Here is a 68,264-nt window from a genome sequence, read left to right on the forward strand (position 1 = left end):
GAATGGATAAATGATTTAAATATAAAGAAGGAAATTATAAGTAAATTAGGTGAACATAGAATAGTGTACCTATCAGATCTATGGGAAAGGAAAGGATTTAAGACCAAGCACAGATAGAAATATTACAAAATATAAAATGAATAATTTTGATTACATTAAATTTAGAAGGTTTTATACAAACAAAACCAATGCAACCAAAACTAGAAGAGAAGCAACAAATTGGGGAAAAATCTTTATAACAAAAACCTCTGACAAAAGTCTAATTTCTCAAATTTACAAGGTGCTAAATCAATTGTACACATTGGTTTTCCTCTCTCTCTTTCTCTCTCTCTCTCTCTCCTATTTCCCCCTTATCTCTAACTATTGTAATTTCATAGCTGGTATGTTTACAAGACTCATCAGAGAGACTAGTCTTCCTGGGCTTGGGGGGGGGGGGGGATCGTGAATTTTAAAACTATTCCACCCTAATCAGACCATTCTTTAGATCTGATTTAGCTATTTCCTGATCAATAACATTGGAGATACTTTGAATAACAGAATAAGGTCATGGAAACTCTACAGCCATTCCCCAATTGATAAATGGGCAAGGGACATGTATAGGCAGTTTTCAGATAAAGAAATCAAAACTATCAACAGGCATATAAAAAAGTGTTCTAAATCTCCCATAATTAGAGAAATGCAAATCAAAACAACTCTGAGGTACCACCTAACACCTATTATATTGGTCAATATGACAGCAAAGGAAAGTAATAAATGTTGGAGGGGATGTGGCAAAATTGCATTGCTGGTGGATTAGTTGTAAATTGATCCAACCATTCTGGAAGGCAATTTGGAGCTATGCCCAAAGGGCTTTAAAAGACTACCTGTGGGGGACAGCTGGATGGCTCAATGGATTGAGAGCCAGCCCTAGAGATGGGATGTACTAGGTTCAAATCTGGCCTCAGATACTTCCTAGCTGTGTGGCCCTGGGCAAGTCACTTGACCCCATTGCCTAGCCCTTACCACTCTTCTGTTTTGGAACCAATACACAGTATTGATTCTGAGATGGAAAGTAAGAGTTTAAAAAAAAAAGACCCTTTGATCCAGCCATACCACTGCTGGGTTTGTACCCCAAAGAGATAATAAGGAAAAACATATGAACAAAAATATTCATAGCTGAGCTCTTTGTAGTGACAAAAAACTGGAAAATAAGGGGGTGTCCATCGATTGGAGAATGAACAAAATGTAGTATTTGTTGGTGATACCATTGTGCTGAAAGGAATAATGGACTGGAGGAATTCCATGTGAACTGGAAAGACCTCCAGGAAGTGATGCAGAGCGAAAGGAGCAGAACCAAGAGAACAATGTACACAGAGACTGATACATTATGGCATAATTGAATGTAATAGACTTTTCTACTAGCAGCACTGCAATGACCCAGGACAATTCTGAGGGACTTATGAGAAAGAACACTATCCACATTCAGAGGAAAAACTGTTGGAGCAGAAACACAGAAGAAAAACAACTACTTGATCACATGGTTCGATGGGGATATGATTGGGGATATAGACTCTAAATTAACATCCTAGTGCAAATATCAATAATATGGAAGTGGGTTTTGAGCAATAATACATTTAAAACCCAGTGGCATTGCTTGTCAGCTCCAGGAGCGGGGAGGGAGGGGAGGAGGGGAAAAACATGAATCATGTAACCATGGAAAAAATATTTTTAATTAATTCATAAAATAAATAAAAAATTTTAAAATAAATAAAAAATTAAAAGATGATCCCAAAGAATGTGAACAAGCCGTATCTCTCTAGAAGGCTCTAGAAACAGGATAAAAAGATCTAGTCTAGGATTTCTCACTATTTGCAGGTGTGGTTCCCTTCTATGGGATCTACATGCTAGAAACAAATGCAGCTGTTGCATGCATCCTCTACACTCTCAAGGTCTTGGTTCAGATACTCACAGAAGTCTCAATAAACCACCATTACTACATCACCTCAACTGTTGCCATTACTAAGGCCTATGGAAAGATAATTGGTTATTGCCTTGCTAGGCTATGTTAGTGTTCAGCTGCCACCTCAGGAACCAAAATCTCCTCTCAGGTTTTAAGCAGAGACTTGAAGGAAGCTTATAGGAAAATGAAGAGGTAGAGAAAAGAAGAGAGAGAATTACAGATATGGGAGACAAGCAATAAAAATGTCTGGACTGGGGGATGGAATGCCCTTTTGTAAAAAGTCTTCTGTAATTTTTTTCTCAATTAAATTTAAAAAGAATTTTTGGCATTTGTTTTCTAACATTTTGAATTGCAAATGTTCTTTTCTTCCCTCTCCTCTTACCCTGCCGCAGGACAGTAAGCAATTTGATATTGGTTATATATGTGCAGTCATATAAAACATATTTCTATATTCATCATGTTGCAGAATATTCATAAAAAAACAAAGAAAATAAAGTGAGAAATCACCTGATTCAATATGCATTTGAGCTATATTAGTTCTTTCTCTGGAGGTAGATAGTATTTTTCATCATGAGTCCTTTGGGATTGTCTGAAATCATTGTCTTGCTGAGAATAGCTAAGTCGTTTACAGATGTTCATCACACAGTAATGTTCTTACTGTGGACAATATTCTCCTGATTCTACTAACTTCTGAAGTGTCCTTTTCAAAGAAGATCAAGGAGATCAGTGTAACTGGCTCACAGATTATAAAACAAGGGCATAAAGTATAAAAAGACTAGAAACGTAGTTAGTTTATGAAGGATTTTAAAAGGATATTGGTGGGGGCAGAAAGGTGGCTCAGGGGATTGAAAGCCAGACCTAGAAATGGGAGGTCCTGGGTCCAAATCTGGTCTCAGACACTTCCTAGCTGTGTGACCCTGGGCAAGTCACTTAACCCCCATTGCCTAGCTTTTACTGCTCTTCTGCCTTGGAACCAATATACAATATTGATTCTAAGATGGAAGGTAAAGGTTGTTGTTGTTTTTTTAAGAATATTGGCTCCTTTTAACACTTGTAATTTTCTTTTTTTGTCGCCAGTTTTTCCATCTGCTGGGTGAGGTGGAATTGCAGAGCTGCCTTAATTTTTACCTCTATTATTATTAGAGATTTAGAGTATTTTTTAATATTATTCCCAATAGTTTGCTTTTCTCTTTGGAGATTTTTGTAGCCAAAGGATATAGTAGATCTTTTAAGTTTTCCTGGTTAGAATTAATATTTTCCATGGCATCATCAAGAAACTTCTTAGAAATTTTGTGTTTACTTCCAGTTTTAATCCAATATTTACTTCATTGACATAATGTGATTAAGTGTATAGTGAGACTCTTTACCCACGGATCTCACCACTGGCTTGAAGATTATAGATTATAAAGAACTATGAGGACTTTTAGTACTTATCTCTATTCTGCACCATCCTGTCTGGTTGGTCATTTCTGGTTCTCCAAGATGCCTTGTGGCTCTGTCATAGTTCTTAACTTTTCACTGATGAGAGCTGTTGGTTTGATAACATCCAAAGTGTAACACAGAGTCATGACTACGAGATAGATTTACAAAATAGGGCTCACAATTATAATAATCCAGCACTTAAAAGGATAATTATGAAATGGCTCAGAATTAGGTCCCCAGTAAGAAGGAGCAATAATCTAATGGGATAGGGGTTGAGCTCCCACTTCTATTTAGAAAAGTCCCTTTCTCTCATGTGATTCCCATTGTAACCTCATTCTGCAAAATAAAGAGAAGCCTGACATAAGAACAGGTTCAGCCAAAAGTGTTGTGATCCAGAGAAAGAACTGTGGAAGTAGAAACACAGAAGAAAAACAACTGCCTGATCACATGGGTTGATGAGGATATGACTGAGGATGTAGACTCTAAGGATCATCCTAGTACAAATATCAATAATATGGAAATAGGTCTTGATCAACGACACAAGTAAAACCCAGTGGAATTGCTCATTGGCTACTGGAGGAGGGTGGGAGAAGGGGAGGGAAAGAACATGAATCATTTAACCATGGAAAAATATTTTTAATTAAGTAAGTAAAATTTTTCAATAAAAACAAACAAACAAACAAAAAACCAAAAGTGTTTGTGAAAAATGATAGTATATCAGGCAAATTAATTCTTTAGCAGAATAAAAATTTTAAATTATTTTAGGGTATGATGATTCAGTAGGTTTGTTTCTCTCAGCTTCCCTGATACTAGGATCACCTGTGATAAAAAAAAAAAAACAGTCATACACCTCCCAAGCTTATCCATTTGGAAGTCATTGCTCACGATTAAAAAAAAAAAAGAATTATAGATGTGATGGACACCACCTGCCACAGTCACATTGCTGCCATGAGACAATTTCTACCTCTTTCTTCTCTCCTCATTCTCCATGAGTCTCCTCCTCTAAGATTACTGCAGTAATGTGTCCCAAAACTTCCACCCTCTTGTCCAAGGAGTGATCTACGGTTAGCTTTCTCTCATCCCAAACTGGGAAGAATTACAAATCTCTGGAGTTTTTGTGACCAGCCAATCCCTTACCAGATGTTGTTTCATAAGGCTATGTGACAGCCCCTTACCAAAGATTATTGTATGATGTTAACAAAGTACCATTTATATATAGGACCTCCATTGAGAGCATTACTATAGAGAAAAGTCACTCAAGCTTATCCTAACTCAGAGTTTACCAGTTGTTGACATGTTTGGAACTTGGATTTCTGGATTCTGGGAATTCTGGGAGAAAAGAGCTAAAAGAGGAAAGTTCATTTTTCAGCTTGTAGCCATTCAGGAAGGCAGAGTCTAGTCTGGCCGGTGGTCTTCTGCTCCCCTATTCTTTTCTCCTGAGATTGGTGGGCTGTTGCTACTCCGGCTGCTGGACAGAGTTGATGAAAAGCCAGAGACTGCCAAGGACAAAGAATGACAGTGGATGAGAAAATGCAAGAACCTCCAAGAGCAGCTCTTCCAGGTTTTTGTTACTTCTTCCTTCCCATAAGGGGAAGGAGTTAAAGGGTGGGAAAACTAATCTTCCTCAACAGCCAGCTATATGAGTCACTAGCTGCTTATTATCCAAACAAACTGACCCCCTTTCATTGCTATTGTTTTACTCCCCTCTCCCTTTAGAGTAAAACAACAACAACAACAAATCTGGCGGTAGTTAATACTTCTTTGGGAAGAAGAAGGGAATGATTTGGGGAAAGATTTGGATTTCTGCAAAAACATCCCTGGTCTATAGGGAGGACAATCAGACAGTGACTCCATTCAGAAGTCACACATGTGAAGGAGGCACATTGAAATAGTACTCCTAGGCAAACTCAAGTTTCTGTAAACAGGGCAATCTTTGAACCAGGGATTCTTAACCCTTTTTTGGATCCTGGGCTCCTTTCAGAGTCCAGCAAAGCCTCTGGGCCCTTTCTATTTTGAAAATTTTGAAGAGTGAAGGTTAACATTGCAGTAGGGTTGGGGAACTTGATGGAGGAAATTGCACCTGAGTTTAGCCCTTAAGGACCAGAAAGATTTCAACTGATGAAAATGATGGAGTAGGAACTGGAGATGCTGTAAGTAAAGAAGAGATGCGAAGGGGAGGAGGAAGAATTGGAGGTGTAGAATACTCCATTTTGTATAAAATCTGTTCATGAAGGAGATGAGTATGGTTCAAAATGACAGGAAATATATCAGGCCCAGATTATAGAGGTCCCTGATACTTTATTAGATAAACAATGAAAAACCATGAAAAGGGGGATAGCTAGGTGACTCAGTGGATGGATATAGGAAGTTCTGACTTCAAAACTGGTCTCAAAAATCATCTAACTAAATAAATAAAAAAAAAACATTCATAACATAACATTAAAAAAAAACTGGTCTCAGATGCTTCCTTAGCTACATCACCCTGGACAGGTCATTTAATCCCCATTGGTTAGCCCTGACTACTCTTCTGCCTTAGGATCAGTACATGGCATTGACTCTAATATGGAGGGTAAGTATATTTTTAAAAAATGGAAAGCCAGTGAGTAGAGTAATGCTGAGGGGCAGCTAAGTGGTCCAGAAGATGATGTGAGAGGCATGAAGTCAGATACTTCAATATCTTTGTCAAGAAACACCCAAATAGGGTTACAAAGAGTCAGACACCACTGAAATGACTGAACAATGAGAGTAATGATGTGATCAGAGTACTGTATTTAAATGATTTCTCAAGTAAAGGATAGGTCAGAGAATATTGAACTGTCCTAATTGGTGAGTGCTAAAGTGAGAATTCACTTAAACCATTTTATTTAGCCAGCTCCAGTCCTCATTTCATATCCCATTTACCCATCCAACCTCAACATCTGACTGCCTTTCTTGCTGTAGTGTTCACATTCCCTCCTCCTTCCTTTCAACCTATTATTCTGGGAACAGTAATCAAATCAGTGCCACCATTGATTCTGGAAATGGCATGTCAGTTGACTTTCCTATGGCTTCTCTCATTATTCCAATGATTCTCCAGACCCAAACTCTCTTCCCTGGCCACCATTTCCCTCTATGGACTCTATATCCCTATAGAATGTATGCTCCTTCAGGAGTTGGAAGCACTCACTGTTTTAACTACAGCCCCTTTCACAGTGCTTGGTATATAAACACAAGGGCTTAATAAATACTTTTTTAAATTATTAATTCAACTAGAAACAGTTTGTAGAAGTTGCAGAGAGGCGGATTTAAATTCCACCTAAGCAAAAGCTTTATAACAATTAGAAACTGTCCAGAAATGAAAAATGGTGCCTTAGGAGATACAGAGCTAACGAATTATTTTGCAAAATTAGAAATGTCAATAACTATCATGGATTAATTGTATAACTATATAAAGTAAAAGTCTGACTATGTCACCTTCCCTGCTCACTAAGTGCTTCTGGCTTCTGGGATAAAATACAAAAGCCTTCTCAACTTGGAGCCAAGCTACCTTTCCAAATTTAGTACATATTGCTTCCCTTCGTGCTCTCGTTGGTCCAGAAAAATTGGCCTTCTTGCTATCTGTGAAGCTCACTAGAAGCATTCCATGTCCTATCTCCATGCCTTTGCATAAGTTGTTCACCATACCTAGAATACCTTCTGACTTCAGCTTCTTAGAATCCTTACCTTTCTTCAAAGTTCAAAATTATCTCCTACATAAGGCTCTTCATCATTCCCCTATGACATTCCCAGCCCCATTTTGTTGTGAAGGTCTTTCAGTCATGTTCAACTTCTCATGAGCCGTGGATTTTCCTAGGAAAGATACTAGAGTGGTTTGCCATTTCCTTCTCCAGCTCATTTTATAGATGTGGAACTGAGGCAAACAGGATTAAGTAACTTGCCCCGGGGTCACATGGCTAGGAAGTGTCTGAAACTGGATTTGAACTCATGAAGAAGAGTCTTCCTGATTTCAAGCCGAGTGCTCTCTCCACTGTACCACCTAGCTGCCCCCCCCCCAGCTCCATTACCTTTTATTTATATATTTTGTATATACTTAGTTGTTTCCCCTGATAGAATATAAGCTCCTTGAGGGCAATAACTGTTTCATTTTAATCTTTATATCTTCAGTTCTTCATACAGTACCTGGCACTGTACTTAATTATTGTACAAGTAGGTACTTAATAAATGCATGATGGGTTGATTTTGAATTCCCCTTCACTTTAAGGGGAGCCTGTGTGAGTGGCCATCCATTGGGTATGACAGCAAAGGGACTGGGTTGGACTTTAATTAATTAATGGAATGGACTAGAAGGCCTCTGAGACCCCTTGCAGCAATGAGATTGTATGAAATTTTTCATAGATTGATGATTATTTTTTAAATTCTATATATAATTTTCAGGTATTATTTAGATAGTCTTCTAATTTTAGTACACAAAATTCACCAATCCTTGCAGGTAATTCAGAGCCTAAATTGAAAGGATAATCACTCTACTATCATCATTAAAGAGTTCTATCTTTTAACTGATGCACTGTGGTACAATCGAATGTAATGGACTTCTCCATTAGTGGCAATGCAGCGATCCTGAACAACTTGGAGGAATCTATGAGAAAAAACATTATCTACATTCAGAGGAAAAACTGTGGGAGTAGAAACACAGAAGAAAAACAACTGCTTGATTACATGGGTCGAGGGGGATATGTCTGGGGATGTAGACTCTAAACAATCATCCTAGTGCAAATACCAACAACATGGAAATAGGTTCTGATCAAGGACACATGCAAACCCCAGTGGAATTGTGTTTCAGCTACGGGAAAGGTGGGGAGAGGGGAGGGAGGGAGATAATATGATTCTTGTAACCAAAGAATAATGTTCTAAATGGACTAAAATAAATAAATATTTTTTAAAAGTTCTATCTTTTGAAAGAAGCCAGTATAAGTGTGTACTGAACATTTTGATGTCTTGCAAGATATAGGGTCACCATGCTTTGGTTATCTTTTCTCTCCATGTCTATGGTCCCCTTCTCCCATCAATGAGTTCTTCCCAGAACCTCCATTTTAAAAAATAGTATTTTATTTTTCCCCAATTACATATAAAAACAATTTTTAACTTTCTTTTTAAAAATTCTCTCCCTCCTTTCCTTCCCTCCCCATTTCCTGAGACAGTAAGCAATTTGATACAGGTTTTATATGTGCAATCATGTAAAACATTTTCCCCTATTAGTCTTTTTGCAGAAGAGAACTTTAACAAAACAAAAATGAAGATAGAAGTGAAAAATAGTAGTTTTAGTATGCATTCAGTCTCCATCAGTTCTTTCTCTGGGGATAGATGACATTTTTCATCATGAGTCCTTTGGAATTGTCTTGCTAAGAATAACTGTTATTCTCAGTCAATGATTGCTATTATCGTGTACAATGTTCTCCTGGTTCACCTTACTTCACTTTGTATCTATTTATGCAAGTTTTTCTGAAAACATTCTGCCCATCATTTCTTATGGTATAATAGCATTTCATTACAATCATATACCACAGTTTATTCAGACATTCACCAACTGATGAGCATCCCCTCACTTTTCAATAGAGAATCTCCCTTTTAAAGGAAGGGCTCAAATCAGACATATTTTACTCTGAACAATTCTCTCTTCTTTTCATCTATCTTTTATGGGTCTCTGTTTACATTAGAACATAGACTCCTTGAGGGAAGAGATTTTCTTTTTGCTTGTAAATATATCTCTAACACAGTACAGTGCCTGACACATAATAACTTCTTAATAAATACTTGTTGGTTAATTAAAAGACAAATAGGAGTTTTCATTAAAGGTAAAGTTAAGCCTATAAAATTAAGTAATCCAAAATATTGAAATAAAATATTAAACTGCATGAAGAGAGATGTTCAAAGTCAGACACTACTGGACGGATTGAACAACAACTCTCAGGTATGAGTTGTGCTCCCAGTTCCCCTTCCTGAGGATCAGTCTGGTTCTAGATTCTGAATTTTGAAGGTTTTAGTACCTGAGACTGAAGATGGTTGTGCCTGACTCCAGCTGGAGGGATTGGAGGGATGCAATGAGAGGAAGTCAAACTTATCATTGTAAACATGGGAGTTCTAACTGATAATAGAAATGGGTCTTCCTAGCTAGCCTTGCCCCAGACTATCTTTCCAGCCTTATTATACATGATTCCTCCCCCTCTTGTGGCTTTTTATTGTTCTTTAGATCTGATCCTCCATTTCTCCGTCTCCTTGCCTCTGCAATGGTTGTCTTCTATACATGCAAACCTTTCTTAGCACATTCAGCAAGAAGCTTAATATAGGTTCATGATTAAGTCTATGGCCATAGGCAAAAGATTCATTGCTTCGTTGCAAATCCTTAAAATGGAACAAAAATCAGTTTATTTTTGTCTGGAGAGACAACTCTTTGTAGAAAATATGCATAGCAGAGTTTAAATAAAGGGGGGAAATCCTAAAAATAGAAATACCTGTTGGTACAGAAGTAATGAGGCAGGGGAGAAAGAATGGAAGGAGATAATTCACCATGTCCCATAGATTAAGAAGCAGGTATTTCCAGTCAAACAGCAAATTCTGTGCAGGTAGGTCATTCCTTATGTGGGTCAGTGAGCCAGACAGGCTCCAACTGTCCATAATCATATTCAGTCTGGGGTAGCAGCATTCTTCCTTGCCATCCATCTAACAATTAATATCAACTTGCCCTCTCCCCTGACAGTAAAAGTTCCCTGGCTTTCCCCTGTCCCATTAAGCCTCCACTTCCCATGATCCATCAGTCCTTCCTTTCCAGGTGGAAAAAAACTACATTTGAACCCTTTTTACTAACGGATTACCTGGAATCAAGACCCTCCACCTCTGCCTTAGAATCTTTTCTTTCAAGGCAAGGTTCAGACACAACCTCTATCTACACAAAGCCTTTCCTGATACTCCCAATTTCTAGGACCCTCCCCATGCTCCCTGGTATTAACTAATTTATATACACTTATTCTGTGTGTGTGTCTGTGTGTTCTGGCTCCCCTGTTAGAATATAAGCTCCTTGAGCATAAGGATGGTTTCATTTTTGTATTCCCTTCCTCAGAACCTGGGATCTAGTATATAATAAAAAAAAATTGATTTATTAATGGAACAAGGATCTCTTTGAAAGCATTCTTTGGAGGATATAATCCAAATGTCACAAATTCATTTGAGACCTTCTGGAAAGCTATGCCCTTGAATAATGGGGGGATGGGGAAAAGAGAAGGCAAGCAGTACAAGAATATGGTGAATTAATCCATGCTTAATTCTATTTGGGGACATTGCTTTAAAGATCATAGTCAATCATAGGATAAGTCAAGAAGTCTCATTATATAAATCTAACACCCTGACACTGCGAAGAGAAAACTGTGCCAGCCCATCTAGATTGTCCTATAAATCGTCTTCTAATTTCATGAGTGTCTCAAGGGCACAGTCCAATGAGTGAACATAATTAATTGTAGTCTCAGAGAGAAATTCCCAAGGAGCCACATTACAAATGAATAAGAGGAGTCTGAATTTAGAGGAATATTTATGAATGATTTAACTGAGTACTGGCTTGCCCACCCTCAATGAAATGGCCAAAGTTGAGTCTGGAAGGTCAGCAAGAGGCTACCTCCAGAAAGGGCAAGTCAGGATTTGGGTCATTTGCGTAGCCAATTCTGGCCACCATCTGGTCGATTTAATCCAGATAATTAAATGTTAGCACAAAATTCCAAGCCAATCATGGAATCAGTGGTTTCAATGGATAAAAAGGAAGATCTAGTTCAGTGAAGATGTTTGTATTGTCATTTCAAAGGCTGAAGGTAGCTCAGAGCTTTAATGTTGATTCTAGAAAATTGATGGCACAATCAAATGGAATAGACTTTTCTTCTTGCAGCAATGCAATGACCCAGGACAATCTGGAGGAACTTAGGAGAAAGAAACTATCAACATCCAGAGAAAGAACTGTGGGAGCAGAAACACAGACAAAAACATAAGATGGATCACATGGTTCAATGGGGATAGGATTGGGGTTTTGATGTTAACAGATCACTTTACTGCAAATATGAATAACATGGAAATGGATTTCTAACAACGATGCATATATAACCCAGAGGAACTGCTTGTCAGCTCCATGAGGGGGGGTGGTAAAGGTGGGGGGCATGAATAATGTAACTATGGAAAAATATTCTAAAGAGAAAAAAAAAAGAAAATTGATGGTAGAATAGTATGGTAGTAAAGCCAGTATTCCTTCAGAAGTCAAAGGTCTGGTTCAGGCAGCAGGGCTCAGAGTAGGATAGAAAATGCTAGTCATATGGAGTGACATTTGGAGGTCTGAGAGACCAAATAACAATAAAGTTAAGCAAAATAACTTCATTATCTGGTTCAATTTAAATGCAGGAGGCTTTCCGATCCCTCTGGTCACATAAGCCCTTCTTTCTAAGATTAACTTCCTTCTACTAAGAATGTAGCACGTATGTTCCTATTTATTGGCATATTATCTTTCCCATTAGAGTGTGACCTCCCTGAGGGCAGGACAATGTTCCCTCCTCTCTTTGCATCCTCAGGGCTTAGCACAGTACTGGACATCCTAGTAAGTGTTTAATAAATTCTTACTGATTGATCAATTGGCTGATCCTCAGACCTCAGCAAAAACAGGGATTCATGATTTTCATTACCAATATTCTACTAGGCTGTTGTGTGACACTGAATCACGGAACACAACAAATTGAAGAAACTGAAATGAGTACCACTCGGGAGTTCAATGGGGAGGTGAAGAGTGGTGGTGAGCAGGTTGCTGTATGAGACAAATACCGAAATGTAGGCAGTTCTGCTATAACTTCCCATATGCCTTCCCCCAGAGTACCACACTATGTAAAGTTGGGCAATAAAATGGGAAAAATAAAGTCAGAGACTCAATGCTTTGAAAAATTCATTAGGGACCCATTGGGAAAAAAAAAGATAAGAACCTAAGAAAAAAGGGTAGTATAGTTTCATATATGTTAAGTGGTAAAGAAATATACAAATCAGTAATGATTATATCATCAGCCTCTGGTGGCTGTGAGACTATCAAAGCAAGTTGGGTGGGCTGAAACTTATGGCCCGACACGATATTGGAAAGGGGAGGGGAGGTTCAGCCTAACCTTCCTCTAGCCACAGCTCCTACCACACCACAAGATATACGATAAATACGGTGGTTCAAGGGACCAGCAGTCTGTAAAAAGGGAAAGCTGCCAGCTGAAGAACCAGCAGAAAGATGGCTTAAGTGTTTTTTAAACAATGGGTTTTTAACTTTGGATTGTCAAGTTTTAAATGTTTAACGTTAAAAAAATTATTATTGTTGGCATCTGAAGCTCTCTAATGCTTAATAAATGTATCCATATTCCCCAATTGACAAATGGTCAAGGGACATGAATAGTCAGTTTTCACAGGATTAAATCAAAACTATCTTATTGATGAAAAACATGAAAAAGTGTTCTAAATCCTTCCTGATTAGAGAAATGCAAATTAAAACAACTCTGAGGTACCACCTCACACCCAGCAGACTGACCAATATGGCAACAAAGGAAAGTGCTAAATGTTGGAGGGGATGTGGCAAAATTGGGGTACTAATAAACTGCTGGTGGAGTTGTGAATTGGTCCAACCATTCTGGAAGGCAATTTGGAACTATGCCCAAAGAGTTTTAAAAGAATGCCTGCCCTTTGACCCAGCCATAGCACTGCTGGGTTTGTACCCCAAAGAGATAATAAGGAAAAAGACTTTTACAAGAATATTCATAGCTGCGCTCCTTGTGGTGGCAAAAAATTGGAAGATGAGGGGGTGACCATTAATTGGGGAATGGCTGAACAAATTGTGGTATATGATAGAGATGGAATACTATTGTACTCAAAGGAATAATGAACTGGAGGAATTCCAAGTGAACTGGAATGACCTCCAGGAATTGATGTAGAGTGAAAAGAGCAGAACCAGGAGAACATTGTACACAGAATCTGATACACTGGTACAATCGAACGTAATGGACTTTTCTCCCAGCAGCAATGCAATGATCCAGGACAATCCAGAGGAACTTAGGAGAAAGAACACTATCCACATCCAGAGAAAGAACTGTGGAACCAGAAATGTATTAGAAAAATGTATGATCAAATGCATAGTGCAATAGGAATGTGATTAGGGTTTTGATGTTAAAGGATTGCTCTACTGCAAATTTGAATAACACGGAGATAGATTTTGAACAATGATACACATGTATAACCCAGTGGAACTGCTTGTCGGCTTTGGGAGCAGGGAGGAGAGAGTGGAGGGAGGGGGGGATTTATGAATCATGTAACCATAGAAAAATGTTCTAAATTAAAAATAAATAAATAAATAAATAAACATACCCATATGCTTTAAAAAAAGAGCAGGGTGGGGGTAATCAGAGGACAGCCTTTATGCTCAACTGGCAACCCTACAATGTCAAGGGAAAGCAAGTTCCCCCTAATCAATGAATAGACTTCTTATGAACAAGAGGAATATAGAATGGGCATCTTTGGATGGATTGCCATCTGCCTTGTTTTAGGGAAATATAATTCAATGAGGTCGCATGCCTGTTTATATTTAAGGGTATGGAGAGGATTAAATTCATCCTAACATTCCTTTCTGTATTCCCATTGGATTTTCCCTTTCTGCAGTTCATGGCTTACCTCAGTATGAGTCACTAAGTTCCTTACCACTTCTACTGGAAAGGATCCCCTTTAGATCTTCTCTTCAGAGTATCAGATTATCCCTTCCTTGATCAAGAGGACACAAAATTCATCATCTCTTCTCTAATAGGCACTTGATAGATGTTTGTTGATGCAATGAGTACTATTATATTAATTAGTCTTAAATACAAATTCTAGGAAGTTTCTGAGGGTTTGGAATTCCAATATTGGAGTACCTTCCTTGCTTTCTCCTCCTGTTTTAAGGAGCAAGTAAGAGCAACTAACATAATCTTTACACACCTTAAAATACTTTATGAACATGAACTCATGATCATTTCTGCTTCCCTTCTGGGTCTTTCTTCCTTCATCTCTTGGCTTATCCATTTTCCCAATGCTCTCATGCCATCTCTGGATGCCTGCAGACTTGGGGAATGCCCCAAACTCTGGATATCCCACTCTATTTTGCAGGGTCATTCTCTTTGAGAACTCTGGGGGCTAATGGATAAATGTGTAACCCCTCCTAGGTGACACCTTTACATTCCTACCAGTGTTTTTCAGAGATAAGGCTCTAGCACAGAGCCATAACGTTGATGGCTACTTTAGAGGACAGGTTTGGGCTCTTCAGTGGCTTCAAAGCCTGCTGCTAGTGGTACCCTCTGTATGTATAGTTTGACCTCTGTGTACTTACAGATCATCTAGTTAAATGTGTTTTACCTGTGGGGAAGAAGGCACTGATAATAAATACGATCCTTCTACTTCATGTCTCAGCATCATTAGAATTAAATATCTGAAAAACCATCTCACAGTAAAGAGCTGGAGACAAGACTTCTCTTCTCCCTGCTCTAGGCATAACCTCCTGGGTTTTTCTTCCTCTTAAAGGCCCCTAACAGCTTGCAAAGAATTAAATTTTAATAAAGGAGCCATCAATTAGACCATGTACTGTCTGGTTCTCTTTTAATGAGATCCGAAAAAAGCTCAGCTGATGGAATAGCTAATAGTCACCAAGTTCACAGTCGATGTGAGGAAGAAGAACAAAAAATCCCCAGGTGGAAATATTGCCTGTGGAGAGAAACCTTGGACTCAAAAGAGAAGTTTCCCCTTGACTTCCTTCCTTCCTGTCATCTTCTAAATGTAACTGAAGGTCCAGCAGGCAAATACCTCTTTGCTCTAGAGACCAGATGAAGTCCAGGTGCATCAAAGACTTCATCTGGTAAAGAAGAAGGCAGCCTGGCAGAATGGGGAAAATATTGACCCTAGAAACAGAGAACTGGAGCTCAGTCCTGCTTTTGCTGTTTTTATCAGTTATATATCATATATAGGCAAATCACTAAGACCTCTGGACCTGTTTCTTCATCTATAAAATAAGGAGGTTGAGGTAGATGACCCATAAGATCCTTCCTATGTCTAAACCTATGACCATTGAATTAAATTGAAACTTTTTGAAGCAGCAGCTATATCCAGTGTCCCAAAAGTCTTAATGTGGGTCTAAACTATTAAAACTTAAAGCTAGACTAAGACTTTTAGAACACCCTGTACCATAAGGGAGATTGATCAATTGGATAAGAGATCCTTCCAGCTCTAGTTTTCTATGATAGCTTCCACTCTGTTTGGATTTAGAAGGCAGTGTTATAGAATGAGAAATATTCTGGATGCAGTCAGATGACCTAGCTTGATTCCTAGTTTTATTTTCTGTTATATTTACACATTATTTCCTCCCCCCCTACCCCCCCATGGAATGCAAGTTCTGTGAGAGCAGGAACTCTCACTTTTCTCTTTGTATTCCCAGTGACTAGCACATAGTAGGTGCTTAAATGTATTTGGAGATAGAGTGCCAGGGCTAGAGTTAGGAGGACATTTGGTTTGAATCCAGCTTCAAAAACTTCCTAGCTTTGTGACTCTGAACAAGTCCCATGACCCCAATTGCCAAACCCGTACTTCTCTTCTCCCTTAGAATGGACATTTAGTATTGATTCTAAGGCAGAGGGTAAATGATGAGTCTCTGTTTTGTATTGGTGCTCTTTCTCTAAATCCTATTCTTTTTCTTTTTCCTCCCCTTTCTCGTCTCTATTTTGCTGTGTAATCTTGGTCATGTTTTATGCAAATTAGGCAGCATTATGTTGTGGAGAAACCTGAAGTTATATCCTATACATTTATTAGAGGGAACGGGAGCCAGTCATTTGACTTGTGTCAATGACTTCTCTGTCTACTGAGATGTTAATATCTCGGAGCACTGACCCGGCAAGGTTGTCAAATGAATCACATGAGAAAATGTAAGTCAAAATGCTCTGTTAACCTTAAAGCCCTAAATGAACAGCAGCTATTATTGTGGATTTGGGTTTGCAGATTCAGTTGTCAGGAGATGTATGCAACCCTCAACAGAAATGCACATGGGATATACTGCCACCAGGCGGCCCAGACTTGGTCCAGTGATCCAGACTGTCAGACTTTAAGCCAGACACATTCTGAAGGACACATTAAAACGCCTTCTTTCTTCTTTCCCACAAAAATAATAATGATCATTTTATTAAGGCAGTACATCTTAAGCAAATTACCAACCACTGGATTGAAAGAAGATATTGGAAGAAAAAGCGCTCTAAGGGACAATTCAATATTTTGTTGTTCGGTTTAGTTCTCACTAATCTGTAATTATCAATCATTCCTTCATGCAAATCTGGTCTTCTTTCCAAGACTTTATTAAAATACATTTTTCTCACTCATTCTGAATCCTTTCTTGGAACGGGATCCTTCCCAGAATGGAATGTACCTCCAAGACTTCAGCTTTAGCACTTCAAGTTACTGTTATGTAAAACTGACCTCATTATCCTTCTCTTGAAATTCTCCTTTTTTCCTAACTTCCATATTAGTGTTGGAAATATGGACAACTGGGGTTCTTGTTCTCTAGCTAGGGGCAAAGAACCAGCCAAGGGCTGCCATAGTGAAATGGAAGTGCCATGGTGGCTTCAGGGCATTAGTAGCAGAGTAGAGTTGAGAAATATTGAATGATGATAAGATTGGTGGGTCCTTGAAAAGGCTCTCATAGTCAGGGTCAGACTCTGTCTTTTCATTGATTGGTTCCAAATTCCTACTGGTTGTTTTTCTTGCACAAGTCTTTGGGTACAAGGATCCGTCTTTGGGAACCACTAGTTACTAGACTAAAGAGAAGACGTCTTAATAGAGTTTACTACTAAAATGTTATTAAATGCTAGTTATAAGGCACTATGCTTGTGATATTTTATAAAGAAAATATCCCAGCTCCTTTAAATAGAATTTCCCCCACCTTCCCCTCTTATGTGTTTCTCCTCTCTCCTTCTGCCTATCTGGTCAGCTATGTTCTCACCAGCATCAATTCTGAAACCATGAAAAATGAGTAAGAATAGTTAATAGTTAATAGTTACTAATGAAACCTTGTTTTCTTCCATTAACTACTGTTCGTGTCTTTTCCTCCACACCTGTGAAACCTTTCTGAGCAAATGCTTCTAAACATTTTTTGCCAGGAACAGTGAGAAATTAAGGACACATAGGAAAATAAAAAGACAATATCTTCCCATAATGACTTTAATATCTAGTTATGAAAACAAAGCATTTAGAAAACAATCAAATGTGGAAAAGACTATATTCATTTTTTCTTTATTTGAAAAAATATTATTTTCCTAATTATGTATAAAAGTAATTTTAATATGTTTTTTGAAATGATAAGATCAAAATTGTCTCCCTCCATTACTTCCCTTCCTCCTCCCTGAGATGGTAAGCAATCTGAGCTGGATTATGCATATATAATCATGCAAAGAATATTTCTATATTGGTAATATTGTGAAAGAATGCTCATTGAAAACTCAAAACCCTGATGGGGATATGACTGGGGATGCAGACTCTAAATGATCACCCTAGTGCAATTATCAATAATATGGAAATAGGTTTTGATCAATGACACATGTAAAACCCAGTGGAATTACCCAAAAGCTGGGGGTAGAGGATAAGAGGGGAGAGAAAGAACATGAATCATGTAACCAACCATGGAAAAATATTCTAAATTAATTAATTAAATTTACAATTAAAAAATTAAAATAAATAAAACTCAAACCCCCAAATAAAAAACACACTCAAATAAAATAAAGTGAAAAACAGTATGCCTCAATCAGCATTCAGACTCAATCAGTTCTTTCTCTGGAGATGGTTAGCATTCTTTGTCATAAGTCCTTTAGAATTCTGTTAAGTCATTGTATTGCTGAGAATAGCTAAGTTGATCATCATACAATATATGCTGTTAATGTGTACAATGCTCTCTGGTTCTGCTTTTTTCACTTTGTATCAGTTCATGTAGGTCTTTCTAGTTTTTTCTGAAGCCAGCCCACTCATCATCTCTTAGAGCACACAATTCCATCACAATCATATACCATAATTTGTTCAGCCATTCCTCAATTGAAGGAGTTTCCTTGGGGAGAGTCCAGCACAACCACATCAAGGCTGGCCTGGACCAGCAAGTTGAGTGGGTCCTTGTCATCCTCATGGGTGCCAATGGCTGCCCCACACAAAAACTGCTTCTTGGTTTCCTTCAAGGCCAGTGGGTAGTCCTGATTCTTCTGTAGGTCCCTGTGAGCAACAATGGCCACTAACTCATCATCCTCATTCAGAATAGGTAGCTTCCTTTTCTTGCTCCACTGCAGTATTTCTTTGGCTTCCTTTAACGTGATACCAGCAGGAGCCACCATCAGATCCTCCTGCCTGGTCATAATCATGGTCATGAGGAAACGATCCCATTCCTCCTCCTTAAGAAAATCAATGTCACAAGAGGAAATGATACCCAGTAGGTGGCTGCCCATCTTGCCATTGTCTGTGATTGGAATTCCACAGAAGCCGCGCCTTGCCTTGGCTTCAAAGACATCTCTGATGCCATCTTTGGGACTCAGGACCACAGGGTTGGTGATGAAGCCCTGCTCATATTTCTTCACTTTTTGTACTTCATTGGCCTGGAATTCTGGGGTGCAGTTAAGACGTATAAAGCCTGTAAAAGGGCCATGAAAATGGCCATCCCAGCCTTGGGGACTATCCATGGGAGATGACACAAGTTGGGTTTTCAGGGTTATTTCCTTGATAAGTCCTGATGTTAGGTCCACTTGATCAGCTGTGAAGTCTATATATCCCAGGAGGATAAGGAAGATGTATATAAGCCATCTCTGCAGTTGAAGAGTTACTGCACTATGAACCCATCATCTGGAACGTAACAAGTTCCGCTACTGATTAGATAGTCTACCATGATGGGGACAGGGAAGAAACAAGAGCAGGGAAGGAGGAGGTGGGCTGGGCTGGAGGGAGGTCCGACTCCAACCCCGTGGGGCTGGCGCTTCTCCCACAGAGGCCCATTCCTCAATTGATGGGTATTCCCTCAATTTCCAGTTCTTTGCTACCACAAAAAGAGCTCCTATAAATGGTTTTATACAAATAGGTCCATTTGCCTTTTTAAAAATCTCTTTGAGATACAGGCCTAGTAGGGTTATTATTGGAACAAAGAGTATTCAATTTATAGCCCTTTGGACATAGTTCTGAATTCCCCTAGGAATGGTTGGATCAGTTCTTATCTTTACCTTATTTTGCCATATCCCCTCCAACATTTTTCACTTTCCTTTACTGTCATATTAGCCAGTCTGATAAATGTGAGGTGGTACCTCAGGGTTGTTTTAATTTATATTTCTTTAATCAATACTGTTTTAGAATAATTTTTCATATGATTTATAGATAGCTTTGATTTTATCATCTGAAAAATTGCTTATTCGTATCTTTTGACCATTTGTTAATTGGGAAGTGATTTGTAGTCTTAAAAATTTGACTCACTTCTCTATATATTTAAGAAATAAGGCCTTTATCAGAGAAATTTGCTGTAAATTTTTCCCCCAGTTTGTTGTTTCCCTTCTAATCTTGGTTGCATTTATACAAAACCTTTTTTTTTAATTTAATATACCCAATATTATTGATTTTCTATCTCATAATACTCTCTACCTCTTATTTGATCATAAATTCTTCTCTTCTCCATAGATCTGATAGGTAAACTCTTCCATGCTCCCCAAATTTGCTTATGGTATCACCATTTATATCTAAATCATATAGCCATTTTGACTTTATTTTTGGTATAGGATGTGAGATATTGGTCTATACCTAGTTTCTATTATACTGTTTTCCAGTTTTCCCAGCAGTTTTTGTCAAATAATGAGTTCTTGTCCCAAAAGCCTGTGTCTTTCAGTTTATCAAACACTAAATTGTTATGGTCATTTACAGTTGTATTTTCTGTACCTAATTTATTCCATTGATCTAGCATCCTATTTCATAGCTGGTACTGGAGTGTTTGGATGATTGCTGCTTCAAAGTACAGTTTGAGATCTGGTACAACTAGGTCACCTTCCTTCACTATTTTTTTTCATTCATTCCCTCTATATTCTTGACCTTTTATTCTTCTGGGTGAATTTCGTTATCATTTTTTGAGCTCTATAAAATAATTTTTGATAGTTTGGTCTCTATAGAACTGAATAAGTAAATTAATTTAGGTAGAATTATCAACTTGGCCTATCCAAGAGCAATTAACATTTTCCCTGTTGTTTAGATCTGACTATTTGTGTGGAAAGTGTTTTGTAATTGTGTTCATATAATTCCTGTGCTTGTCTTGGAAAATAAATTCCCAGGTATTTTATATTTTCTAGAGTTATTTTAAATGGAATTTCTCTTTCTATCTCTTGCTGCTGGACTTTGTTTGGTAATATATAAAAATGCTAATGATTTAGATAGGTTTATTTTCTGTCCTGAAATTTTGCTCAAGTTTCAACTATTTTTTGTAGTTGATTGTCCAAGTATACTGTCATATCATCTGCAGTGTTTCCTCATTGCCTTTTAAAATTCTCTTCTATTTCTTTTTTCTCTTTATTGCTATATTTATTTATTTATTCTTTTCTTCTTTTATCACTATAGCTAGCATTTCTGGTACAATATTGATTAATAGTGGTGAAGACTATATATTTTTTCCCATGGCCAAGGCACCTATGTCTGAGGGAGCTGATAACAGCCTTCTCTTCTTTTTAGATACTTCAGAAACCAGCCCCATGTAATTTGAGTAACCAAACCTAAATGCCCTCGAAGAGAATAAAAGATGGAAAGGCAGTTGAAGAGAAAGAGAACAGAGGGTTCTCCTAAACTATGAGATCCATCAGGAAATGCTGTTATAATCGGAATATATACTACCCCAGGGCTCAAGTAGAGAGGAAGCAAATAGTAATGACTCACCATAAGCAAACAGTAATAAATAATAATGATTCACTATGAATTCAGAGATTCGCTTGAGTAGTGCAAAAAGGAAGCACTCATATATCGTTAGAAGCCTCTCATGTGAAGTTTGAGACTGTGGGGACATGTACAAAGAAGGCTTAAGAATTAGGGGTGAAGAAGGGTGAACTGTACAAAAATACTCCCCAAAGTTCAGTCCTACCCAGAGCTGGTCCCCTGGAAAAAGTGACAAGCACCATCAGTTAAAAGAACACAGAAGGACCAAATGATGTAATACAATTTATGGAAGGAGAACTGAGCAGCACTGTGCAGATGGGGAAGAGTGGCATCTGCTGGAGAATAGTAGAACTATGGAGGATGATGAGAATCAGGAACTAAACAGAACAGGATGTTAGGAGAAGTGAGGATAGTAACTAGGAGCACCAAGGGAAAGCGGCAACCAGCGATTCCTACTGAGAAGGACAAGAGATGAGACTACAGGAAGCCCACCATACTGCACAGACAGAGGAATTTTGTTGAAGAGCAATACTATGGGGTGAACTTCAATTGTCCCACCCAAATCTAATATTTTAAGTCTTGGAGACTGTACAGATCTCTGGGAAAGATCTGTTCCTTAATGTATATCATGTATACATTATGTATTATATATACATTATCTATATATTTATATAATTTATATAATCTCCTTATGAAGTTTCTTTTTAAATTAATTTATATTTTTATTATTTTATTATTTATTATAAAATTTAATTTTACATAAAGCAGTATATGTTTAAATAAAACAGCTGTAAGCCTATGTGTTTGTAAAGGAAATTGATGACTATGTTTAGATTATTTTAGAGAATTATCTTTTGTAAATTCTTTAAAATTTAGAATATTTTCCCTGGTTACATGATTCATGATTTTTCTCTCCCCCCTTCCCCCAGGTGCTAACAAGCAATTACACTGTGTTATTCACGTATCATTGTTCAAAGCCCATTTCCATGTTATTCATATTTTCAATAGAGTGATTTTTTTAACATCAAAACCCTAATAGTATCCCTCTCAAACTATGTGATCAAGCAGTTGTTTTTCTTCAGCATTTCTGCTCCCACAGTTCTTTCTCTAGATGTGGATAGAATTCTTTCTCTTAGAGAATTATCTTTAGAGAATGAAAAATACTGAAAATTTCAGGTTACCTGGAATAGAAGGCCATATAGCCAGAGAAGTGAGAAGTCCCCAAGTTATAGTCAGTTATTTTGTCCTAAAAAAACCAAACCTTTTAACACAAGTTACCAAGCTGCTAATTAGTCAACAAACATTTATTAAATGTTTATGATGTTCCAGGAACTATGCTTAAACACTGATGATATAAAAACAAAGGTGAAACTATTATTGCCCACTAGGAGCTTATATTTTAATGTTATCATTTTAATGGGAGCTCAGAGAAAAGGAAAGATCAATAAATATGACTAGAGTAATGTCTGAAGGTTTCATGGAAGTAAGTTCAAAGACTTGAGCTGAACCTAAAAAAAAAACAAAACAAATGAGGTACTATTCGTAAAACATTTAACACAGTGTTAGTCACAGAGTAGGCATTTAACCAATGATTAAACAAACAACCAATGTGTAAATTAGTATTTGGATAAAGAGATGGGAGGAATGAAAATGATCATGGAAAAGAATAGAAAAATATTAACTTAGGCAGAGGGTGTTGTTAGAGATCATTGAGATGGGACATTGGATAGGCAGAATAATGGAATATCAGACTGTATTATGAAAAAATTTATAAATGTCAAGTCCTCTATAAATGATTTTGGGGGGACAGCTGTTATGTTCCCACTACGAGTCACTTAGGCAACAAACATTTCTTAAGCATCTACTATGTATCAGGTACTGTTCTAAGAGTTGGGTTACAAAGAAAGGCAAAAATAGTACCTGCTCTCAAGAAGCTTATAGTTTAATAAAGGAGACTATGTATGTACAGTACAGGAAACTGGAGGTGAGAAGAATGAATTTGTAGACAGAATTCCTGAGTTCAAACTCCTCTTACCACTTTTTGCATGATATTTGTTATTCTGTCATTTCAGTTGTGTCCCTCTCTTCATGATCCCACTTGGGGTTTTCTTGGCAAGGATACTGGAATGGTTTGCCATTGCCAACTGTACTAGTGGGGGATCAGGAACCAAAGCTTGAAAAGCCTAAGAGAGAGAGAGGTCAGATAAAAGAAGCACTACTTCCTCTCTTAGGAAGGGCTACACAAGGGAAGGTGGGAGATTTGATCAAGATCCAAAGCTGAATGGTAAGAAAGAAATCCCCCTCAGTCTCTGGTTTCTGGCTTCTTCCCTTGATAGGTATTATCCTGATCCCCTTAGCACCTTAGAAGAATAAGATGTTCAGTTTCTTCTGGATTAATAAGATCTATTTATTCTTTTTTGGTATTTAGGAATGATAGGTTTGGCATAGAGGGAAAATTAGGAAATCTCTGATTTCTATTTTTGTCCTAAATTCCCTTCAGGGGTTGAGGACTCGGGTCTGGGGACCTGAGTCCCTGTTGAGATTGTGGAGTCAGACTGTTGCATTTTCCTGATATAGAGAGATGTACAGTTATTGAAGAGATCAATTGAAAATCTTCTTGGGTGGACAGTCTCTCATCTTCCCCAAAGGAAAAAGTCTTTATCCTGTCAAGGGTAAAATTTAGGGTTGTTGACTGAATTAATTATTTTAGTGATCACCAGGGATTTAAATTTAATCCCAATAAAATACTCAAGTCAGTTTGGGATTTTTATGTGGTTTAATTACAATAGTAGGGAGAAATTAAGAAGAAGAGAGAGAGGAAAGGGTATAAGATTTCTCTGGCCTAGCCTAAGCTAAGGGAAATTCAGAGGCCTCAGCCTCAAGGCTTCCTCAGAAGATTAAATCTAGTTCAGCTTCCAGCCATGAGGTCTCCTCTGAGATGAGGGGCTTTCTTGGAGGATAGTGCTTTTGGAGGTCAAGGAAAAGAGGAATCAGCCTAACCACTCACCCAGGTCACTCAGAGAAGATGCCTCACCTAACCCATGCTACAGAGCAAAACCCAGCAAGCATGCCAAGAACACCACCATGAGCTCCCAACGCTGAACCATGAGAGTCCAACGTTGCTAAGTGAGCCCAATGCCTCAGAGAGAGAGAGAGAGAGAGAGAGAGAGAGAGAGAGAGAGAGAGAGAGAGAGAGAGAAAGAGAGAGAGAGAGAGCGCGCAAGAAAGGAAGTGACATGAAATATATAGACAGTTCTTTACATCACTTCCAGCATCTCACATGTACCAATGATAGCTTAAGCTTGGCTTAGGACAGCCCAGGGGGTCTGTCAGTTGTTTCTGATTTGTCACTTGCTAGCACATGTCTGTCATAGGTCATCTTCTTCATAGTTAATCCTTAAGTGGGGGTGTATACATTCCTGGTTGCTAGAATTCTAAAGACTAAGCAGGGTAGGGTAAATCTAAAATTCACAACCCACCACTTCTGAGGAAGGATGGCTAATCCGATTTCTTCAGATAGATGAGGAATCACAACAGGTTGGGCTCAGCCAGATGCTTCTCTCCTTTCCAGTTCAAAAAAGAGAAGAAGCCCTCTCCAACTGCTCATCTGCTTTTCTTGGCTAGAGGTTCTAACCGTATCCCCCATTGCCAGCAAAATTCCATTCTCTTCCTGCATGAGGTTTCCTTGCAAACCAAGTCCTTGCAATGCAGACTGTAACTCTCATTCACGCTTCTCCAACTATTTTACAGATGAGGAAATTGAGACAAACGGGGTTACGTGACTTGCCCAAGGTTACATAGCTCATAAGTCTCTGCAGCCAAATTTGAACTCTGGAAGAGCCCAGTGCTTTATCCACTGTACCATCTAGCTGTGTCAGAGGTAGGACTCCAACCATAGGGTTCTTGAATCTATACCACCTTTTAGCACCATAATTTTTAGTATTATTACTCAGGAGCTACCAATGGGACAGATATACAAATGAAAACCCCATCTTGTTCACCTCATATCACTCTAAGTCTCTGATATCCTACAGGGAAAAAAATGCAAAATTCAGTAACTTTGTATAAGTGGTGCTAGCAAAGGTGGAAGAGTGGAGAAGAGTGGTCACATCATGGGAGGATTTGGTGTAAGGCATTTGGAAAATCAGGGGGAAACTTCATTATCTTCATTGTGCTCCTAGAGTAAAAAATATTTTCTTCAAGATACTGCTATGAATTCTGAAGTGGGAAGAACTGAAAAATAAAATCATGAGGCAGTTAGGTAGCTCAAGTGGATAAAGAACCAGGCCTAAAGATGGGAGATTCTGGGTTCAAATCTGGCCTTAGATACTTCCTGGGTTTGTGACCCTGGACAAGTCCCTTAAGCCTCATTGCCTAGGCCTTCCTGCTCTTCTACCTTGAAATTAGTACTTAGTATTGATCCTAAATAAAGTAAAAAAAATTTTAAGTCTTTTTAAAAAAGTAATTAGAACCTCTGAAAATGAGATAGACTGTTTTAAGGAGTGATGAATTTGATTCCCCATCATTGTCACTTTTCTAATAGAATCTAAATAGCCTAATTGTTAAGCTATTTAATAGCCCCTTATAAGACCAAGGTAGGTATGAGCTATAAGAACTTGGTAAAATGTACTTGGCTTATCAAATTTGTATCCTTGTGTATTTGAAGTTGAGCGCAGTCTCCAGGTCCACCAAGTATGGAAGATCTGGGTGCTGACCAAAGATTATTATTTGGTGGAGCAATGCCTGAAAATCATTTATCACAGACATTGTTGGAACTGGAAAATGTAAGAAAAAAGCATATTTAATAACTGGAGCCTCCTCAACTTGCCAGAGAGATATCCAAAACTAGATATGAACCAGTGGGTCTAAAGTATCCCAGTTTGATTTGCAGGAAACATTTAACTGCTGTCAGTATAGAAGAGGGGTGCTAATGTAGTCACTGATACATTTGGCAATTTCCCCAATCAGCCTTTCCCTGTCCTGTACCCAGTCACTGTGGTTTGTGCACCAGTTCCAGCCCTGGGGATGCCTGACCTCTAATTAGAGGAATTAGACTCCTGATTCTCCCACTCTTTGTCTACTTGTCAAACCAGGAGCACCAGGGACAAATTTACTCATGGCTTATATCTAGGAACTCCTCAAAAAGAGGAGAATAGGAAAAGACATCCAAATGTATAATGTGAATCAAATATAGAACCACTATTTTTTAAGAGGTTAGGTGGGCTGATTAAAGTCACATAATGCCAGAGTTATCTAAATAAATGGAAATTAATACTGGAAGAAATTTAGACAAATCCCAAGAGCTGACTAATGAAATATACCTGATAAAATACTACATTTTTCTGAGAATAGTCAAAAAATGACACACCCTCTGGGTAAACTGAGTGTCCTTCTGTTCATAATTCTTTTAGCAGAAGGCCCTCCTCCCTTTCTGACATGTGGCCACTTGATTTAATTCTTTAAAACCTAGATGGTGACTAATGCATCCTCTTTGAAGAAATGAAGAGTGTTCTGTGGGTGAGTCCATCTGGAGCTCTTCCTTGACTGACTTGGGCTTTGGTGAAGATGGGGGAGAAGTGTGGGAAATGACTAATGAGCTCCAGCTGCAATATAAAAATTGTATTTATTCAATGGTTCGTGATATCAAGTTGTGACTCTCCTCCCTCAGGGTGCTTCTTCACAATCAGTCAATCTGCCCTCAATATACTAAGATGCATGAGTTTCTGACCCATTTCAAGAAATTAATTTAAGTATCTATAAAATGATTTACAGGTACCATCATAGTAAGCCATCTAGCAACTCACCAAGAGGTATTTTTCTTTTATACATTTTACAGATTAAAAGTGGAGGGAGTAATTGCTCCCCCTCTTTATTAGGGATTCTAAACAAGGGATGGAAATATTTAAGTATTTATGATCCTATGGCCTTAAAACTCACAAAAGATAGGAGAAATCTTTAAGGAGTGTTAATAACACTATGTGGATCTAAATAAATAGGAGCTTCACAGCAGAGTATAGACAGAGAATTATGCAATAACAAAAGAATTGAGATCAATGATAATAAAAGAAAGTCGAAAGACAACTTAATTCAGGGTACTTATGAAGGGAGAACCAAGTTAATTAGTTTACATGTGGGGGGGGGGGTGTTTCCCTTCAAATACATAGGTTTATTATAAACAGGAGCTTGGCCCAGATAGATACAACCTTCTTCATAGAGCACACAATGGCAATGGGTTACAAACAAGAGAAATACCCATCCATTCCTTCCAGACAAGATCCACCCATTCCATAATCAGCCCTCCATGCATTTTTCCTCTAACCCCTTTCCTTTTGTTTTGAGACAGTGACAAAGGATAAGGTTAATTGAGTGCTGGGAGAAGGACACCCAAGTTAGGTCTTCGGGTTTTGAAGCTGGAAGGTTCCCTTAAAAATAATTTAAGATCATTCCTCATATTACAAAAAAAAAAAAAAAGAAGGCAAGAGTGAGTAATTTGGTTGGCCCCCTCTCCTTTGGTTCGTTGCAGCCCCAAGAACAGCTCTAAAGAAGTTAAGACCTATGGAGGTCTCTCAACTTCTGAAGTGTTTTATTCCCAGTAGTCTAGAGTTATCCAGTCTGCTCTGTTTCTGGTTATGGACTTTCTGGACTTTAAAGAGCCTTTCAAAGTAGAAGGCGACCACTGTGAGGTTGAAAATAGTCATCAGTTCTGAAATCTTTCAAAATTTGTATTTGAGTTTGTCCAGGAACAAAGTGATGAGAGATTGACCTAAGCCATGTGTATGGGAATTGAGGTGAAGATCCAAAATTAAATTGCAGGAACTTAGTTGTTAGAACTTCATCACACCTTATTGGATTTGTGAATGATCATGTTTTGTGCCTTTTTATCCTTTAAATCTGCAAAATATATGACTTTTTCCTTTTTCTTTGGGAAAGCATATGTAGAAGGGTGGTTATATTTCATTTCCATGTATATACACTTTGCTAATTATCTTTAAACATAATTTAGTCTAATTTGCTAGTACAGGTCACATGAGAAAAGTAGTAATCTATGTTCGTGGAGAATCAAACTGTCCAGGTACCAGGGTGAGAAAAAAATTAGTTTTAAACAATAAAACCTAAATTAATCATATAAGCAAAAATACAAGATCTGGAAAAGGATTAGAAACCAGTTTTCAGAAATCATGAAGTCTAACAAAAATCTTTGAGCAGAAAGCAGATTGCCCAGCAATATAACTGCACTGAAAGAATGATCAAGACTATTAAAAGCATCTTTTTTTATCAGATATCACAGAAAACTAGGTGTTGCCACTCTTTTTAAGATACTATTTTTTTTACCGATACTATTTACAGTTAAATGATTTTGTCTTATACTTAAATAGTGGTTCTTTGTCTCTGAACTTAGTTCAGACATTTGGCTGGCCTGTAACAGTTTAAATTTAGAAATCCAGTTCTCTTGCTATTCACTTTTTTATTTTAACTTCAAGGAAATCTAGCATCCTTAAGGGATGTTAGTGGACCCCAAGAAGTCTGGTCTAGTATCTTTACACCACCAAGCTATCCTTCGGGCATGTCAGGTTTGTTATACAAAGAAGTCTGCTCCATTATCATTATACCTTGAAGAAAACCTCAAACAATGAACCTTTCTTAGTCACAGGAGAGAAGGAGGTGGTTGTTGCTAGCCCCTCATTCCCAATTTCTAATCAATTATATAGTACTCCATGCCTCAGTTCTGTAACCAATCATATTGATTTCACCATTTATGATGTCAGGCTCTTTTAACAAAAAATAATTTGTTCCCTGCCTACAATGCCTTGTTTTTTGTTCTGTACTCTCCAAACCATAAAAGAACCTATTTACTTGTAAATGCACACTTTACTAATAAATTGATTGTGCTCAGAACTTTGAGACTCAGTTTACCATAACTTTAAGCATTACACAAAGAAGTCTTCTGTGGCTTCTTCAGTCCTCAATTGATTTCTCTCTCTTCTGAAGACCTGGCCCAAATAGCAAAATATAACATATATTCTCAATTGTGATTCTCTCTCTCTCTCTCTCTCTCTCTCTCTCTCTCTCTCTCTCTCTCTCTCTCCCTCTCTCCCTCTCTCCCTCTCTCCCTCTCTCCCTCTCTCCCTCCCTCTCTCTCTCTCTCTCTCTCTCTCTCTCTCTCTCTCTCTCTCTCTCTCTCTCTCTCTCTCTCTCTCTCTCTCTCTCCCTTCTTATTCTAGTCTTGTCTTCTCAACTAGAATCAATCCCTTGATGGCAGGGATCATGCTCTATAATTCTATTGTTCTCTTCTTTGACCAACTCCATGTTGAATATATAATAGGCATTCAACATGTGAATATCTGTTGATATTCAGTTGTCTGGTGTTGCAAATTGGGTGGACTTCCTATTGTGAGTTTCTGAAGGGCCTAGATGAGAGTTACATGGAAGAGGTAGTCATAAATGGATGGTGATCTCCATCAAGACAAGTCAATAAGCCTTTATTAAGTACCTACTATGCATCAGGCATTATTGTAGGTGTTGGGGATACAAATACAATAATCCTTACTCACAAGAAGCTTACATTTCAAAAAGGAGACAACAAAGGCATCAATAAATACATACAGAATACAATTTTTTTAATCCCCTTTGGGTCTCAATTTCCTTATCTGTAAAATGAGGTGGTGGACAAGCTTGCCTCTGAGGTTTTAACTAGTTCAAAATCTATGATCCTTCAGGATAGAGACCATTTCCTATAGAGTGATGTCTTATTTGGCTTATCATTGATGAGGAGTGACGTTTTCCATGTAAGTGATTTTTCCAGATAACTAAGCCCTTTTAAAAAAACAAAAACAGGGGGCAGCTGGGTAACTCAGTGGATTGAGAGCCAGCCCTAGAGATGGGAGGTCCTATGTTCAAATCTGGCCTCAGATACTTCCCAGCTGTGTGGCCCTGGGCAAGTCACTTGACCCCCATTGCCTAGCCCTTACCAATACACAGTATTGACTCCAAGACGGAAGGTAAGGGTTTAAAAAAAAAAAATATATATATATATACTTTTATATTGTAAATGCTCTAGGTGAAAATTTATCAAAAACATATACACTTCCCTACTTTTTAAAGATGGTAGTAGTCTCTCGGAAGCCGATAATGACGATTGTCTTTGTGCATTTTCATCTATGATAGATGAGTGTGCACAAAGACACTTGTGTGTGTGAAGGAGATTTAAGTGGAAAAGTCGATGCACAGAGACAGCCCCACTCTCTCGGCGTTGGCCTGGGTCCAGTGGCACGAAAAGTCATTACACCTGGAGACTTCCTCAGCTGCATTGGATGGCCGTGTTGTCCTTTGTGCTCCAACACGCCCTAAGCACTCCACAGTGCTTTGCTGCGTCGCCCTCTCAGCCGTTGAACCTTCTTATTAGTTTCTTCTGCCTATTCAGCCAAAGCAGTCTTCACGTGCTGGGTGAGCAAGGCCCTGGTTCACCAGGGGTCGATGACGATCCGATGGCTACCCTCACAAGGTTTAGCCGGCCTATCGAAGCTGTTGCCCGGGGTGTGGCCGCTGCCGCATGCTAGCAGCTACTGGGAGCCACAAGTGAGAGCTGGGAGTCAGGTGGGGGTCAGAGGCTGGAGAGCTGCCCTAAGAGGGCATGACAAGCCCTCCATACCAGAGATACTACCCCTCCCTGAGCACCCCATATACCCCTTTTTAAAGACAGAATATTAAATAACAACCCTTCACGGATGATTCAGAGTCATAATTATGATTATCATTCTGTAATTCTGAGTCTACTTTTTAGTTTTTCTCTCTTTTCTTTCCATATCATCTGTCACTTTTACTGTTATTAGTGAGACTGTTTCTAACAGAACAGCTCCATATTCTTCTTATTGGCTACTTGTTTTCCTCTGTGGACTGATAAAACAGATAACCAATACATTGCAACCTCCAAAGAATCAATCATAAATAGGTTGCAGGATATTCCCAACAATTAGCTCCCATACAAAAATTCGCATAAAAGATAACGTCTAAGAAATGAATGATAAAGAGGTGAGTCAGTCATGCAGCAAGAGCTAAAGATGATGAATGGGCAATCCACATGCTACACTGGTATCCACATAACGGTCAAAGACCTAGGGAAAGGCGGGCCCCCCAAAACTTGGGGAAATCTTATGGGATGATAGGGATAGGAATTATACATACATATTAATTGTGATCTGTTCCTTTGGAAAAATAGTTACACTGATGAAACTTTTCATGGTCCCCTTCCCAGTTGTTAGAGTCTTTTTCCCTTTAAGGCCATCTTCCATCTATTCAGTAGATATCATTTGTGTAAAACATTACTTACATGCTTTCTCTCCCATTAGAAACTCCATGAGGACAGAATGTTTTTGCCTTTCTTTGCAGCCTCATTACTCAGCATAGTGCCTGGCAATTGCTTACTAAATGATAATTTAGTAAGTGGTAAATGTTTAATGTATGCATGTGGCCTCGTGAGACCATAAAGCCATTGAAATATTAAGGTAAGTATACATACCCCCTTTCACCAGGCCACTAAGATCTAGGGGTTCTCTCTCTGACCAAGAAGGCAGAATGAAAGATTTTACATTGCCAGGGGCTGCCAGCCAGTACCCCAATACTCAGCTAAATTTAGTTCAATCATTAATCTCTGGAGCTCAACAGAATCCTTACCCTTTCCCCTGGAACATTAAGAAATCCTTCTGCCCCAAAACAAGTCACTTGAAAGAGGCTTCCACTTGCCCTCCCTGATTTCAGAGAGCAGAGCTAGGAATAATGACAGCAAAGGCATATTTGGGTTCAGAGCAGTCACAGTTGGAGCTGGAAAAAAAGTAGAATGGGTTGTTGCTTTTGGAAGGAGTAAATGATGCTCATTACTGGAAGTTCTCAGGGGGAGACCAGAAGACCACTTGTTGGGGCTATTGTAAGGGGGAATCTTGTTCAGAAAGAGGTGGAACTGGATGGTTTCTAAGGTCCCATCCAGCTCTGAGAGTCTGTGATTCAGCTGGCTCTTTATATTCTGAAGATGATGACTCAGCCATGAAACTTCAGGTTTGGGCACCATGCTGTGTCCCTAAAGAGGAGAGAAAGGGTGCTTAGTATTAAGCAAATCAAAGCTTTGGGTCCCTAGAAGAGCTTGTGAAAGGCAATCATACTTAACAGTGCCAGAGACATTTGGGGAACAATCAGAATTTATTTTTCTTTCTGAAATGAGCTAAATTTAGGAAGGTTTCATTCTGATGTAAGTCACAGAGTGATGAGTTCTTGTAGGATAAGATGACTAAGTGATGGTTAAGAGAAGGATTTGCATTTAAGCCTTGTTCTCCCTGAAAAATACTGGGTTTCTGCAGTCACCTGGTATCATTACCCCCACAAAGAACCCTGCAGGATTGATTGTGCAGTCATTTGATGAGCAATGCCTTTAAGTACCTTCACTGTGGTTAGCCCCCTAATATATCCTAGAGACCTTGAATGAGGTGAACTATTGTATTTGCTATCCACTTAGATCTAAGCTTCATTGTTCTGAAAGGAATATTTTATTTAAAACTAAACTTTTGGCTCAGTCGAAAAAAGGAAACAGCCCATGTTTACAATCACTGGCTCAAGACATAGACTTGTGCAATAAATGAAGATTGTTGAGAACTAGAGTGGGTCACAGGGAAAGAAATCCATTAAAAATGGGATAAAAGTCAACATTTATAGGATGCTTTAAGGTTTGTAAAACAAATATTATCTTAATTTACCTTTACAACAACCCTGGAAAGTAGGCATAATTATTATCAGCCCCATTTTAAAGATAAGGAAACTCAGGCAGATGGAGGTTATAAGTTATACCGATCAAACAACTGGTTAATTCTGAGGCAGGATTTGAACCCATGGTTTCCTGCCTCTAGGACCAATGCTTTATACTGAACCACCTAGCTACCTTAGAGTTAGCAGTGTTCAAGTTCCAGGTCTCATACCTACTAGCTGTCTAACTGGGGCAAGTTGCCACATCTCCCTTGAGTCTCAATCTCTTAATAGAATTGTAAGGAGAGTGCTTTGAAATCCTTAAAGGATTATAAAATTTTGAGGTGTTCTAAGAATACAGGGAATGAAATAACCAGTGGTCCGTCCAACCTAGTTTTCTGTATTTGACAGTGCAAGCATCTGCCCTTCTGTTTGCTTTCCACATCCCAGCTACACTTTCACTGACTGATTTGCTCTCTTTATAACTTAGTTCACTTTCTTCAAAATGCCAGGGCAAGTCTTGGGGTGTACACCGTGATTAATGTGGCCAGTCTAGGACCCGTCCCTAAATGCTCGTGCTGCAGTAGGAAGTACAAAAGAGGCTTCTCACATGAATTTGAGCTTGCCTCAGTTTCTATGTCTCCCTGTTGCATTTTCTATTGTAGGAATGACTTGTTTGAATGTTCCACAATTGCACGTTTCCGGATTCTTAACCACCTTTGGCCTTGTAACACAGCCTAATAATTATAACAAAAATTGGTATGTAGATAGTAGTTTAAAGTTTGCAAAATTTTTATACTAGGTACAACTTCCTAGTATTATTTACCATATTTTCCAGATGAACCATCCACAGCACATGTTGGAGGCAGGATCTGAATACAGATTTTTCTGAGTCCAAGGAAAGCATTCAGAGCATTAAACCATACGGTCTCCATTTCTTTGCCTAAACTTTACCTTTAGTTTAAAAATCCCACCTTCTATCAGAAGCTTTTTCCAATCTCCCTTAATGTTAGTACCTTTCCTCTGTTGATTAGCTCTAATTTATCCTGTATTTATTTTGTGTATAGTTGTTTTCATGTTGTCTTCTCCATTACACTGGGAGTTCCTTGAGAACAGAAACTTCTTTTTGATTTTACTTTTCTTTGTATTCCTCATGCTTAGGAAATGTCCAGTATGTAGCAGGCACTTAATAAATGCTTGTGCCTTGAATTAGTTCCCATCCTCATCTTGACACCCCATTGTAGATGCTGAGGCTGACTAACTTATTGTTGTCCAAGGTTCTAACTTATGGTTTAAATATTTTAAAAAATATTATCCTTTAAGAAAAACTTCTATCCCCTATATCCATGTTGGCAAAACTATGGCACACATGCTGGAGGGGGCTTCTCCCTTCCTCCTCTCCACCACACCTGAAGACATCACCTGCCCCACTGCCCAGAAACCCAATGGGAGTGCTTTCTCCCTCTCTTGTCTGGGGTATCTCACATGAGGCATGAGGAAGAAGTTTGGGCACTCAGTCTCTAAAAGGTTCACCATTACTGTCCTATCTGACTTTATCTAATCTTTCTCTGGGTATCACTAACTCCCTTATCCTTCCTTGATGTATAGTAAATGAAACTTCACTTCATGTTTCAGGTGCAGATGATTTTAATGCAAGGGAAGATGCAATTTTTTATTTGTTTCCAACATGTTTCCCAATTGTTTACATAAGTTCTACTTCAATGTCTTACCATGGTGTGGTAGTGAGTGACCCCATGTTTCAAAAATGACTTCAGTAGAACACAAGTCCTAGTAAGTCTGTCCAAGCTGTGAAAGTTTCAAAGATGGGATTGGTTGTGTGACTCTCATTCAAGGACAAGCCCAACAAGATTCTTTGAGTTTCATCACTAGATGTTGACTGAAAGGTCATAAATTATTCTTTTTCTTTTCCCCCACAGCTACCAGTGAAATTGTTTACTCTGTGAAAGGCCTTTTTTTCTCTTTTGTCAAGGTGAATGGTTGGATGGAGGGAAGAATTGATCACCCAAAAGAAATTATGGATCCTCATGGTATTTGGAAGATTAGGCAAATCTACTTCCTGGAGCTTCCCAGAATTTTGTTAATCTTTTTATTCATGGAAGTACCTTGGACCAATGACTTTGATAAACACCAGTCTCTCCTAATGATTTCATTCTCAAAAAAAGGCTGCCTTTTAAAAGACTGCCTGCCCTTTGATCCAACCATACCACTGCTGGGTTTATACCCCAAAGAGATCATAAGGAAAAAGACTTGGAAAAAAATATTCATGGCCACACTCATTGTAGTGGCAAAAAATTGGAAAATGAGGGGATGCCCTTTGATTGGGGAATGACTGAACAAATTGTGGTATCTGTTGGTGATGGAATACCATTGGGCTCAAAGGAATAATAAAATGGAGGAATTCCATGTGAACTGGAATGACCTCTAGGAATTGATACAGAATGAAAGGAACAGAACCAGGAGAACATTATACACAGAGACCAATACACTGTGGCACAATCGAATGTAATGGACTTCTCTACTAACAGTAATGCAGTAATCCAGGATAATTCTGAGGGACTTAGGAGAAAGAACACTATCCACATCCAGAAGAAGAACTGTGGGAGTAGAAATACAGAAGAAAAATAGCTGCTTGATCACATGGGTTGATGGAGGTATGATTGGGGATATAGACTATAAACAATCACCCTAGTGCAAATATCAATAACATGGAAATAGGTCTTGATCAATGACACATGTAAAACCTAGTGGAATTGGCGTGGGTTATGGGAGGGGGTGGGAGAAGGGGGAAAGAACATGAATCATGTAACCATGGAAAAATATTCTAAATTAATTAATTAAATAAAATTTGCAAAATTTAAAAAAAAGGCATATTCTTCAAACTATACAGAAGTGATCCTGGCTTCTATTCCTGGAAGAATTCTAGAATGTATCATTTAAGGAATGGTTTATGAACATTCTAAAAAGGACGAGATCACCTAATTAAGAGCCAGCATGGCTTCATTAAGAAAAGCTCACATTTGAGCTAGAGATGGGAGATCCTGGGTTTAAATCTGTCTTTAGAAACTTCCTAGCTGTTCTGGGAGATGAAGTCCAAAGGAGTAAAAACCTGCCTAACTCTACCTCTATCTTGATAAAGAAGAGAAAGAGGGAGGAGTCTCAGAAAGTTATAACCAATAACGTAAAAACACAAACATGAGGATGCAGGGAAAGGGATGCTGAGTAATGAAAAAGAATTCTGGGGGGAAAGTCCTGGGGTTCAAGATTTTCCATCTATACACTGTGTGACCCTGAATAAGTCTCTGACTTCACAACCCTCATGGTCTAGCTTTTACCACTCTTCTGCCTTGGGACCAATATACAGTATACTTCTAGGGTGGAAGGTAATGGTTAAAAAAAAAAAGAGCAGCATAGAATGAATTTTTTAGAAGACTAATGAAATTTTAAAATATTTTTAAAGGAGGTAGCTAGGTAGAGACAGAGTGAGACAGAGACTTTCAGAGAAACCTGGGAGGCTTACGTGATTGATGCAGAAGGAAGTGAGCAAGAATGTAAGAAAAATCTTGATTAAAAAAACAAACAAACAAAAAACCCCAAACAAAACAATAACACCATAAATGCAAACAACTTAAGAATTCTGATCAACATAACAACTAGCACTTGCAAGGCTGATGATGAAGTATGCTACTGACTATGGATGATGATGGACTCAAGATACTGATGGAGACATGCATTTTTGGACATAGATAATGTGGACTCCGCATATTTGTTACAAGTCTTTTCTTTTTCTGACCAGGGGAGGACGGAGGGGGTTGCAGGGTGGAAGAGGGAAGGAGGAAAAATAACTTCTGTTAAATGAAAAAATAACAAATAAAAATGAAAAATAATTGTAAAGAAAATGAGCATGGCAATTTGCACTGTTGTTAGAAGAGCAGCAGAGCAAAACATCTAAGAGAAACTGGAACCCTAGAATACTGTGTCAACAACCTTGGTGACTATTATCTAATGATTTCCCTACCCAAGCAATCTGCTGTGGTGCTAACTTGCTGACAGATACCACCCAGTGTTTTGGAGATGAACCAATTCTTCAGGAACCAACCAAGCCATTGGTCTCTGGGTCAGCAATCTGATTCAAAAACTGTCTCTGCTGTTCTCATCCAGACCATCATGCCTGAGAGATGGTCCCAAAGTGGGACAAAGCCTAGCGGGAGAGAGAAAGGCTGTTATTGTTGATGCTAGCAGATACCAAGACTCCACGGTTCCCAATGGGGGGTGGGGGGTGGAATGGAATAAAAATAGAGTTCAGAGCCAATTTAGGGTGATCTACAGCCCTCACCATCTTAAAAAGCCATTATCCTCTCAAGCTCTAAGGAGGTTTGCCAATGTCAAGACTAAGGGCCTCTGAATAATATACAGCAAAGGAAAGGCTAGGAGGAGCAGAAAAATTGTTGTCATAAGCTGGCATGGAGGAGTAAGCACCTACAGGATAAAACACAAGTTCTTCTGGAATTTACAGGTCCTTCACAACATGCCTTTCCAGACTTGTTACAAATCTGACTCTACTTCACCTACTAACTTCCAAGCAAACCATCTTGCTTGCCTTTTGCAAGATATTCCATCTCCCCCTCTTCCCATCATCACAAATTTGCACAGATTGAAACCCATGCTATGAATGCATTTCTTCACCTCTGCATCTTCCAAATTCTAGCATCAATCACAATCCAATTCAAATATCACTGCCTCTAGGAGACCCCTTCTCATCCACTCCAGCTAGCAGTGCCACCCCAATTACTTGGAATTATGTATGTACTCATATCTATTTCTTCTTGTGTTGTTCATTTGTTTCAGTGGTGTCCAACTCTTCATTACCCTCATTTGAAATTTTATTGGAAGAGATACTAAAGTGGTTTGCCATATCCTTCTCCAGATAATGAAAATTTTTTTCAAATTACTTCAATACAATTTTTAATATTCATTTTCTGCCATTTGTGATCCAAATTTCTCCCCTTCTGTCCCACCCTTCCCCCACCCCTACCTCCCCAAGATAGTAGGTAATATGATATATACAATGTTATCATGCAAAACATGTTTCCCTGTTCATCATGTTATGAAAGAAGACTCTAGAGAAAAATTCATGGTGGAAATAAAATAAAGAATGGTATGTTTCAATCTGCATTTAGACTCCATTAGTGCCTTCTATGGCAGTGAATAGTCTTTTCTGTCATAAATCTCTTGGAATTTTCTTGGATCCTTGAAATGAGGATAATAGTTAAGTCATTCACAGTTGCTCATCACACATTATTGTTACAACATTCTCCTGATTCTGCACACTTCGCTTTGCATCACTTCATATTAGTCTTTCCAAGTTTTTTTGTGTTCATCTTGTTCGTTATTTTTATGGCACAGTAGCATTTCATTAAAATCATATACCACAATTTGTTCAGCCATTCTCCAACTGATGGACATCCCTTCAGGTTCCAGTTCTTGGATATCACAAAAAGAGCTGCTATAAATATTTTTGTACAAGTAGGTCCTTTCCCCCTATCTTGATCCTTTTGGGATATAGAGCCAGTAGTGGTATTGTTGAGTCAAAGGGTATTCACAGTTTTATGGTCCGTTGAGCATGGTTCTGAATTGTTCTCTGTAAAATGGAGATTTGAACCCTAGACTTCAATCCCCAGAAGTCCTTGGTATTTCCCAGAATTCCCTATAATCTCACCTGAGTCTCCACCTGGGCGAGATCACAATTAGTATTTAAACTGCCAGTAATGCCTACTTCTCCCTCTTCTATGCTCTCACTCTCTCTGCTCAGCCATTGCAATGATGTAGTAAGTAAGCTTTGAATGGGCTAATCATCCCTAGGCATAAATGTGGTTATTATTTTGTATCCTTGATTTCTAATAATCCTTAATAAACCTCATAAAATATAATATTTTTATTACTAGAGAATTAATTTAATTTTTATATCTCCAGAATGGTTGTATGAGCTCCCCAGCATCCTCAACAGTGTATTAGTGTCTCAATTTTTCCACATCCTCTCCAACATTTATCATTTTCTTTTCTGGTCATATTAACCAATCTAAGGGGTATGAGGTGTTTTAATTTTCATTTCTCTAATTAATACTGATTTGGAGCATTTTTTTCATATAACTATTTAGTCTTCATTTCATCTGAGAATTGTCTGTTCATATCCTATGACCATTTGTCAATTAGGGAATGCTTTGTATCCAGATTAGGAAAATGAGCAAAGTGGGTTAAATGACTTACCCAAAGTCTGAGGCCATTCCTTTTGCAGAAAACGATTAGATCTGGCTACTGATTTCCCTGCCCCTGTTGTAGTAAGGATGTAAGATTAGCTTTGCTGCAAAGCAGGAGATCAGATTCTGGAGCTCTGAAGAAGGCAGTTTTCTGGCAGGCAGTTTGCTTCTCTGGAGGAGACAGAGGAGTTGGTGGAGGTGCTCTCTAGAGAAGGAGACTTTTAAGCTGCCAGGAGGCTGGGACTTTCCTTCAAACAAGTTTACATCTTCTGGAAGTGGTAGAGAGAGTGGTAACACTCCATACAGGCGGACTGTGTGAGTGAAGCCATTTCTCCCCTTCCTGAGCCTGTGTGCTGCTGGGACTTCTCCCAGACCCAAGAGGACCTCAGTCTGTGAGACCTCCTTTGGCCCTTGTTCCTGAACCTACAAGTCCTTCCCCAATTTCAATAAAGTAATTAAGGATTAACTAGGATAGTTTAGAAAGTAAACTTATAGGTAGAGAAAACATTGATTAGTGGGTTTAGTACTCTGACTTTGAGTTTGTTTACATCTTCCAAATTCCCTTCCCTTCCTTCCCTTAGCTTGAACAGCTAGTTATATTTATTTATGTGCTTATTATTCTATATATTATTTCACCCCCACCTCTAAGTCCCTCACATTCACACTCGAACCTCCCAGGAGCCAATGTGGACATTGACTCTCTATATAAATTCTTAACCTAGGGTTCATGATATTTTTAAAAATATTTTCATAACTGGATTTCAATATATTGTTTCCTTTATAATCCTCTATATTTTATGCATTTAAAATATTATTCATTATTTTGATATTATTATAGCATTCTTTTAAATGCATAAAATTCATTTAAAAATATTCAAAGAGCAGCTAAGTTGCTCAGTGGAAAGAAATCCAGGCCTGGAAACAGGAGGATCTGGGTTCAAATCTGACCTCAGGGACGTCTGTATGTCTCTGGGCAAGTCACTTAACCTCAATTCCCTAGCCCTCAACACTTTTCTGCCTTGGAACCCGTGCACAGTATTGATTCTAAAACAGAAGATAAAGGCTTAAAAGAAAAAAAAAGAAAAATCTTATTCTGAGGAGTTCATAGGCTTTACCAAACTGTCAGAGGTATCCACAATACATAAAAATGGTAAGACTTTTGGTCTAGATTCATCCAGAATCCCCTCATGTGGTCACATGCATTACAATTTACTGTTAAAAGTTAGAATTATGTAAAATATGGTCATTGGTTCCAGACCAAAAGGGAAACATGGCATGCAAATTCAAATACTGTAACCATTTTTGAGGATTCATTATTCTCACTAATTGGGAGCTAGTTGCAAAAATTCCTTTCCCAGCCACTGTCTCACCTCCCACATGGCTGAGGTAGAGTTTGATGATCATCTGTGGATTCTGAGGATGCATCTCAGGGATGGCTCTGTCTTTATGGCTTGACTTAGTTAACCATTTGCAAGCATGAAAAGACAATTCATATTTTTGAGCGCAACAGAATGAATGACCCTTTAGCTCCTGAGCAGACAGTTATTGTAGATGCCTTAAGTGCCAAATCAGACCAACTATTAAATTCAACCAACATTTATAAACTGCATGTTATAGATTTAGCCTATGGAAGAGTTAGGGGCAGGGGCAGCGAGGTGACTCAGTGGACTGAGAGTCAGGCCTAGAGACAGGTGATCTGGGGTTCAAATATAATTTCAGATGCTTCCTAACTATGTGACCCTGAGCAAGTCATTTAAGTACTATTGCCTAGGCCTTATCATTCATCTGCCTTGGAACCAATACACAGAATTGTTTCTAAGACAGAAGGTAAAGGAAGAAGGAGGAAGAAGAAGAAGGAGAAAGAGAAGGGGGAAGGACGAGGAGGAGGAGGAGAAGAAGAAGAAAAAAGGAGGAGGAGAAGGAGGCAGAGAAGGAAGGAGGAGGAGGAGGAGGAGGAGAAGAAGAAAAAAGGAGGAGGAGAAGGAGGCAGAGAAGGAAGAAGGAGGAGGAGGAGGAGGAGGAGGAGGAGGAGGAGGAGGAGGAAAAGGAGGAGGAGGAGGAAGAGGAGAAGAAGGAGAAGGAGGAGAAGGAGAAAGAGAAGGAAGAAGGAGGAGAAGAAGAAGGAAGAGGAAAAGGAAGAGGAGGAGGAAGAGGACGAGAAGGAGAAGGAGGAGAAGGAGAAAAAGAAGGAAGAAGGAGGAGGAAGAGGAAAAGAAGGAGAAGAGTAACAAGACATGGCACAGTCAGGAAGACTCAGTTCCAAGTTCTGCCTATCACACATTTTGGCTATGTGTGACCTAGGACAAGTCACTTTACATCTTAGATCAACTCCATAAGATTCTAAATTTCAGAGAAGGTTCTGACCTGCATTGAGAGAGGGTATTTCCCATACCTAATGGAGTCACAGCTCCCCTACCCTATAAGGAAAAAAAAAAAGATTTAAAAGGAGAATGAGCAGCTTTAGGTTGTACCTAAAAGTCTTTAAGCAGAAGCTGAATGACAATTTGCCAGAGATATTAAAGAGGGAGATCTTATTCAAATGGGTTTTGGAGACTCTGTGACTCTGTACATAGACCATGCTAGGTGCTAGGGTTGGAGATTTTTATGAGCCTTCATGAACCTACAGTTTAACAGGAGGATGCCATATGCACACACAACCATAGTAATACCTAATTACATAGAAAAGGCGCAAACAGAGTGTCCTGAGACAGGGGGAAAGGTCATTTGAGTTGGGATTTAAAGGATGATTTGAATTTCAACAGACAGGTATTGAGGAGGGCAGCAGTCATGGAGGTGAGAAAGTTTGGGGACTTCCTTGATTGTACACTGACCACTGCTAGCATCATTCTGTTTCTGAAAGTCTGAAAAACACCAGGCCCAGGATGGCTGTTAACTTTGAAAATAATTCTGAAGACCAATCTGTCTTAAAATCAGAGGAATTTATGAGAGAGAAAAGTTAAGCATGCATATGGAACTAAGTCCCTCCTAGCAGAAGAAATTGCCTGTTGAAGGGATTGTGAGTAGGCCTTTTTCTTCGTTAAATTAGTTTTTTTTATTTATTAAATTAAAATACCCATTTAACCCCCTCTCCTCCTCCTCCTCCCCCTTCCACCATTAGAAAACATATCATTTGACAAAAGGATATATGTATATAGAAAATTGCCTCACTTAATTTTATTTATCAGTTCTTTGGAGGTAGACATAAACAAGCCATTCTTCAAACAATATTTCTATTGCTGTATATAATGTTCTCTTAGTTCTGCTTGTTCCATTCTTTATAAACTCATGTAGGTCCTTCTATGTTTTTAAAGAAACACCCTATTCATCATTTCTTATAGCAGAGTAATATTCTATTACAATCATATACCACAATTTGTTCAGCCATTCTCCAATTAATGGTCATCCCCTCCATTTCCAGTTCTTTGCCGCCACAAAAAGAGGTGCTACAAATATTTTAGAACAAATAGATTCTTTTTCTTTTCCCCTCATCACCTTAGATAATGAACCTAATAGTGGTTTTGCTGGGTCAAAGGGTATTCAGGGGTCCCCACACTTTTTACACAGGGGGCCAATTCACTGTCCCTCAGACTGTTGGAGGGCTGGATTATAAAAAAAACTATGAACAAATCTGTATAACGCTGTCTGGGATAGTGGAGGCTGCAGTGTTGGTTGTGATGGGCCTGTTACATGTTACACAGTTCTATCACCACTACCTCTATACCAAGCAGCAGTATACACAGTGCAGAATCCTCTCCCCCAGATCACTACTCACCATGCTGACATCTTCCATTGTGCAGCCCCATAATCCTTTGCGCGGTGCCTCGTTCTCATTCAGTTACTCTTAGAACAAGGTGCCACACAAAAGATTATGTCACCAGAAGTAGAAGATGCTGCTCTTTGCAGAGCCGTCACATATAGTGCTCCTCTCACTGACCTCCAATGAAAGAGGCACCCCTTCTGGAAGTGTGGTAGGGGCTCGATAAATGGCCTCAGGGGGCTGCTTGTGGCCCTCAGGCCGTAGTTTGGGGACCCCTGGTATACATGGTTTTATAACTCTTTGGATATGATTCCAGATTGTTCTCCAAAATGGTTAGATCCATCCACAGTTTCACCAATAGTGTATTAGTGAACCCTTTTTTCCACAACCCTTCCAACATTTGTCATTTTGGCTTTTTGTCCTTTTAGCCATTTTAATAGGTATGAGATGATATCTCATGTTTTGATTTGCATTTCTCTAATCAATAGTGATTTAGAGCATTTTTTCATGTAGTTATATGTAGCTTCGATTTCTTCATCCAAAAACTCTCTGTTCACATCTTTTGACCATTTATCATTTGGTAAATGCTCAGATCCTTATAAATTTGAGAAAGTCCTCTATATATTTTAGATATGAGACCTCTGTCCAAGAAACTGTCTATAAAATTTCTCCCTAACTTAATGCTTTCTTCTAATTTTGGCTACATTAGTTTTATTTGTGTAAAACCTTTTAAACTTAATATATTCAACATTACCAATTTTACATCTGTGTGGGATAAAAATGATGACAAGTGCCCCACTCAAACTGTGCGAGATAAAAATGAGCACAAGTGCCCCACTCACTTTTATAAACAAAATCTGGAACCAGAAGGAGTAAAAAAGGCAGTTTCTTTCTTTCATAAAAGGGGGCACTTCAATGATGGGCTAAGAAGTCCCACTCATATCATCCATTACTTTCTTTCTCCTATTTACTCATGAATTCTTCTCTTATCCATAAATCTGATAGATAATGTATTCCCTGTTCTTCTCATTTGATTATATCTACTTTTATGCATATGTCTTGTATACATTTTAATGTTGGTAAATGACATAAAATATTAGTCTATAACTAGTTTCTGCCAGACTGTTTTCCAGTTTTACCAATAATTTTTACCAAATAATGAATGCTTATCCCCAAAAGATACTTTAATCTTTTATAAGTGTTTGTTATGTCTGTTCTATTTGACTGATCTACTTTTCTATTTCTTAGCCAGTACCAGATAGTTATAATTATTGCTTTATAATATAGTTTTAAATCTTGTCCTGCTAGACCTCTTCCCTTTACATTTTTTTCATTCATTGCTTTGATAGTCTTGATTTTTTGTTTTTCCAAGAGAATTTTGGTTATTTTTTTTCTAATTTGATAAAATAATGATTTGGTAATTTGATTGGGATGGCATTAAATAAATAGATTAGCATAGGTGGGATTGTTATTTTAATTATATCGGTTCTGCCCATCCATGAACAATTAATATTTCTCCAATTATTTAAATCTGACTTTATTTGTAGAAAAAGTATTTTATAATTATATTTATGTATTTTCTGAATTTTTAAAAGTGGGTTTACTCCTAGATATTTTATTCCATCTATGGTTATTTTAAATTGGTTATCTCACTATCTTTTCTTGTAGAACTTTGTTAGTTATATATAGAAATGCTGTTTTGTGGGTTTATTTTGTATCCTGTTACTTTGCTAAAATCATGGATAGTTTCAACTAATTTTGTAGGTAAATCTCTAGGGTTTTCCACATATCATATCATCTGCAAAAAGAGATAGTTTTCTTACTCTATGTCCATTCTGATTCCTTCACTTTTTTTCTTCTCTTATTGCTATCCCTAGCATTTCCAAAACAATATTAATTAATATTGTTGATAATGGGCATCCTTGTTTCATCCCTGATTTTATAGAGAAGGATAATTTTCCCCCATTACAGAAAATATTGGTTAATAGTTTTGCTTACTTTACATACTTATTATTCTAAGGAAAAATCCATTCATACCTATACTTTCTGAGTGTTTTTAATAGGGAATAAATATTGTATTTTATCAAAAGTTTTTTCTGTATCTATTTGTATGAAGTGAAAATTAGGGTATTATTCTCAATGTATTTCTTGCTAGCAGCAGAAATTCCAAGTAGGGCTCAAGTTTAAATCATTCACTTAATTAGATACAGCTTCACTCTCCCTTTTACCCTTCCCCTTTCCCATCCCAGTCTTTCACATAAACCTTTAATTGGTTTAATTTGCAAAGGTGGAAGGAATTGTATTAATTTTCTATAAATTGAGGAATTCATTTGTATCTTTGGATCTCTGATTTAAGCACAATCCCTGTCCTTTGCACAATATGCAATAAAGCTGCATCTTATCCTGGCCTCTCAGATTATTAGGGTGATTAAAGGGGGTGCATCTTTCATGATTCCCCCATACCACCCCTTTTCTCCTCCCCACTCCCAAAGCCAACAAGCAATTCCACTGGGTTATACATGTATCATTGTTCAAAACCTATTTCCATGTTACTCATATTTGCAGGAGAGCAATCCTTTAACATCAAAACCTTAATCACATCCCTCTCGCATTATGTGATCAATCATATATTTTTTTAATGCATTTCTGGTTCCACAATTCTTTTTCTGGATGTGGATAGCATCTTTCTCACAAGTTCCTCTGGATTGTCCTGGGTCATTGCATTGCTGCTAGTAGAGAAGTCCATTACATTTGATTGTACCACAGTATATCAGTCTCTGTGTATAATGTTCTTCTGGTTCTGCTCCTCTCGCTCTGCATCAATTCCTGGAGGTCGTTCCAGTTCATGTGGAATTCCTCCATTTCTTTATTCCTTTGAGCACAATAATATTCTATCACCAACAGATACCACAATCAATGGACACCAAAGGGGGTACATCTTGCTACATCAAGACCTCCCCAAAATTCCCACTTCAGACATATTGACATAAACATATAATTTTTTTTTACTTTTTTGTTGATGTAATCAATTATGTTTATAGTTTTCCTTATGTTAAGCCATCCCTGAATACCTGGTATAAAAGATTAAAACCCTAAGTAGGAATGGAATGATATGATCAGTTGTAAGGAGGATGGGATGTCCAAGCAGGGGAAGGGATTAGAGAGAGGTTCCTTATCAGTTCCAGAAAAAGAATAAAGGGTAGGCATTCCTTGGGGTTTCTTCATTAGAAAATCTAGTTGGTGGAGGAATTCCATGTGAACTGGACCGACCTCCAGGAATTGATGCAGAGTGAAAGGAATAGAACCAGAAGAACATTAGACACAGAGACTGATACACTGTGAAACAATCGAATGTAATGGACTTCTCTACCAACAGCAATGCAATGACTATATTTAAAAGAGTTGTCTGCCATAAACTGTGGCAGTTAAAAGAGTTAATGCCATAAACTGTAATAGTTAAAATAGTTGAGGTTGTAAACTGCAGTGAGTAAAATAGTGGAAGATATAAATTTTAGTAGATATGAGTGGGTGAGTAAATTTGTGACCACAGAAAATATGTTTTCACTACAGTGTCTTGTTTCAAATCAAATATAAGGTGGTCGCCAGGGAAATGTTCCCAATTATGAATATACCCAAGTCAACTGGGTTTTATAGAGACTTTAATTAATAATACAATGAGGAATCAAAGAAAGAGAGACAGAGTAAGAAAGGAATAAGTATGAAGGGCCTTGAGCCAACATGGCCTAGACCTGAGTCTTAAGAGAGAGAGATCAGTCAGTCTTTTATCACTCACCACAAGATCTATCCAAGCAAGGAATCTAGTGACACCAGGCCAGCATCATCTCAGCTGCCTCCACTAGCTCAATCTTCAATCTGAATTGTCCCGGAGAGAGTCTCGAGAGAGAGACCCTTCAAGGCAGCCTTTCCCAGGTGCCTCTTTTCTACTCAGATTTCTCATCTCCTTATATAGGGCATTTTCTCCTTTGTCACCTCCCCTAAATTCTTACATCCACCAATCACAGTAGATGTTTTTCAAAGGACAGATCATTCTTAGTCCACACCTAAGAAGGTGTAGATTTTTGAGTAATTCACACCAGGAAAGCTCTGAGTAAGTTTCCCAGTTCTTTGTTCCTTGTAAATTCACAAGTTGCTTGACCTTTATAGGTACTTAGCACCCTTTTTGCCTTATTATAAGTATGGGTTTAAGTACTTTTCATTGTTCTGCAAGGAGTTTTCTTCCCTAAAGCAGTCTTAAGTACGGGTGGAGTAGAGGTCTTCCCATTTCTGATCCAAGTAGAGTTCTCACATTTTAGATGGGGAATGGTCCCTAATAAGGAGTTGTCCCAATGGAGAATTCCCCAATGGGGAATTTTTTAAAATTCACAAGTCTGAGAAATTTCAAGATTCACAGATCTAGGACAATTCTGAGGAATTTATGAGAAAGAACACTATCCACATCCAGAGAAAAAACTGTGGGAGTAGAAACACAGAAGAAAAACAACTGCTTGATCACATGGGTCGATGGGGATATGATTGGGGATGTAGATGCTAAAGGATCACACTAGTGCAAATATCAATAATATTTAAATAGGTCTTGATCAACAACACATGCAAAATCCAGTGGAATTGTACATTGGCTATGGGAGGGGGATAGGAGGAGTGGAGGTAAAGAACATAAATCTTGTAACCATAGAAAAATATTCTAAATTAACTAATAAAATATCCCCCCCCCCCAAAATAAAATCTAGTTGGGCATTGTCTTTTCAATTGATCTCATCAGAGTTGCCAGGAGATCTTCTGGAATGGAAGTCATGAGACTCTTCTGCTAGAGTTAGCAGAGATATGATATATTTTTTGTAATCATACTCTATATTATTACTATTTAAATATTTTAAATATCCACAATTAACAATGATCAAGAGACTTGAATCTCATTGAATTTCTCAGAAGATTTTAGTTCCAAGGAGAATATAGGATATTCAGCAGTCTTAAGACTGTACCCATGGTGCTGTGCCCAATGGGTCACCAAATCTCAGAGGGAGAAGGGATCTCAGAAACCATTTATTTCAAAGCCTATTTGAAGAAGATTCCATGTATCTCTGGCAAATAGGCATCTAGTCTCTGTTTTAATACTTTCAGCAGCAGAGAATGATTATGCTACAGTCTAAAGCAGTACATTCTCCTATATTGTGTTGGGGGGGCACTGAGTTGTCCAGATTGGCTAGACTGGAGAAGTGAGTGTGATACAAAACTGAAAAGATAGGGTAGTGCCTAATGGTGAAGGTCCTTGAATTAACTCTAGGGAATTCTCTCAAATTCCATCCCTAAGGATGGATGAATTCCTCTCTAATTTAATGAGTTTCTCTAAATTTCCATTTGAGGAAGCACTCTCACCATCCATTAGGCACATGCACACATGCCTGAGCATGCACACACACACACACACACACACACAAAATTAATTCAACAAGGTCAAAATCTCTTGACCATCCTGAGTGTAGTTCTCTTGAGTCTTTCAGGTATAGAATGATGATAGTAGTGGTCAGCTTCTGTCCAGAGATGTATACTATCAAGGAAATACCTCCATCCTGTGAAATTGAGATTAACTCCACCCTACTTATTCTTTAATTTTTAGCCACTAGGAATGTATATACCCCACTTAAAGATTTAGTGTGGGGGAGGAAGGTCTATGACTCACATGTGCTAGCAAGTGACAAATCAGAAACAACTGACTGCCCCCTGGGCAGTCCAAAGTCAAGTTTAAGCCACCATTGGTACCTATAAAAGGTGGAAGGAAACTAAAGGAAGTGACACAAAGAACTGCCTTTAAATTTGGTGACCACTTCCTGTGATGAGTTCTTCGCCTTGGTACCTGGCTTTGGAGGATCTTGGGTTGAGATCTCAAATTGCTTTCCTTTGGATTGACATGTGGTGAGTGAAAAGGTGGACTCCTTTTCCTTGGCTTTTCTGGAAGCACCAGCCTCTGGAGAGGCCCATTATCTTAGGACTCCCTTTCCCTTGGCTTTCTGGAGACACTAGCCTCTAGAGAGGCCCCTCATCTTGGAGGAGGCTGCATGGCTGGAAGCTTTGTTAAGTTTAATTCTCTGCTCCCCACCCCCCTTGTTGGGGCCTCTGAATTCCTTCCTGGTTCAGACCAGGCTGGAGCAGCAATCTCTCTCTTTCTCTCTCTCATTTCCTTAATTTTTTCTCTCTATTTGTAAATAAACTACCATAAATGCCATTGTGACTCGAATAATTCATTGGGATTTAGTAATTAAATCCCTGGCAACCAAACTCTCAAATGTGTCCGACCATAATTTTTACCCCTTACAGTCCCCTGGTTGAATGACTTGACTACCTGAATTCAGGATCAGTGATCAACCCTCATCAATCCCAAATTCATCAACTTGGTGCTGCCTATAGAATAAGCCCCCGGCAGTCCACGATTGTGTTACAGGCTAAAAGCCTTCAATACGGGAGATGTAGGAAGGCTGCAGGTGGAAGTTTCTTGAGTAGAAAAGAGTCAAAAGCATTAGATTGATCCATTGGAGTCAAAATCTGCTGCTGGAAATCTGAGATCCTGAGCTAAACTGAAAGGACAAAACCTAAAGATGGCACCCTGGACACAGAAGTTCACAGAATTTATGTCAACATCTAACCAAAATTTTTGAGAAACCAACAGACCTAGTCAGACAGCCAGACAAGGTGCCATCCTGAAGAGCAGGAAGGAAAGTTGGCCTCAAAGAGGGTTAAGTTTCTCCATCTGGTTCTGCCTCCACCCTATCTAACTATAGGGGATCTCTCAAATTCCACTCAAAGGTCTCTTCCTCTAACTTGATGAGTTCCTCTCTAAACTTCTATTTAGGGAGGAACCCTCACGACTCATAATGTTCTCTTCAAACCTAGAACCACAATCTCTCTCTCTCTCTCTCTCTCTCTCTCTCTCTCTCTCTCTCTCTCTCTCTCTCTCTCTCTCTCTTCCCTTACTCCTCTCTTCAACACCCTTCTTTCTTCTCCTCTCTCTTTTTCTCTCTTCCCTTACTCCTCTCTTCATCAACCCCCTTCTTTCTTCTCCTCTCTCTCTCTCTCTCTCTCTCTCTCTCTCTCTCTCTCTCTCTCTCTCTCTCTCTCTCTCCCCTTACTCCTTTCTTCAACCCCCTTCTTTCTTCTCCTCTCTCTCTCTCTCTCTCTCTCTCTCTCTCTCTCTCTCTCTCTCTCTCTCTCTCTCTCTCCCCTTACTCCTTTCTTCAACCCCCTTCTTTCTTCTCCTCTCTCTCTCTCTCTCTCTCTCTCTCTCTCTCTCTCTCTCTCTCTCTCTCTCTCTCTCTCTCTCTCTCAGATCTCTTTTATGTTTTGTTTTCCCCCTACAACAATATAAGGCCTGGAATCAAGAGAACCTGAGTTCGAACCTGGCCTCAGACTGGCCTAGTTATGTGACCCTGGGTATGTCATTTAACCTTGTTTGCCTAGCCCTTGTCCTTTTGTTTTAGGATTGTTACTAAGACAAAAAGTGAGGTTTTAGAAAAAAGAAAGAAAGGATATAAGTTCCAGGAAGGCTTGAACTGACTTTTTGCTTCTATTTGTATTCCCAGTACTTGGCATAGTGCCTGGCACATATTATGTGCTAAGAAATGCTTTCTCTATTTTGGGCCTCTTCAAAGTGTAGGTAACAGAATCCCTTCTAAAAAAGGCACTCAAAGTAGCCTATGGATATCAGATATAGATAGGACAGCTATCATTTCCTCTACCATAGAAATTATAAAAGATGAAAGACCTTGATACCTGAATAAATACATAAAACATCTAAAATGGTCCATTATATTTATTACATTATGGCCCAAAAGTAGAGACAATTTTGGAGAACTGTTGAATATTTCACATTCTCCTTCGACCTAAAATCTTCTGAGTAATTTAACAAGGTCCCAAACTCCTGGCCATCCTGGGCCTGGTGTTCTTTAGGCGTTCAGATACAGAATGATGCTAGTAGTGATCAGCTTCTCTCCTAAGAAGCATGGTATCAAGAAAATTTTTCCTTCCTTTGGTTGAATGGCACCTGAATTCAGAATTAAAAAACTCTTGATCCATCAGTTATCATCAAGACTAGAAAGGGCAGCTGGGTAGTTCAATGGATGGAGGTTCAAATGTGACCTCAGACACTTCTCAGCTGTGTGACCCTGGGCAAGTCACTTGACCCCCATTGCCTAGCCCTTACCAGTCTTCTGCCTTGGAGCCAATACACAGTATTGATTCCAAGATGGAAGGGAAGGGTTTAAAAAAAAAAATCAAGACAAAACTTTCATTTGTCAGGATCACTGGTGCTTAGACTTGCTTAAGAAAACACTGTTCTCTCTGTTTCAAACTTGGGCAGCAAGTTTCTTTTGCCACTGGAGAGGGGATAGGAAAGGAAAGGAAAGAAATCAGTATCAAATAATCTTTGGGAGGATTCTTGGAGCAGTTCCAGCTTTTGCTGCTATTAAGCTGCCACCTTGGCTCTGTTCCCCCTTCCCCCAATCATCTTTGACTTAACCTTGATTCCTCCCCACCTCAAAACCCTGATCCCATCCTCCCTTCTCCTGCAAGGTGTATGTCCCTCAGCAAGAACCGAGAAGATATATCTAACTCCATGGATCCTTTCTTCAGGTAGATAGGGGAGGGGGAGGGAAAGGGGGAGAGATGGGGAGAGAGAGGGGGAGAGGGGGGAGGGGCAAGGAGAGAGGGAGAGAGAAAGAGAGGGAGACTTGGGGGAGAGAGAGGGGAGGGGGAGAAGAGAGGAAGAGATGGGGAGAGAGAGGGAGAGATGGGGAGAAAGGGGAGGGGGAGAGAGAGGGAGAGATGGGGAGAGGGGGAGGGGAGAGAGAGGAGGGGGAAGGAGAGGGAGAGAGAAAAAGAGGTAGAGATGGGGGAGAGAGAGGGGAGGGGGAAGAAGAGAGGAAGAGATGGGGAGAGTGGGGAGGGGGAGAGAGAGGGGAAGGGCAAGGAGAGAGGGAGAGAGAAAGAGAGGGAGAGATGGGGGAGAGAGAGGGAAGGGGAGAGGGAGAGAGAAAAAGAGGGAGAGAGAGGGGAGGGGGAAGGAGAGAGGAAGAGATGGGGAGAGTGGGGAGGGGGAGAGAGAGAGAGAGTAGGGGGAAGGAAAGAGGGAGAGAGAAAGAGAGGGAAAGGGAGGGAGGGAGGGAGACAGAGACAGAGAGTGTGTGTTGGGAAATATACCCAATCACCTAAAGCTACCCTTCCTTTAAATTGGCTTCAGATGGCTGGCGGGTTTCTAGTCTGTTTTACTGAGGAAATAGCTTTCTCAATGAATGGGGGGTGGGGTGGGGATGTGAAGGGATGGTAGCTGGGGCTGAAGGATCAAAGGATCATACATTTACAGCTGGAGGAGACCACGGAGGTCATATAGTCGAACTCCCCTATTTTACAGAAGAAACTGAGGTTGAGAGTTTGTCCTGTATTTGTATTGCCAGCACTTAGCCTAGGCGCTGCCACTCACCCGTGGGACTAGAATCATAGACCTTGATGTAAAGTCAGAACTCGTCTAATCCACCCTCCTCGTTTTACCAATTTAAAAATCCAGGCTCAGAGATGTGAGTAATTTGCCCAAGGTTGTACAAGCTTGGAGAGCCAAAATTCAAACCCAGATCCTCTGACAGGATATTGTCGGTCGCGCTGTGGCTTCGAGAGGACATACCACGGCTCTGCTCCATCTGACCGCTTCCGGAGGTAAAGGGAATTCCCTACTTTTCTGTCTTTTCCTCGTGTTCCCCTCTGGCATGCCCTCTTCTCTCCATTCTGCCCTCCCCAAGACCTCTGCACCACAGCTGACCCAAAGGTTCCCCAGCAGCCCATTTTGTCCGCGAGATAATTAACTAGAGCTGAATTACGTAAGAAGATTATGTAACAGTACAGCTGAGCCTGTAGGTGAACTCCCAGCATAAAAAGCCTAAATAGCTCAATCTTTCTGATAAGTTCCAGAGACCTCTAGCGACAGAAAATTGCAGGTGCAAGCCCAGGAAAGGGGCCTTTCCATAATGGGTTAGTCTTTAAAGTTATTGCGAAATTTCTGTAGAAATTCCATTTGGAAGTTTTAGGATGGGCTAATCGGCAAATTCCCAGCCTTTCCCCTCAGGATCATAGATCCGGAGCTCCGCGGGCATCGTGGAGCCCAGCCTCTTCATTTTACACATAAGGACTAGAAGTCCGGAGAGGGTATTTGAGGATTATAGTATACTCTTTGGCTAAAGTTACCTCAAACAGAATTCAATTCTCTTTTCCTCAATGACTGAAATGTGAGCAGGCACCCACATTATTCTAGATAAGGAGAAATCTAATACACAAAAGCTATATTGACTTCCACAACGAAAGCCATTCTTTTTTAATTTTTTTTGAAAATTTTATTTAATTAAATTTATTTATTTATTTAATGTTATTTAGTCAATTTAGAACATTATTCCTTGGTTGCAGGAATCATATTCTTTCCCTCCCCTCCCCCTTCCGGTAGCCTTCCCACAATTCCACTGGGTATTACATGTGTCCTTGATCAAAACCTATTTCCGTGTTGTTGATGTTTGCACTAGGGTGATCATTTAGAGTCTACATCCCCAGCCCATCGAACCATGTGATCAAGCAGTTGTTTTTCTTCTGTGTTTCTACCTCCACAGTTTTTCCGGTGAACTGGCGCCATTCTTAAAATATTTGACTGATTGACTTGATCTTTATGAAGTTTAAATCTTGACTGGGATTGTATCTATCTTAAGTGTTGGTTTGGAGAGAAAATCAAGTGTTACATGAAGTCACATATGCATGACGGTGAAAAGACTGTCACTCGTGCATCAACCACCTAGATACCTGGATACAATATTGTATCTCCAATCTCTGTGTCCTCACTTCCACCTCCTAGAATCCTTAGCGATTTTCAAAGCTTAGCTTAGACGCCATTCCCTACAGTAAAGTTTTAACTTGATCCCCCAGTTGCTGGTCCTCTCCCCCTAGAAATTATTTTGCATCTACTTCGTTTTAAATTTATTTTGTTTCATTTTCCTCTAATAGAATGAATGGCCTTAAGGTTATGATCTGCTTCCTTTTAGTCTTTGTATTTCCAGCATCTAGCACAGTGCCTGGAATGAATGAATGTTTATTGAATGAATGAATGATAGAGATTTGTCCCTTGTTATTCTGTCACACAAGAACCAGGAGTCGTTCCTTTGGCTTGGTTTCACTAGGTTGGGGAAACCAATTATTCACACCCAAGGCACAAAAACCCACCAACCAAATTAAGGGAGTTGGACAGGAGATTTACACTGAGTATTCTTAAGAATGCCAAAGAACTAAAATCTCACTTAATCACAGTCTCATTAATTAGACAAGACATACATAAAACAGTAAGATAAGAATATAATAGTTATTTCTTTCCCCATTGCAGTTTCCATATACTGCAGGTCAGCATAAGAAATTAAATGGAACTTGGGGGGGGGGAGGGGAGTTTTGCCAAAGCTGCAGATGATACACAAAGACCAGCATATGACACAGAAAAAGTTTAGAAACTCAGAAATGCATACTTAACCCCAAATTTACAATAAGGCAACACCTTATATCCTCATAAAAGAAAAAAAAATTCAGACTTTTTCTTTGGTACAAAGTAAGAGCCAAAAAAATTTATGCAGATTAACCTCCTCAATGTGGAAGGGGTCATTTATAGTGTGTCCCAAATAAGTGATCCACAGAAATGAAATGAATGCTAGAGGAGAAAAGATTATGGACTAAAGTAACTGAGGACAGTTTCATAGCTGGGGTGGAACTTGACTAGACCTTGTTTTGTTCTGTTCTCTCTTATTAATGACAAAAAGTATATGCAAACACTAGGGTAGACATAATGCAAAATGATCCCCTCCACCTCCCACTCAATGCAGTATCATATTTGAAAGTTGCTGGGTCTGGATTCAAGACAAGGGTATAAGTCTATGCTCTCATGCTTTCTATGTTCTCCCTGAGTAGGTTTTTAAACTTTCTGAAGGGATATTCCATTTCTTTATCTGTAAAATAGGGACTGGAACCCTGCCATTCTTCTGTCTTAGAATTGATCCTTTTTTTTAATGGGGGATTTTTAAAAATGGGGGATGAACCTCAGTTTTAAGGGACACATGAATTTACAAGTACATATAAATAATAGAAGAGGGAGTTTCCAAGTATATTATTTTCTAAGAGACTCCTTTATATAAGGTGTAAGGGGTAGGTACTCCATGGGTGACATAGATCTCTCTTTCTGACTACTATATGCGGCTGAGAGTCTGAATCATAAAAGAGCTGATAGAACTCCTAGAACTATGAACTAAAAGCTGATAGATTCTTCCATTATGGGAAAAGATCATACAGCAGCTGCATTTCATCAGAGAATAAGCAAATGGCAACAACCATCTAGGGAAAAGGTCAGTCCAGATACCAGAAGATGGCAGCAGAGTAGACTCAAAGTCAGTCTGTCAACTAGCATTTATTAATATGCCAGGCACTGTGCTAAGTGCTGACGATACAAAGAAAAACAAAAAACAAATACCAGACCCTAATTTCAAGAAGTTTACAATCTAATGGAGGGAGACGTCATGCAAACAACTATATACAACCAAGATAGAAGCTGCATAAATTGGGGTAGTGTCAGAAGGAAGGCACAAAGATTAAGGAGGATTTGGAAAAAACTTCTTGAAGAAGGTCAGACGAGTTGAGACTTGAAGGAAATCAGGAAATCTAGGAGGTAGAGAAGAGGAGAGGAGGGCATTTCAGGCATGAAGGAGAACGAGAATTTTTTAGAATTGGGAGACAGAGTATTGTGTGAAAGGAGCACCAAGGAGAGCAATATCACTAGAACATAGAATAAGTGGAAAGTGGCATGGTCTAGGAATACTGGAAATGTAGGAAGGGGCTCAAGTAATGAAGAATTTTAAAAGGCAAAGATTCTCTTTTATGGCTAAACTCCTTGAGAAGGTTATCTAAATAGGCACCTCTACTTACTTTCCTCTCACTCAATTTTTGTTGTTGTCCAGACATTTTAATCATGTCTGATTCTTTGTGACCCCATTTGGGATTATCTTGGCCAAGATACTGGAGCACTTAGTCATTCCTTTCTCCAGGTCATTTCATAGATGAAGAACTGAGGCAGAGTTAAGTGACTTATTTAGGGATTTTATATTTGTTCCTGGAGTCACTGTGTTTAATGAGTGGAGGAATGACAAGATCAGCTCTGCATTTTAGGAAGATCAATTTGATAACTGAGGAAAGAATGAATTTGGGTGGAGAGAAACTGTAGGCAGTGAGATCACTGACAGACTATTTTAATAATCCAGGTGGGAGGTGATGACCAGTGAGGCGAGGAGAGAAGGAGCATCAAAGGAGAGAAACAGACATATCCAAGAGATGTGAAAAAGGTAAACTCATCAGGACTTAGCAACAGGCTGGATATGGGGGTGAGAAAAAATATGGAGTCAAGGAAGATAATTGGGTTGAGATCCTGAGTGACTGGGTAGATGGTGGTACTCTTGACAATAAATGGAAAGTTAGAATGTTTGGGGTAATAGCTAATGAGTTTAAATTTGGACATGTTAAGTTTAAGATATCTATTATAGCAGGTAAAGATTTAGTTTTTCTGCTAGAAGTATTATATTTTATGAGGTTTATTAAAGATTAAGAATTTAAGAAAATACAGTAAGAAAGCACATGCCTGGGAGGGCCGAAAGGCCCATTCAATTTCACTTACATCATGAGAGACGCGTCTGCTTGGAAGTGGAAGTAGGAAGAGCCTCAGTAGGCTTTTACAGCCAGTTAAATAGAAATTTTGATCTCGTCCAGGTGGAAATCTCAGTGATATTAGAGGGCATCTCAGGAACTAGAGCAAGGACTTCTGGGGATTGAAGTCCAGGGTTGTAAAAATGGAGACTTGAATCCAGGACTTCAATCCCCAGAAGTCCTTGCTTCACTTCCCCAGAATGCTTTGTAATATCACTGAATTCTCACCTGGGCCAAGATCAAGATGGGGTATTTAACCTGATTGGAAAGGTTTTTGGCTCTCTTCTCTTCCTGTCTCTGCTGGCAAGCAGACACATCTCATGATGTGAGTGAAATTGAATTGGGCCTTTCGGCCCACCTGGCACGTGCCTTTCTTACTTGTATTTTTCTTAAATTCTCAACCTTTAATAAACGTCTAAAAATATCATACTCCTTGCAGAAACTAATTTCTACCTGCCTTAGTTTCCCCAAAAATTTTAATCTTTACAAGGTTCAAATCTCCATTTTTATATTTCTCCATATGATCCTCTGGGAAAAAAAGGTTTTTCCCAAAGGATCATGAAAACATAATCAACTTAAAGATTACAATAATTTGAGGATAAGAGGAAGAAAAAAAACAAAACCAATAATTGCTGGACGCATTGACAAAAAGCCAGTTAGGGGGCAGTTCCCTTTGGCATGAAAGTATACATACAAATAAATGTTCAATCAACCACACCCAAAGTTCATTCTTGATTTTCTTGTGCAGCTTATGGTCTGGAGGCATCTTCGTGATGTCTTCTCCAAGTAGTTCAGTTTCTGGATTCAGAGAGGTATCATCTTTCTTTACCTAAAATTCTTCTCAAAAGGAATTAAAACGTTGCAATTTAAATAATGATATTTTTTACATTTCCCCGTGTTGTGGGTGATTGAAAAACACAGGATCACTTAGGGATGCATGGCTGAGTGATGAGGTATATGAATCAATTGGTAAGAGAAATTAAAAAGACATCAGAAAAATCCAAATAAAAAAGAAAAATTTCTGGATGAAAATATAGACTATCAAAGTTTTATGTGTAAAAATTCCATGTAAAGGCAAAATAAATTTATAGCAGGTCCTTGAATTAAGGCCCAATTAAAATGATCTAAGCAATGATGCATTTACCCAGTCAGTAGCCAGGACTACAGAAAGGTACCACACTATGAAAGGCAAAAAAGAGACCAGATTATAAAAGCCAAGTAGGAGCCAAGTTTGGGGATACTCGTCTCTAAGTATTTTCAGAGTGAGTGTGGACACAAGGAAAGCCTATGTCGTAACAATGTTTAACACAGTAACCTTGAGTCTTCACACTAGGTTCAAGACCTTTGCATTGGCTTTGAAGTGCATCAATCCATCCTGGATTGGCTTTTCTTTGGCCCTGGGCAATGGCTCTTTTGTGTGTATCTTGTCCTGGAATCAGAATTATTAAGTAGAGTCCCATAATTTTTTTTAAACAATAAGTGGCATCATTTTTATAGTCTCAAGCTTTTGGGGCATGCATCGACATTATAGCAAATGTATTTTAAACTTATATTACTGAAATCAAAAAGTTAAAGAAAATCTTAATACTGGTGACATGTGCTTCAGATATAAAAAAGAGAGAAAAATAATTTAAAAAACTGAAATAGTATATTGCACATGCAAGAAAAATATAATAAAAGAGTTTTAAAAATTGAAAAAAATATAGCTTATAATCATTGACACACTGTGTCAGCTAGGAAATATAGAATACAAGGCTTTCTCACCAAAAATGAGATCCATTTCCTCTTCATATCTGGCCATGATCCACTGTGAGTATAAGCAAATGAATTGAGCAGTAGTACAAATATGTAGTTATCAATATCCCCAAAATTCTCAATAGCCCAATAAATTACAATAGCAAACAAACACACTATCATATTTCACATAAGTTGCTGTATGGCATTTTTTAAAAGCCTATGAACTGATGGATATTTGTCACAAGTTTTTACAAACGTAGCAAATCTTTCAACCTTGGTAATAAACACTTTTAAACAAAGTAAAACTTATTTTGGGTTTTAGAGCATCATCAAGAATTCTAGATATCATTCTGGTGGAAGTAAAGTAGTAAGCTGAAGAGTATAAATAAGGGGTGCTCCTTTTTGGAGGCTTCTAGGGGTACAAATGCCCTGAGATTAACTGCCCAATTTCCAGTCACATTTTTAGAAATGTGGGAAGGTTAGGGGTTATAATTGTATTTCACTTTAGCTACTAGAATGGGCCTTACCTCGTGGTAGGGGCAGGCAAAAATGACCAGAGATTGTAAAAAAAAATTTCTAAAAATCATGTCTACCAAAAAAAAACCCTTAAAATCAATTGAGATATTTAGCTCATTAAATTTTCCAAAGGTTGTTATACAATTGTAACCAGTTCTAATGAAGTCCATCTATCCTCTATGTGACAATTTATAAAGGCAAAAATAGAAAAGCTGTTTTCATATATGGGCTTAATTACAATGATATATGTTCAATATGGTTATAGGGGAAAAGCAAGAGAATTTAACAGTAGTCAAAACACAGTACATTAAAATGATTCAGTGTAACAGAATAGTATTGAATGCAGTAATATATGAACTTAAAATCACAAAGTTAAACCTTAAACAAAGCAATCAGCAAATGCAATAGAATACAGATTTTTATAAACCATTGGAGTCTGAAATGCCTTAAAAATATAACCTCCAGTCTCTTTAAAGTTCCTAGGGTTTTTATCCATTTAGATGCCTATTGTCAGAAGGCAGGAAATTGGTAAGGGGTAGGCAATGGGGTTAAGCGACCCGTCCAAGGCCACACTGCTGGGAAGTATCTAAGTCCAGATTTCAACAGAGGACCTCCTGTCTCTAGGCCTGGCTCTCAGTCCACTGAGACACCCAGCTGCCTCCCCAAATTAGTTAAAGAGTTGTACGGAGCTGAATTTTTTCCCTGACATGCAGGTGAAGTCAATAAAAGGATCAATGCAATTAAAAGATATCCTTGTAAAATAGCCATGTTTTTAAGTTCCTGTTTGTAAAGTCTTTCTTTTTCCCCTTTTTCTCTCCCCTCCTCCCGCCCCAGTCCACATGGCTAATCTTAGCCTAAGGGAAAATTACCCTGTTTGTTACCAGCTGGTTTTTGATCCTGAAGAAACTGGGTCTGCTACCAGCAGCCTGGGTGATGAGCTGGTTGGGATTGCGCGCGGGTCTGGGGCGCAGAAACAGGCAGGCAGTGGCTGGGAATGTGGGGTGGCAATTGCTGGGGCCAGGTGAGCGGCAAACCGCAAACTGGAGTGGATGGCTGCAGGCAGGAACACAGGCAGGCAGGGCCAGGAGAGAAAGGCTCAAGAAAGTCCAAGGTGGATGGCTGCAGGCCGGCAGGCATGGAAGGGCTGGGCCGGGAGCCAGTGAGCTATCTAATGGCTGGAACGAGCAGCAGCTTTGCGAGGGTAAAAAACCTTGTCCAGAGAAATGTGGCTTAAAAAAAATCTAGGCAGTAGCTATGAAAAGCTGAACTTAGTAGAGAAAAGAATCAGAAAAGAATCAGAAGATTTAGATATTTCATTTTTCCCGAAGTGGTTACGCCAAACTGTTATGATTAAAATTTGGGGGTCAAACTGTGGCAGGTAAAAATTAGTTTCTCTGTCAAGGAGTATTATATTTTATGAGGTTTATTAAAAGTTGAGAAATTAAGAATATACAGGTAAGAAAAGCACATGTGTAGGCCCAGAGAACCCATTCACAACCTCACCTACATCATGAAAGAGACCCGTCTGCTTGCAAGCAGAAACAGGAAGAGCCCTCAGTAGGCGGAGAACTCCTTTAAATAATAATTTGTGATCTCACCCAGGTGAGAATTCAGTGTGATTACAAATCATTCTGGGAAGTGAGCAAGGACTTCTAGGGACTGGAGTCCTGGGTTCAAGTCTCCATTTTTTACAAAAGGGAATAAAGAGCATGCACAGGTTTGGGGGATCCTTCTGGAATGCCAGAGTCCTTAGTGCACATGTCCCATATTCCCCACATTGTCCACCCTGTCATCATTTGCCAGTGTGGGAGAGGTCTCACTACCCTTCCAGAATGGGTACGTGGTGGGTAGGATACAGCACATATCTTAACAGCACATGATCCTAACAGTTCAGAACTAAGATAAATAAGGAATAATATAAGTAATTAATAAAACAGAGCAGCAAAAAGCTGATGCCCAGTACAGAGCACAACAAATCCGGTACAGGGGCTTGATGATACAGAATGGGTAATTGATCAATAATACAATTGATGCATGACTAATGCTGAAACTACAGATTGTGTGGTTGATGTTTAACTGGTGAGAAATATAAGATTTCATCGTATGAGGGTCCTGCTTCTATGACTTCCCCTCACTACCCACTTCCCATCTCCATCAGTTGTTGTGAGCTCCTATGAAATAACATATGTAAAGACCTTTATAAATCTGAAAGCTTGGTATAAATAATAGCTATTATTATTATTGTTTCCATTTCTGATATTGAGCCATTTGACCCCAAGGATTCTGGTGATTAAAATGTTCTTTTCTGGGACTTTGATTCATTGTGGTTGCTAAGAAGATGGGTACTAAAGCACCTATGGAAACAAGTGACTGGTGGTACCTTTACAAGACGCTCCCCTGGACCATGGTGGTGATGTAAAAATTAAATTATATCTTCAATAATAAAAAGATTATATTTATGAGGTTTGTTAAGAATCATTAGAAATCAGGGAATAAGGAGGATGCAAAATAAAAACCACATGCCCATGGCTGATTATCCCATTTAAAATCCCAGTGCTTAGCTTACCAACATACTTGCTGCATCATCATGCAAGAAGAGAGGACGTGGGAGGCGTTACTGCCAGTTAAATACCAATAACATGATCTCGCCAATGTGGAGAAGCAGGAGAGATTATAGGGAATTCTGGGAAATACCAAGGACTTCTGGGGAATGAAGTTTAGGGTTCAAAATCTCCATTTATACAGTGAGAACCAGGCTGGAAGCACAGTTAATGGTCTATAGGGAACTGCTATTCCCAGGGCTCTTGGGTTCTACCCATGTCTTCCAGAGAGAGCATCACTGCTTCCACTAAGATAGTGAGATCTCTTCCTAGTGCCTAAGTAGGCTTGGATTTTGTAGTTAAAGGAAAATGCGGCTTGTTTCAAAGAAAACTGTGCCTCTGAGCAGCAAAAGAGCAATAGCATATGCTCTTCGTGGTCACCAAACTGTGATATTGAAATCACTTTAAAAAAACTGATATATATTAATTTAAGGTCGCCATGGAATTCACTTGTGTAATTCCTAAATGAAACACTCAAGTCAGCTGCCAAATTTTTATGGAGGAAGAAAGTATTGGGGGGGGGGGGGGGAAGAGAGAGAAGGAAAAAGGGAGAGAAGGAAAGAAGTTTAACTCAGAACTACTCTGGCTCAGGCTGAGCCAAAGTGGACATTAAGGCCTTGGATAGTCAAGGCAGGGAAAAGGATCAGTCCTTATCACTCATGTGACCAATCTGAAGGAGAACAGTCTGCAAGGCTCCTCCAACCTCAAGCACCAGCCTCAAACTGAACTCTAGCCCTCCTCACAGGAAGTCCCGAGAACTCCAGAGGCTGTTCTCTACCTCACTTCCTGCATCTCACCTGTGCCAATGGTGGCTCTAGCTTGACCTGGGACCGCCCAGAGGTCTATCCTTTTTTTGCACATGTCTGTTGAAGGCCATATTCTCAAATAATTAAATCTTGAGTTTGCTGCACCCCTTCCTAATCTTGTTACACTGAGTAGGGTGGAGAATGTGGTTTCCAAGACCTGATTCTGTTATTCCAAGTATCTCTATTGTTATTGATCAGGAAATAGCTAAATCTGATCTTCTAAAGAATGGTCTGAATAGGGTAGAGTAGTTTTGAAATTCACACATATAGAACATCTGGGTTCCTTAAAACTGAAAACTCTGGACAGTGAAGCTGCTGACTACTTTTCTCTGGCTCAGGATGGACTGTTGCCATAATTAGCTATGCAAATCATGGTCTGCGTCCTCACCACTTAACAATAAAAGTAACCTTCCTTACAGGGCATGCAAGTCATACTAAACCAAGAGCAAAAACATTTAATTAAGATGTAGAAGCAGAGTAAGTCACAAGAGGGGAATCATTTACATGAATGGGAACAATCTGAGAGTCATGGATAGATATAACACCTCCTGGGAGGAAAAATTTAACAAGGTGATAGATGAAGTGATAAAAATGTCACTCATTTCTCTCTCTCCTCTCAACATTATTTCTGGGCTACTTTTTACATCCTTGTCGAGCCAATATCCTGGGTTCCCAGTCTCCAAATGCAGCTGTAGCACAAGCATCAGTAGAACAATGGCCCCACCATCCATCTGTGGGAAAGTTTTGGTGAATGTTTAAAAACAACCAGCTTTAGGGGGAAGAGGGGCGAATGTGACACACTTTTCAATTAATCTGTATTTTGAACACTTTCTCTATCGCCTTCTTAAGTCTAGACAGTCGGCAAAGCAAGTCAAGCCCTGCTTTGTAGTGTTCTAAGGTGTAAACATTAACATTAAAAACTTAATGGGAGGGACAGCTAAATTACTTAATGGATAGAATGCAAGGTCTGGAGTTGAGAGGACCTGGGTTCAACTACAGCCTCAGATACTCCTTAGCTGGTGACCCTGAGCAAGTCACTTAACTCTGCTTGCTTAGACCTTGCCCTTCTCATCTTAGAGTTGTTACTAGGATGGAAAGTAAAGATTTAATACAAAACTTAATCAGACTCTGGAGAACCGGATGGAGTTGGCTCCTGCACCCCTCTTCATTTGACTCAGTTTAACTAGGGAGCTCATCAGGAACATCATGTGGCTTTTCTCCCCATTTGGGTTACTCTCTCTTTTCTTCTTTTTTCCAAGTTTGTACCTCCTTATATAAATCTCCACTTCCAGGCACAATACCCACTAGGAGTCCAAACACTGTGGGCCCTTTGAGCTGTATAGGAGAGCTCTCATTAGGAGCAAAATGATCAATCTTTGCCCATGTCTCATATCATGCTTCCTATTGAAGGGGAAATTAAGCAGATTAACAGTCTGAAGCATGTAGTCTAATGGGTTCCATTAATCTATGGCTTCATTTAATATCAATATGAAGTTGGTATAAAGATACAACATAAAGGAGTCATGGATACAGTGAAAGAAATGAGAGTTTAAAACTATTTCTCTAGTGTAGAAGTCGCCGAGTATAGAGAAAATAACAAGAGGTTTGGGATTCAAGAGGCCTAGATTTTAAACCTAGTTTTGATGTTAACTAGGATGATACAAAGGGCAAGTAGGTGTTACTAGAGTTAGGCAGACTCTTCTTCAAATCCAGCCTCAGACATTTTCTAGCCTGTGTGACCCTGGGCAAGTAACTTAACCCTGTTTGCCTCAGTATTTTCATCTATAAAATGAGCTGGAGAAAGAAATAGCAAACCACTTCAGTATCTTTGCCAAGAAAATCCCAAATAGGATCATGAAGAGTCAGACATGACTTAAAACAACTAAACAATAATGTTAATTCTCTCAGTCCATTTCCTCATCTCCCAAATGAGAGGCTTGAACTAAATGGCTTCTAAGATGCCTTTCAGTTCTAAATCTATGTTCCTATGATTTCTCTCCCTGAATCCCTAGGAGCATTATTTCACCTAAATTATATGGTGCAATGGATAGACCCCTGGCCTTAGAATCAAGAAGATTTGAGTTAAAATCTGATTTCAGACATATCAGCTAACTATGTGTGATCCCGGACAAGTCACTTGACCTCTGCTTCAGTTTGCTCATCTGTAAAGTGGAGATAAGAGAATTAATTAATAATATCTACCTTTCAAGGTTGTCATGAGAATAAAATGAGAAAATATTGTTAAAGCCCTACATAAATGCTACCCACTACTACTAATTTCCTATTTTCACAAAACCAGTGAATGCAGAGATATGAACATCATATTTCAAAAATATTTTTTTCAAAATATTATTTAGTGAAAAAAGATCTTGACAATGCCACATCAGTCTACTCTTTTCACTGGTGAGAAAGGAGAGAAAAGGAACAAATGACAATATATTGCTATTTAACTAAAGGCTCAAGCCCATTTGTTCTCCTCACCAAGCCTGTAGGAAGGGAAGAGTTGGTAAGAGCTTGGGAGAAGAGAGATTTTAAGTCTTCTGGCTTCCAGCTTTAAGAAACAAGACACAAAGGTCTGGATCCTCTTCAGAGAGAAGCCCTTGGAAGAAGAGGAAGAAACTTTGTGAAGAAACTCATCAACCTCCCTATCACCAAATTACCAACCTAGAGACTTCTGGAAATTTCTCCTCAAATGACATCTGGGACTCTGTTTCTTGGTTCGTCTGAGCTGTCTTTCTTTAAAAGGGAGAGCTTGATCACACTATCTATTGTCTGGTCTATTCTTATCTGCATAACTTTCCTGATTTCTGTTTGCTATCAGCTTGGATAAATGAACGTATTTGCTACTTCTATATGGACTTCATGTAAGTGGTTTTTAGTTAAGCCTTAGGGAAAGGGGTCAAGTCTTGGTTATATAGCTTGGGGGCATTTCCCCATTAATGAAGAGTGATTAGGAACACAGCTTGTAAAATGGAGATTTTTGAACCCCAGACTTCAATCCCCAGAAGTCCCTGGTATTTCCCAGAATTCCCTATAATCTCACTTGAGTCCCCAGGTTAGCGAGATCACAATTGGTATTTAACTGGCAGTAACGCCTCCCATGCTCTTCTCTGCCATTGCAATGATGTAGGAAGTTAGTGGTAAGCTAAGCATGGGGATTCTGAATTGGCTAATCAGCCATGGGCACATGGTTTTTATTTTGTATCTTCTTTATTCCTTGATTTCTAATAATCCTTAATAAACCTCATAAAATATAATTCTTTTATTACTGAGACTAACTTAAATTTTACAAACTTGAACCCAAAAATTATTTTCTCAAACTAACAATATTTATGGAAGGCAGATAGATATAATTCTAGGCCAATGCTCTTCTCTCTGAGAAGAAGAGAATGGCCAGCCATGTAATTCCCATCTTTTGGTTCACTTTTGGTAGGAATAAAAAAATCTCCCTTGGAGAAAGATTTGGGGGGAGGAGAAGGGGAGACTCTAGAGATATCTATTCCAATATCCTTCGGGGCCATATCTAGACATACCCATGTAGACACACATAAACTTGATAATGTGAACTTTAGATTTACTCCACCCTGATTAGTCTAACAAAACAGGAATGTCTACACCCCTACTTAAGGATTAAGTATTGTATTGAGGAGGATGGCCTATGACAGACATGTGCTAGCAAATGACAAATCAGAAACAACTGACAGACCCCTGGGCTGTCCTAAGTCAAGCTTAAGCTACCATTGGTACATGTGAGATGCAGGAAAGTGATGTAAAAACTGTCTATATATTTCGTGTCATTACCTCTCTCCAGGCTCTTTTGGTGGCAGCGTGCTGAGTATCTTGGCATCTTGGTGTGGCAGAAGCTATTGTCTGGGTCTGGTGGTGCATTTCCTTGATACAATACTGGGAGAATCTTTGTAGCCTAGTTCAGGTGAGGCATCTTCACTGAGCTCTCTCAGAGTTTAGGCTGATTCTTTCCTCCTTTACCTTCCAAACACTATCCTCTTAGGAAAGCCTCTAATTTGAAAAAAAAAAAAAAACAACTTCGTGGCTGAGGTCTTTGAACTCCCCCTGGCACAGGCCAGGTGGGAGAAATCCTATCCCTTTCCCTCTCTCTTCTCCTTAATTCTTTCCCACTATATTAATTAAACCACCATAAAATTTCTAAACTGACTTGGGTATTTTGTTTAGGATATTCCCTAGTGACCAAATTAATTTAGATTAAGTCACAACCCTAAAATTATCCTTACAATAAACAACCCCACACACCTTATACTGAAATAGTAACAAAAGCATTAAGCATGGTTGAAAGTTATAGAAAATGATTTGTTAACATTTCCCTACTCAGCTGTAGGAAAAGGCAAAAAAAATATTAAGCAAGATGATTGTCCAGATGATTGTTTTGTTGCAGAAGGGCAGTGTGCATGTATGTGGGTGCACATGTATGTGTTTGTACATATAAGTGTGGTAGGAGGGCTAGGGGAAAGCATGTTCTCTTTTTTGTTTTTCCAGGTCAGAAGAAGTTCATGCTTAAAAGGAAGAACAATATTATCATTTGAGTTCATTTCTAGTTCAAATTAAAATAATCGTTTTCTACCTTGCATTTAGCTGAGCATCCTGCTGGGTACAGAGGGTGTCATGTAATAGAAGAGGACGACATCTGGGTGAGTTCCCCAATGGGTCTCACACTATCTATTGCAATATCTCTGACATCCATAACAATTCTTCCATAGTTAGGACCAACAACCAGACACCTGGAAAGACTACAGAAATCCTTAACTTTCCTCAGTCCTTCATGTGTCCAGCCTACATCAGGGGAATGGGGCAGATAAACAATCAGAAAGCTTGGGTAAACAGTGAACGATGATGGCTCAACCACAGAGTCAGAGGCACAGAGCAAGGGAAGGAAATGAGAATGATACTGAGCAGGGTGCTCTGATTTATAGGCTCCTGTGACTTTCTGCACATGAATTTGCTTGGAAACAGAGGTTGGGGTTGCTGAGGAGCTGACCCTGAGCAGCAGAGGTGGCCAGAGGTGTGGGATGTAATTCTGCAGTAGGCAGAGGAGAGAGACTTCAATCCCTCTTCTGTTCAGTTCAATCTCTGCATCCAGGTCTGTGAACTTTGGGAACCATTTATGATTAAACCTCAGTAAACCAGGGGTGAGGTGGTGAAAAACAGACAAGGTAAAAGAGGAAGATAGTCTGCCCAAATTATACCCAGGACAAGATGCCTGGGACTCTCTCCCAGATGGCCCAAATTTAGACATTGAGTATACATACTTCCAGTGGATAGATTCAATGAGCATATTCCTATTTAATGAGAAAAATTAAACAAAATAGGAAGCTACCAAAGGCAATACCACATAGTCTTCCAGCATCCCTGGTGGCAAAGCATCCCAGTCTTTTTCTTCTTGACAATGTCTCAGGGTGTCTCCCTCCATCAGGTTTTGTGTACTGAAATCCAAGGTCTTCTCCCTCCTTCAAATGAATTTGTCTTAAAATGTTGAAACAGGTTTAGGTGTGTTTTCGGTCATGACATAGTGGATAAAGCTCTGTCATTGGGGCCAAGAGGATGAGTGCTTAAATCCTGGTTATGACCCTGGCAGATAATTTAATCTCTCATCATTAGATGGCTGTAAATTGCAGAGAAAGTGTTAATTGGGAGACAAAGTTAACCATCTAAAAGATCTCTATACTAATGAAATTACAAATTCAATACCTATCCCTATTCTTTTGTGAAAACCAAAATGTCCACTTATGG

The 68,264-nt window shown here is 39.0% G+C and overlaps 2 long non-coding RNA genes and 1 pseudogene across 2 annotated transcripts; all 3 read right to left on the reverse strand.

The window, feature by feature from the left end:
- Positions 1–18,468: 18,468 nt before the first annotated feature.
- On the reverse strand, positions 18,469–19,307 carry LOC100617883 (inosine-5'-monophosphate dehydrogenase 2-like; annotated as a pseudogene).
- Positions 19,308–32,106: 12,799 nt separating this feature from the next.
- Positions 32,107–39,592, reverse strand: LOC130458348 (uncharacterized). Its single transcript, XR_008917544.1, has 2 exons — positions 39,329–39,592; positions 32,107–32,387 (listed from the first exon to the last, which is right to left on the reverse strand). It is a non-coding gene; the product is annotated as an uncharacterized LOC130458348 (long non-coding RNA).
- An 11,287-nt stretch (positions 39,593–50,879) lies between these two features.
- LOC103094314 (uncharacterized) lies at positions 50,880–52,977 on the reverse strand. The gene is made up of 2 exons (XR_001629100.2): positions 52,761–52,977; positions 50,880–51,128 (listed from the first exon to the last, which is right to left on the reverse strand). It is a non-coding gene; the product is annotated as an uncharacterized LOC103094314 (long non-coding RNA).
- Between the last annotated feature and the right edge of the window lie 15,287 nt (positions 52,978–68,264).

This window comes from Monodelphis domestica, chromosome 3, assembly GCF_027887165.1.
Source record: "Monodelphis domestica isolate mMonDom1 chromosome 3, mMonDom1.pri, whole genome shotgun sequence".
In the NCBI taxonomy this organism is placed as follows: Eukaryota; Metazoa; Chordata; class Mammalia; order Didelphimorphia; family Didelphidae; genus Monodelphis; species Monodelphis domestica.